The 71600-nt window shown below is 45.1% G+C and overlaps 2 protein-coding genes and 1 pseudogene across 2 annotated transcripts; all 3 read left to right on the plus strand.

Annotated features, from left to right (window-relative positions):
- Nucleotides 1–16339: 16339 nt before the first annotated feature.
- Nucleotides 16340–32246, plus strand: LOC131402270 (adhesion G protein-coupled receptor E1-like). The gene is made up of 6 exons (XM_058537122.1): nt 16340–16395; nt 18467–18529; nt 22507–22539; nt 28962–29108; nt 31560–31715; nt 32227–32246. Exons 1-6 carry the CDS (start codon nt 16365–16367, stop codon nt 32244–32246), a joined length of 450 nt encoding a protein of 149 aa, XP_058393105.1. The 5' UTR covers nt 16340–16364.
- Nucleotides 32247–36060: 3814 nt separating this feature from the next.
- Nucleotides 36061–46984, plus strand: LOC131402271 (adhesion G protein-coupled receptor E1-like). The gene is made up of 4 exons (XM_058537123.1): nt 36061–36151; nt 37983–38129; nt 46715–46803; nt 46943–46984. The coding sequence occupies exons 1-4, from the start codon at nt 36118–36120 to the stop codon at nt 46982–46984; spliced, it is 312 nt and encodes a 103-aa protein (XP_058393106.1). The 5' UTR covers nt 36061–36117.
- Nucleotides 46985–48164: 1180 nt separating this feature from the next.
- LOC131402272 (adhesion G protein-coupled receptor E1-like) lies at nt 48165–56546 on the plus strand (annotated as a pseudogene).
- Nucleotides 56547–71600: the final 15054 nt, after the last annotated feature.

Below are 71600 nucleotides of genomic sequence, written 5' to 3' on the forward strand. Positions count from 1 at the left end.
CAGAGTCCCTAGAAAGGCCTCACTTTCTTCCCCAATGACCAGGGAGCCTTACCATCCCCAAGGGCATTCTTTCCGTCCAGGGTAAAGTTCTGCAGCTGGGTACCCTTCTGGTCAGCCGCAGGAATTCCTCATAGATGGCAACTCTATCCAGTCTCTGTGCCAAGGCGGCTGGGTACACAGTGAGTCCACCCAGTGTGGTTACCATGGGAGACCGACCTGGAAGGACACAAGGGATGAACAAGGGTGTCTGGAATTCTACCCTGATTCTAGATTCCCTGCTTCTGGGTCCTGTCCAAGAGAACTTTCAGCAATAATGTCAACATTTGCCTGCACTACCAAATACACTCATTATTAGCCCCATGTTGTTATCAAGCACTTAAAATGTGGCTAGTGTGTGTGAGTGAGGAACTGAATTTCTCATGTAATTTCATGTAAAGCTTGGTGACCTAGAACAAACACAAGGGAGAGTGGGTGAGAAGATGGAGGTCTCCTGGAGATGCAGGGGGCCACTGGAGCCAGTGAAAGATCACAGACCTTGGGGCAAGGGAGACCTGACTTCAAATCCTGGCTCTGCTCCTAACTCACTGTGTGACCTTAGGCACAATAATCCCCTTTCTGAGCTTCAGTTTACCCACGTGAGAAATGGGGAAGGCAGCTAGGACATCACCTCTGGACACTGAGAGAACCCAGGCACGCAGGGAAAGTGAAGGGTTGAAACAATCACGTAACAGATGTAAGTCAGACGGAGGAATGACGGTGCCCTCAGGGCAAGGAGAGACGGGACAGGGGAGAACCCACCTGGTCCTGGGTGTCCCTCAGCAGGGCGGTGTATTCCGAGGATGTGGGCTCCGGGTTGCTGAGGTTCCAGCTGATGGTGTGGAAATGTAGCTGGTGCTCTCTCTGGATGGATAAACTCTGTGCTGCAGAGCCTGCAGCCACCGAGAGGAAGAGCAGACAGGTGGAGACTCTCCGCTCTCAGCACACAGGCATGGTGGCCCACGGGGTCAGGATGGTGGGTGCAGACAGCGTCCACACTGCTGGCTTCCCCATCCTTTTCAGGCCTAGGGAGAGAGGGACGTGGGGACTCTAGAGAGAGGTCCTGAAACCTCTGGGGTGGGGGTCAGAACAGGAAGGAGGAAATGGGAGGACAGGGGCGAGACAGAGAGGGGTGGTGACAAAAGTGGTCATTAGGGGCAACTAATCAGGGGAGGGTCTCACCTGAGGGAGAACAGTCTGCAACTCAAGGAGAAGAGGCCCAGGCTGCTCTTCTTGAACAAGGATCCAGCTGGGGAGGAAGGAGGAGGAGGAGCAGGAGGGACAGGGATTGGGGGAGGGGCTGGGTGGGATTTAAACCACCAGGAGCTGCTGGGACCAGGGTCTCACCAGGCTCTGCAGGACCCTCTCAGTGGAGTTGAACATGGCTGAGCCGTTGCTTCTGTCTGATGAATACTTGAGGGTGGAGATGGGGAAGGTGACTGTGAGGGACTTCAGGTTGTGCCCCAAAGCTGCAAGACGAGAGGGAGAGCGATGGCCATCACTGAGAGCTGGCCTGAGACCACACCAGAGTCCTGCACTCATTATCATCTGTCGTCTTCTCTCTCAGGGGCACCACCACCCACCCGTGTGGTCACCCAAGTCAGAACCAGCATATCTGCTCAGCTCCTCCTCCCTCCCAGTAACACCCATTCACCTTGCACACTGGTCCTCACATACACTCCCTCTCTCCATCCCTGTCCCAGCTCAGGTCTTAACTTCCTTCACCCGGACCAACACCCCAGCAGACTCACTCGATGCTCTGTCTAAAGGATGTTCTACATGGACTACTAGAAGGATCTTTCTGAAATGAATACCTCACTAGGACCACCACTGCTCTAGTACCACCCATGGCTCCCTATGGCCTTCAGTGTCTAGTTCAACCTTCTTGACCTGGCACTCAAGGCTCTACTCAATCTGGCTCCTGCTGACCTTTCAGTCTCATTTTATCCATGTACCGCGGGTTAAACTTCATGCTTCATGCAACCCAAATTCATTTCATTTCTCCCCATTCGGCATGTTGTTTCTGGCCGCAGCCTTTGATCATGGAATCCCCTCTGCCAGGAAAACCCTTCATCCTCTAGTTTCCAGGGTCCCTCCTACTTATTCTCAAAGACTCCATTCTGGTGAAACTTTCTCTAGCAAGCTCTTCCCCTCCAAATGATGCCAGGTGCCTCTCCCCGAAACCTCCCACATTGTACTATAATGGTGTGTTAATTTCACAATATTAGGGGCTCTCTGAGGGCTGGCCTTAGACTGAATCGTTGGTATAATCTATAATCTATAATTTGTGATCAGCATGATTGCCCTAAAACCAGAATTTCACACCCTGGCTTCCCAGCTCCTGGATCACAACTGGCTCATGGGGAGTGGGGCCAGAGAGCTTCTCTTGGTAAGGAAAAGGGGCCCCCAGATACCTGTGGTGGCTTCTGGTGGCACAGGTGATGATCAAGTATGCAGGGACGTGGTGGCCGGCTCGGGAGCTGGCCTCGAGGGCTGTCTCAGGGAGGGACAGAGTGGGAGGAGCCCCCAGGCTCACCCGGGCTCCAGCAGTGGCTGTGCCAGGACCACCATTCACAGGTGAAGCATAAATGAGAGTGAGGGGAGGGGTGACTGTGTGAGTAGAGGGATGAGCAAGCCTGTGGATGAGAGGAGCCCGAGAGAGAGAGAGATAGGTGAACAAGAGAGACTGAACTCGGAGGAGAGACAGATGGACGGGCAGAAAACTGGACAGACGGATGGGATACCTGGAAAAGGAGGACCAAGGGCGGGGCTTTAGGAGAATTAAAGTGAAAACCACGTGGGGTCAGAATGTGGTGGAGAACACGTCTGTGTCTAAGGCTTTCTCACACTGGGCTGGGACTCTCCACCAGAACCCGGGAGGGAGAGAAGGGATGAATTAGGGCCCTTCCAGGTGCTTCCCTCACCAAGGACAGCGGGTGAAGGAGAACAAGTGCTCCCCAACCCCAAAGGTGGACGGGACCCAGGAGATCAGGACCAGGAATACTCACTCACTCACTGGTGGTAGTCGGCGCTGCGGCTCCATAGGTGTAATCTGTGGAGAGAAGGCGAGAGGAGCTGAGCAAGAGTTGGGGTGAACATAAAGGATTAAGGGAGAGGGAGGATGTAGGGAGCTTGGTGGGGAAAGCAGAGGGGAAGAGGGGAGGGGAAGAGGGGAGGGGTGTTCAGGGGGGAGGCAACAAGATGGAAGGTGGCTGGACCCAGTGATCACACAGTGATGAGAAGACTGATCCCAGACCAGAAGCATAGAGAGATGGATCATAGCTCACTTTAGAGCAACGGAGGCAACACAGAACTCTGACTGGGAGAGAGAGTGTGGCTGTAGCACAGCCGCTCACCACTGACGTAGAGGCTGTCCCCGTCCAGGGTGAGGGAGCCCAGGTGGGTGACGCCCTGGGTCTCATGGCACGGCTCCCAGTAGAGTCACTCTCTGTCCAGCCCAGGACCAGCGGGGGTCAGAGTGGAAGGTGCAGATGATGTCCACCCCAGTGGCTGCCCCACCCTTCTCAAGCCTGGGGGAGGGAGAACCTGGGGACATGGAATACTGAGCAGGGGTCCTTCTGGGTGTGGAAAGCGAGGGAGGGGAAGGGAGGAGGCTGAGGGAGAGGCTGAAGGGGCTGCTCTGATGTCTGGAGAGGCTCTCCTCGGTGTCTCCCATGTGAGACAACCCCCTCACAAGTAAGGCCTGACTTCCTGTAGGATGTGGAGGGGGGCCTGTGAGTGACAAAGAGGGGTGAACACACAGACCTGGGTGAGGGGGTGCCTGCAGCTCTGCACGGACAGCAGCGAGGAGAACAGTCTCTGCCCTGTGCCATCTGACACATGCAGGCAAGAAAGTACCGTTACGTTCTCTCGGTTCTACACTCCAAGGTCTTTTCTTTCTACTTCTGTAATACTCCACAGCCATCACCCAGGCCTAGGGAACAATCATCTTATTCCTAATCTTATTCCCAGCACCTCCCATCTTGCCTCTTAAGTCTACATTCTTAACCATGAAATCCATTTGAACCAACGTGCTTAGACCAAACGCTAATCACATCATCCTTCTACTCGCATCTCTCCAGAGTCTTCCCACTGGTCTTAGAACAGAGTCCCAAGTTACCCCTGATCTGGTCCTGCCTGTCCCCCCTCGCCGGCGTGGCTCACACCCCTCCCCCTGTGTTGACTCGGCTCAGCCATCCCTCTTCTCAGTTCATGGACACACCAGGCTCTCTGCTTCAGGGGTGTCCTCATGCGGGTCCCTCTGTCTGAAACGCTCTCTTGAACACACTCCCACACCCTCACTCCAGTCTAACCCTCCAACTAGCTAAATCCTGTCCAAACTCTAGCTCTCAAGCTAAATATCAGTCCTTCTCAAGAGGGCTTCCCTGCCCCCTCAGGTTGAGTCCCCTTGTGCCAAACTCCCACATCACTCTCATCATTAACTGTCTAAAATCCAAATTCCCAAATACAATATAAATTCCACGGAGGTGGGACAAGGTCTCTCTGGTTCTCCAGGTCCCCATGCATGTGGCCCAGGGCCTGGCTCATCAGATGAGGAACCATCCCAGTTTGTCTAGGACTGCCCTGGTTTGAATACTAAAAGTCCTGTGTCCTGGAAAACCCCTCTGTCCTGAATAAACGAGGATGGTGGGTCACCATAAATTATAAACTCAAAGACTATCTATTGCATGACAAGCACACATTCCCCTCAAGAACATCACAGGAAAGCTAGAATGAAAAAGGCACACACACATACACACACAATTAGTAGAGGCCAACAACTAAATACAAAATTACTTAACAAGATTCTCTGCAACGTGAATCACCAGACCGTTATTTCAGAAAAGTTTCAAGAAACAAAGTTAATTCCCTTTAGAAGGCAAGGTGGTGAGGACAGGTTTTTTAGAGACTAGTGCCCTGCCCTGCAATCTACAGTGTTGCTTAGTACTCCTCCAAATGATTTGAAATGTCATAAAGAAAAAAATGCTCAAAATAAATCTGGCTACTGGCAAATTCAATGTCAAATTTGTTATTAATACAAAGAAGTTCCAATCATCTTTTTCCCTGAATGTTCCTTTATTTCAAATTTTTGTGGAGGATTTATAGGACTTTAGAAGTCAAGTTGAATGGGTCTAAGGAATGTTGCTGAGTATCCCTGCTAATATTTAATGGGATGTCTTCTAATACTACATACACACGCAAAACATTTCTGTATTTATATTATATATAAATCCTGACTTTTGAGTATTATGCAATGCAAGTAAATCTATATTTTCTACTATAATACACATTTGCAGTTACTTACATTTGTTTTATGTGTTCTTATTTGCATATAACTGTACTTACTGAAATATTTACCACACAGAACCACCCACAGCTTACCATCTTTCCCTTGAATATAATCCATGAAACATCAATAATTTTTCTCAAGATACCCTCACTCTCAGTGTCCATGTGGTGACAACCTGAGCCCAGGAAAGCCCACTAGCAGGTCTTCTGCACAGCGGAGGCTGCCGGAACCTGCTGGTACCAGGTCCACAGGGTACTCACCTGGTCACACAGAAATCCATGGATCAGCGAGGACAGGTGGACTCTGAGCCTGCTTTCACCTCAAACTTGAGCTCCACGGATGCTTTTTGTGTCTGAGGGGGGAAGAAAAGCGCAAACAAGCTTTTGAGGCCTTTTCTAGGGTGTTGGATGGAAAGGCCACCCAATTCACTTTTCTTTTTTGTATTTACTGATGTAACTGTAACTGTTGGCTGAAACTGGATTTTCCCGATTCCTATGCAGTCACCTGCTCCCCAAGATGGGAGGAAGCAGCTTCGTGCTGTGTGCACTTGTGTCGCTCAACTCACTTGGCTGGACAGAGACTTTTTGCTGACTCTGGACCCTTTAAACAAGCTTGTCAATTAGGGCCCCTGTAAGTGACTCGCTGACTTGTAAACAATTTCCACACTTCATTCAGGGCTCGGGAGATTTTCAGGCCCTGGAGCAGGTCTCCCAACCTCGGCACCACTGACATTTGGGGCCGGATGATTCTCTGTCGGGCCGTCCTGGGCCCTGGAGGACGCTGAGCAGCTTCCCTGCCTCCCCCTCTAGATGCCAGGAGCGCCCCCATTAGTAACAACCCAAACACCGCCTCCAGACGCGGATAAGCCCCCTGGGGACAAAATCACACGGAGGACGGTGACGGGGACTCTGAGGAGGGGCCGGCGGCGCCCGGAGCCGGGAGGAACAGCAGCCTCGGGCGCCCTGACGAACAGCCCGGGGAAACGGGGCTCCGGGGGGACGCGGGGACGCCGGGCCCTGACAGGGCTGCCCGCGGCCCAGGCCCCTCCCTGGACCGCGACCGGAGCCGGGACCGCCCGCTGCTCACCGAGCTCCGCCCCTTCGGCCGAAGGTCCACGGGAATCCCGTCCGCGCCGAGAAGACTGGACACACCGCGCAGACCTCCCGCTCCATCCACGGCGCCGCCCGCGCTTCCGCTTCCGGTCTCGGGCGGGCGTCTGGGAAGAGAGAAGTTCGGGGAGAACGGACGATTGGGGGCTCCGGGTTGAGGCCGCGGGGGGGACGGGGCGGGGGGACGGGGCCGCGCACCCCAGCCTCGGGGGAGGTGTCTAGTTTCTAGAGTTAATGTGAGACCGGTCCGCGGGCTGGGTCAGCACCAGGGACAGGGACCAGGTCTAGGGGCGGGGCTGTGGGTGGAAACCAGTTAAAGAGGCGGGGCTGTGGGCGGGGACAAGGGTGCGGGCGGGGCAAGGGGCGGGGACCAGGCTGTGGGCGGAGCCCGGGACCTGGCGGGGAGAGACGGAAAGAGCCGAACTGTGGCCGCGAAATCGGAGAGAGACGAACCCGAACCGCTGAGCCGAGGAGCGGCTGAAGATAATGTCAGTTTTATTTCATCCTTTCCAATAAATCATTCCTTTTGTATCATTTCCTGCCAATATTGCATCAAGCAGGGCCTCCAGTGTGTGTTTCGTAGAAGCAATGATAATGAACGTTCTTCTCTTATCCTTGATTTCAACACTGCACCATAAAGTTTGACTCTGTAAATACTCTTTATGAGATTGACAGAGTTCCCTTCTATTCCTGATTTTGTAAGAGTTGTTTTTGTTGTTGCTGTTTATTTTTTAATACACAAATGGTGTTGAATTTAATTAAATGTCCTTTTCTGCCGTTATCGAGGTTATTATTTCTCCCTTTTCAGGGACTAGAGTACTGAATTACATGGCATGACCCAAGCTTAGTCATGATATGGCCTTCTTATAAAATATAGCTGGATTTGGAATGCTGATTTGATTTTTATTTAGGGTACATGAACTTAATTCAAGAAGGAGAGTGGCCTCTTATAATAGTCAATTACTAAATTGACTAAGGAAGCATTTCAACTCTGCAGTTCTCATCCAGAATATTTCCTTGGATGAAGAACGGACATAACAGAGAGGTAGAGAAAGTCTCTGTAAAGCATATACTCACCTGTCTCATTGGAAATCTCATTCTCTGGGCAGGGAGTGCAGTGAAAACAACAGAAAGCCTCTCTCTCCTGAGGGCTCTTCCTAAATCCAGGACTACAATTCTCCCTGCATAAGGAGCATGAAGTCTGGAGATAATCAGATACCTGTTGGTAACAGCTGTGACTTTTAACTAATTTTCTAATAACTAGAATGTTTTAGATTATTGGGCATTTAACAAATATATATATATATATTTTCATTTTCTGAGGAAGATTCACCCTGAGCTAACATCTGTTGCCAATCTTCCTCTATTTTGTTTGTGGATTGCTTCACTCCTTTCCATGTCTGCATAATATTCCAATATATAGCTATGTCACATTTTGATTATTCATTCATCCATTGATAGACATCTAGGCTCTGTTTACCTTTTGGCTATTGGGAATAGTGCGTCTGTGAATGGTTTTTACATTTTTAAATGGTGAAAGAAAGTCAAAAGAAAAATAATATTCCATGACACATGAGAAGTATATGAAATTCAAATTTTGTTGTCCACAGATAAAGTTTTATTGGCACCCAGCCACATCCATTCACAACATCTATGGCTGCTTTCACATTATAACACTGGAGTTGCAACAGTGACCCTATGGCTTGCAAAGTTGAAAATATTTACTACCTGGCCCTTTACAGAAACAGTTCCTAAACCTTCGGCGAAGGAATCAGAAGGTTCACTATTAGTCATCTCCTTTGCAAGCTCTGCTTGGATGAAATATTAATGCTCTCTTGTTTCCTCTTATTATGTTCTCTCACATTTGCGGGCTGCAGACAAATTAAGAGAGAGCCTCATTGTAATATCCTGTAAAAATAATATATGTACATATTTGTATGCAGTGTATAGTAATAGTAATAGTAGCTGATAGATATTTACTGTGTACATCCTACTCTGCCAAATGCTTTCCGTGCATTGTTTCATTTAGTCCTCAAGATAACTGTGTGAAGTAGACAAATATTTTTTAGTAGATGGGAAAACTGAGGGTCAAAGAGACTGTCAATAGTTAAGGTCACATATTACATGGTTGGATCTGGAATGCGGATGTTATGGCTGAATTACGTCTCCCCAAATTGGTATGTTGCCACCCTAACTGCCTGGGACCTTAGAATGTGACTGTATTTGGAGACAAGGCATTTAAAGTGGTGATTAAGGTAAAATGAGGTCATTAGGGTGGGTCCTAATCCAATATGAGTGGTGTCCTCATAAGAAGAGGAGATTAGGACACAGACATGCACAGAAGGGAGACCATATGAGGACACAGGGAGAAGGTGACCGTCTGTAAGCCAAGAAGAGAGGCCTCAGGAGAAACCAACCCCACTGACACCTTATCTCAGAATTCCAGACTCCAGCACGGTGAGACAATAAATGTCTGTTGTTTAAACCACGTAGACTGTCATATTTTGTTACAGCAGCCCTAGCAAACTAATCCTGTGAAACTCATGCTATCTGCCAGAAAAGCCAGTCCTCTAAGCTCACAGAATTTATTGTCCCTGATTTGGGCTGTACCCTTCAGACGTCCCTCTCCTTCTAGAACCTCTTCCTTCTCAGAGGCTTAGGCCTGGAGGCTCATGTTTTTTCTTCTCTAGATTCTTGCAGATCCACTTCCCTGAAATTCTGGCCCGTGGGCCCTGTGCTTGGGGAGCAAATGTGATGATGTATTATTTTCCTCTCCAAGCTTCTGCACTTTCACATCTTCCTCTGGTTCTACTTCTGGGAGTGTCTGAAGGTCTAGGGTGACAGTTCTTCTAGCTGTTCCTTCTGCCTTTGAGATAGAATGATAAGTAAGAGCATTCGTGGAACTGAGTTTCTGCAGTAATCTGCAGAGGGAGCGTGTGTGTCCAGCAGGGCTTGCAAACACCAGGAATCTGCTCCAAGGGGGTGGGAAAGCAAATTGTGACACATTCACAGAACAGCACACAATGTAGATTGAAAAGAGGGTGGCCGAGCTCTAATTATTGCTAAGGAAGGGGTTTCCAAGAAATATTTCTTATCAGTCAGTGTGCAATTAGGAAATAGAAACTGTACACATTTTTATTGTTTTATCTTGATTTTTAAGGAAGTATAGCTAGAGGTTGTATCTTAGCTTTCTAAGGTCAAATGTATTTATCTTTGTGAAATGAGATCAAGCCCCATATGAAAACAAATTTAAGAGACCGCGATTCTCTGGAGAAACTCAAAACTCATGTCTTTTGGTCCCTTTGTATAGCATAAAATAATTTTGTCCCTTTATATAGAATGGGCAATAAAATAACTTGGCAGAATGGTGGGCACTCTTTATTTTGGAGCCAATCTTATCAACTTTTGGAGGGATGATTCACATACAACACACGGCTTCCTTTCACAATGTAAAATTTGCTGTGTTTTGACAACCTCTGTCACAATCAAGATAAAGAACATTTCCATCATCCCCCTCACTTTCCTCGAGGCTTTTTCTGATACATCCCTCCCTCTGCTTCACCCTAGGCCACCATTGATTTGTTCCTCCTCTCTCCCCTATATGTGGTTTGCAACCTCTAAAATTTCCTATTGTTGGACTGTGTGATGGCTAACTTTATGTGTCAGTTTGGCTAGACTGTGGGGACTAGTTGTTTGGTCAAACACCAGTCTAGGTGTTGCCGTGAAGGTATCTTTCAGATGTGATTAACACTTAAATCAGTAGATATTGAGAAAACCAGATGGCCCTCCATAATGTGGGTGGGCCTCATCCAGTCAGTTGAAGGACTTAAGAGCAAAGATTGAGGTTTCCCAGAGTGGAAGGAATTCTTCTTCCAGACAGTAATGTAGAAATATAGAAATTCTGCCTGAGTGTCCGGCCTTCAGACTCAAGACTAGAGCATCAACTCTCACCCGAGTCTCCAGCCTGCTGGCTTGTCCTACAGATTTTGGACTTGCCAACCCCCACAACTGCATGAGCCAATTCCTTAAGATCTCTCTCTCTCTCTTCTATTGGTTTTGTTTCTCTGGAGAACCCTGACTAGTACAGAACTATTCCAGCATTTACTCTTTTGTGTCTTTTATGTCAGATTTCTTTTCCTCAGCATAATGTCTTAGAGATTCATCCACATCATTGAGCAAGTCAGCGCTTCATAGTGTAGATATATCACCTATCAATGGACGTTTGGGTTCTTTCCAGTGTTCAGTAATTGTGAATAAAGCTGCTGTGAACATTTGTGTGTGAGTCATTCTGTGGAGGTATGTTTTTATTTCTCTTGGATAAATACCATATGATCCAGTAATCCAACTTCTGGGTACATATGCAAAGGAAATGAGAACAGGATATTGAAAAGATATCTGCACCCCCATGTTTATTGCATCATTATTCGCAATAGCCAAGATGTGGGGACAACCTGTCTGTCAACAGAAGAATGGATAAGGCAGATGTGACATATATATGATGGAATATTATTCAGCCATGAGAAAGAAGGAAATCCTGCCATTTGTGACAATATGGATGGACCTTGAGGGCATTATGCTAAGTGAGATAAGTCAGACAGAGAAAGACAAGTACTGTATGACCTCACTTATAGGTGGAATCTAAGAAAAGCTGAACTTGTAAAAACAGAGAGTAGAATGGTGGTTTCCAGGTGCTGGGGTGTTGGTGCAATGGGGAGATGTTGTCCAAAGGGTACAAACTTGCAGTTATAAGATGAATAAGTTCTTGGGATCTCAAGCACAGCATAGTGATTATAGTCAACAACACCGTATTGTTTACTTTAATGTTGCAAAGAGACTAGATTTTAAATGTTCTCACCACAAAAAAGGATTGATAATCATGTGACATGATGGAGATGTTAACTGATGCTGCAGTGGTAATCATGTTACAATATGTAAATATATCAAATCAACCCGTTGTACATCTTAAACTTAAAAAAGTGTATGGATATATTTCCATTCTAGTTGGTAAATCACGACTTCAGTCCAGCTGCATATCTAGCCTTTACCATAAGATATCCCACAATCCAGCTACTGATGAGTTAGTGGCTGGCACCAGGGGTGGCCCCTAGGATCTTGTCTGAGGCTCATAGCCAGTGTCCGTTCTGTATGGTCAGTGCCCTGCCCAGACCAGGAATCCTATACTTTGAATATCACCTGTGCAGAAAAATATTAACATAATTGGCCATTGGTTGGGGTCTGGGAACTTGGACCCTGCCATGAGGATTCTTGTGCACTGGGTTTATTGAGGGAGGACATTTAGCAGAGGAGGAGTGAGGGGAGCAGGGTAGGACAGAGGGAGGAGCTGAGCAAGGAGGTGGTCTCAGTTGGAATCTAGCCTCAGCCTAATCCCATGGGGAGCCCTGGAGCCTGAACAACACCACCGAATTGATCTCACCTTGGGGCGAGGGCTGGCTTTTTGTACTTCTGTGACCACCAGTTATTGGCTGTGGGCTGGGTCAGAGGGCTTGTGCAGCTGTTGGACTGGAAAGCAGTCCTCTGGGGAAGCGGAAGCTGTGAGCTGTGAGCAGGCGACACCCCCGGAAGCTGGGGGATGGGTGCACCAGCTGCTCAAGGGTGGCTGGACAGGGAGGCATCAACAGTGTCTGCTACAGGGGGCTTCAATTAGTTTAAGATGACTGGGGTTTTGGGGGAGTGGGGAGACTAGAGGTGGAGACCAGTGTAAGATGAGGGAGGGTCTCGAGTGCCATATTAATGAGCAAGGACTTCATCCTGAAGGTAATAGGGAGCCATGGGAGGGTTTAGAACACAGAAGGAGCATAGTCAAGGTGGGCAGGGCTTCCCTGGAGCCCCCCACACACAGTGTGAGGATGAGTGACATCTCTGGGGCTCCTCCAGGCTGACCTCTTCCGTCTTGAGTGTCCTTAGATTTCCCCTTTGCTGGGAAAGTCACAAGGGGTTAGGTTTCTGCAATCGCTTGACTAGAATGGTTCATTTCCTCCATCCCATCTTTCCCCTTTTTCTCCCCTTACGACTTCCCTCATCCTTGCAGGACCTCTGTGGTCCAGATATTATAGCCTTGGTCACCTCTTTTGGGTTTGAAGGGTGAATGGCATCTTGTGTGCTCAATCACTCACTAAGACCCCAGACCCCATCTGTGGTAGGTAGAATAATGTGGCTCCCCACCCCAAGTTGCCCACATCCTAATCCCTAGAATCTGTGAATATATGACCTTACACAGAAAAAGGGACTTTGCAGATGTGATTAAGTGAAGGATCTTGAGATGGGGAGATTTTTCTGGATTATCCAGGCGGGTCCAATGTAATCACAAGGGTCCTTTTAAGAGGGAGGCATAAGGGTCAGAGAGAGAGAATAAGAGAAGGAGATGGAGGGGGAGAGAGAGAGAGAGAGAGAGATTGGGATCTATGTGTCTGTGTATCTACATATGTATCTATGTTTCTATGTATTTATGTATCTATATATGTATGTATGTATGTATGCACGTATGTATGTATGTATGTGTGTGTGTATCTATCTATCTGTCTATCTATCGAGAGGGTGAGAGAGAGAAAGAGGAAAAGGTAGAAGAAGAAGAGAGAGAGAGAGATTTGAAGCGAGAGATTTGAGGAGGCTACACTGCTGGCTTTGAAGCTGGAGGAAGGGGTCTTGAGCCAAAGAATGCAGGTGGCCTCCAGAAGCTGGAAAAGGCAAGGAATGGATTCTCCTCTGGAGCTTCCAGAAGGAGCACAGACCAGCTGCCATCTTGATTTCGGCCTCATAAGACTCGTGTGGGACTCTGACTTCCAGCCCTGTGACATAATAAATTTGTGTTGTGTCAAGCCTCTAAGTTTGTGGTGATTCATTATGGCAGCAGCAGAAGACTCATTCATCACCTCATCCCATTCCCATCCCCAGGAGGAATCTGGGCTTGATCAGAAAACCTTCCAATTCCTTAATGCAACCTCCAAAAGTCAACTCTTCCTTCTGTCTCAGACTCCCCACCCACATCCTGATGTTACCCCAATTCTCTTCCTACTTCCCAAATTCCTCTCCATCTCCACAGCCCCTGTCCTAGACCAGACCATCACCACTCTTTTCTCTCTCTTGGATCAGCCTCACTTTCTCCCTGTCTCCCCACCCATGACCACATCCTGTGCAACACTCACTCTACACAGAACAAGTGTTGTAAAACACCAACCTGCCCATTACTCCCTTCCTGAACCTCCTTAAATTGTCCTGAGGATAAAGCCTCAACCCTTTCACCCACTTCAGAAGATACTGGATGAAATGATCTTTGGCGACCTCTTCAATTCAATTGTGGCTGGTACCATGCCTCCTATGAGTAGCTGTAGCCATTTGGCATAGTGGGATAATGATATTGACAACAGTAACTAATACTCTTGAGCATTTAATCTGTCATGCAGGATTTTTTGATTTTATCACATGAAACCTCAAACCTTATGAAGTTATTATCGTCATTTTACTGATGGGGAAACGTTGCTTCTCAGTGTGTTAGTTACTTCTTGCTGTGTAACAAATTACTCCAAAACTTAACAACTTTAAACAACATATTTTTATTTTCTTATACTGTATCGGGGTCAGGTATCTGGAGGTGGCCTAGCTCGGTGGTTCTAGATTGGGGTCTCTAATGAGGTGGCAGTCAAACAGATGGCTGGAGATCTCAGTTCCTCCTCACAGGGGCTTCGCCACTGCGCTGCTTGAGTGTCATAACAGCATGGTGACTGGCTTCACCTCAGTGAGTGATCCTGGCAAGAGAGAGCACGGAGGAAGCCACAATGACTCTTACAACCTCAGGTGTCTCAGATGTCACACAATGTCACATCCTCCTTTTCCTGTTCATTAGAAGCAAGTCACTAAATCCAGCTCACACTCAAGGAGAGAGGAATTAGGCTCCCCCTCTTGAACGCAGGAGTATCAAAGAATTTGTGGACATCTGTTAAAACTACCCCATTGGTCTTTCTGCCTCTAGGGTCCACACTCCTGGATGCATTGAACAAGGATTATAGAAGAAAGTGCAAGTCCCAGCATCCCCTCCCAGGTAGCAATGTTACCAGACATTACTGTATCCCTTCCACAGCGATCCTTTGGGACAGGACCTATTGTTATTCCTATTCTCCAGATGAAGAAACTGAGGCCCAGACAGGCAAGTCATCTCCCAAGGTCACTTTGGGAATATCTTGCAGAGTCAGCATTTGATCCCAGGTCTGTCTGACCTCAGACCCTCTCACTGTGATAGCCAACGCTTGGAGATTTCCTGTGTGCCAGGCTCTGTTCCAGGCACATCACATATGACCACTCCTCGGATGTTCATGTCAGCCACACGGAGTAGATCCTACCATTACTGGGCCCATCTTATGGATGGGAATGTTGAGGCATAGAGAGATTGAGAAGTTGCCCAGGACAACACATGACTGGCAAGCGGTGGAAATGGGATTTGAACCCCCCAGCAAGCTGGTTCCAGAGTCTGCTTTTACCCTCCAGTGCTTCTCAAACACAACACAGCTCTGTTTATCCTCCTTCTTAGTGGAATTTGCTGCATTTTCATGCTGGCTCTTAACTGCAGCCTCACTGGGGCAGGGTCCCTTGATGAATCTGCTTCAGTGATCATAACTCCAAGATGGGTATCTTGCCTTGCACAGATCAAAAGGGAGAATGCAAAGACAAGTGGGGCTTTTCTTCCCAAGAACTTGGGGCTGGTCTTTCCATCTCACTTTTTAGCTTGTAGCAGATACTCTTGGTGCCTGCCCACTCCCGTGACCCTCAACCCCTCAGGACACACTAGACTGACATCTTCCAGCCACTGCATTTTGTTATCAAGAGGGTTACACTCTGGAGCCTCAATCTGTGAGTGACAGGAGCTGGTGGATAAACACCCCAGTTCCCTCGCCCCTCAGTTGGGATAACTCTGAAGAGTGCACTCTATGCTGCCTTCCAGAGGTGCCAGGGAGATTAAGATCCAGTTTCTCGCTATGTAACCTGCTTGATAACACACCCACTGTGGGCTCTTTCCCTTCCCTATCTCACTTCCCCCCCTAGCTAGCTGGAGTTTTTGGGTACCTCCTTGATAATCTACTCTTACCAGAATTCTTGTCTCAGCATCTGCTTCTGGGGGACCCCAACTAAGGCATTACTAGACCTCCATATGTATGAGATTGTGCATGTGTGTGTTGGGTTGGGTTGGAGGGCTGGGAATGGGGTGGGAGTATTGCTGTGCATTGTGGTGATGATGGATATGATCAGATATAGTGGAGAGCTGAAGGCAGATAAAATGATTATACTCTAGACCTTGGATTCAGAGGGTCCTGGATTCAAGTTTCAGGTCCAAGTAATCTTGGACAAGTCACATCTCTTCTCCAAGCCTCAGTTTCCTTTTGTATTTTTTGGTAAAATAGGTGGGGGTGGGAATCCCTGCTTTACAATGTTGACATGATGATGAAATTAAATTTTGTTGGCAATGTGTCTACACAGTGCCTGGTACATGATGGCTATGGTGCTTATTTTTATGGAGCAGGCTGGGAAGAGACCCTTGAGTTGGGACTTGCCTCATCGGGGTCAAGTGGTGGAAGCCCATTTATTATTGGGTGCAATGGAGGAAGGTGATGAGAGATGGGAGGTAGATGTTGGTGAGGAAAGAAAAAAGAGAGCAGGAGGGAAGGAGAGAGAGAGGGAGAGAGAGAACATGGTGACACAGCAGCCAGACCAATTTTTCTTCACGGTGATGAGAGGAGAAAATAAGGGGTTTGCCACCCTGTCCTCATTTAGTGGGAGCAACTCAGCAAAAAGGGTCATGATATTCTCACAGTGTTGAGCAATTCCAGCTCCACCCCTGCCGTCTTCCCACACTTTCTGTAATTGAAAACCCGGAGAACAGAGAAAAGGTTCCCCTCTTTGAGTGACAGAAACGCAGCACGATGTGGACCTTCAGCTTGCTCCTCTTCTGGGGTGCGTGTGAGGCTGAATGGGGCACTCGGGGAAGCCTGGGCTGGAAACAGGCTGTAGGAAAAAGGGAGGGCCATGGACCGTCCAGCCAAGAGGTCATAAATGTAGGTTGGACACTGCAAACACATTTATTGGGGGACCTTCAACAAAAATCACTCTAGCTCAGGGAATTCCATCCGTCAGAGCAGAATTCCTTTATAGCCATTCACTTGACATGTATTTCCTGAGTACCTACTATGTATCAGGAGCTGTTCTAGGCAATGAGGATAGAGAAGTGAATAAACAGACGAGGTTCCTACTCTCGTGGGGCTAACATCCTAGTGGGAGGGGGTGGGTGGAAAAGAATCCACTAACAGTAACAGCAACCACCCACTTACCATCATTCTAAGTTCCTCAAATATAGAATGCATTCAACCTTCACAGAATTTCTCTGATATTGGGTCATCAATAGCTCCATTTTACAAAGGAGAAAACTGAGGCAAAAGAGATTAAATATCTTGCCCAAGACAGCTTAGCTGGTAAGGGGTAGAGTCAGGGTTTAAAACCAGGCAGTCTGGTCCAGAGTCTGTATGCTTTATCACTACACTATGCTACCACAAATAATAAACAAAAGCATTTCAGGTAATAATAAGTGCTATGAAAGAAGTTGTTATAGAGTGTGACTAGGGGTTGTATTGAAGGCGGAAGTCAGGAAAGACATTTCTGAGGGGATGATATTTGTGCTAAGATCAGAACAATGAGATGGAGACTTTCTGTCTGTCCTCTTATTGCTTCTTCTTTAGGCGTCAGTTTTTCTTGGTATTGTTTATCTTCTATGTTGTGGTTTCTTTGACATGTCTTGTGAGTTTGGGTCATGGGTTCAAATCTAAGAATGAGGGATCTTTTCTAAGTGACAAGTGTGGGTTTCCTCTGCTGTTGTAGAGTTTCTCCTATTTTATGAAGGAGGAAACTTAGCTATGATGAGATTAAATAACTTCCCTGAGGCCACATGGTCTGTAATTGGTGAAGCCATATTTTTAAACCCGCATATTTTGATGCCAGATTTGGTATGCTTAAATGCGATACTCGGTTGCCTCTAAGATAATTCATGAGCAAGAGGATTTCAGTTAGTGATGGTGAGTTGGAGTGTTGGGAGTTTGGGTCTGTGGAACTGGTTGACTGGAAGGCTTCATCAGAAGAAGCAGATAAGTCATGGACTCCAAATGCAGGAATGCAGAGTTGTTGCTTTGGGGTGTCAGCACTGGTATTAGCCATTAGCACCCCTCGTTATGCTCTGAAGTCAACCAGCAAAGAGTAGTTATGATGACTTTGATGATGTTGATGGTGAGGGTGATGATAATGGTGGTGGTGGTGGTGGTGGTGATGATGGTGATGGTGATGATGAAGATGATGATGGTGGTGGTGATGATGATGATGGTGGTGGTGGTGGTGATGATGAAGAGGATGATGATGGTAGTGGTGGTGGTGGCAGTGGTGCTGATGAAGATGATGATGGTGGTGGTGATGAAGGTGATGATGGTGGTGATGATAGCGATGATGATGGTGGTGAGGGATAATGATGATGATGATGATGATGATGTTGGAGAAGAGCTAAATGCTGGAGGACTACACTGCCTTTTAGATATTTAAAAAAACTAATTGCCCTACCATTTCATGAAATTTTAATACCACAGACTGTACATCTATTTGTGTATTATATGTATATCTATATGTGTATTATACATAAAAGAGTAAGATTTTTTTCATCTTTCCCAAAAGAACCAAGTTTTGCCCTTTTGGGGGAGATGTCATTCCTTTTGAGAATGTGTGTTTTATTGTACATCTTTGAAAACCGCTTGGAGCTATTTTTGTAATTGAGAAGAAAATGAATACAATCAAAATGAAAAACCAAAATAAAGTGCAGAAAGGCAGGAATGGTGGCTGTGAAGATTATGTGCAATAATGTATGTTTCTCACTCAATTGGGTCTCTCATGTAAGCTCATCAAACCTGAGGCCACGCCAGGAGTAATTTTTAAGGTTGAGCCCAAAAAGCTTCTTGCTGCTTCACGGTATTTTTCTTTTCTTTCTACACAGGGTGTTGTGGTATATGTAGCTGCGAAACAGTCACATTAACCCCACCGGAATCAGTGGCATGGCGTAAGTTGGTCCAAGAGAATCCATATGTCCAATGTGGTGGGAGGACGTCTTCTGGCGAGGAGATTCTTTTGTTCAGAGGCTGACAGCTGGTCACTTGCTGAGAGCTAGTTAGTGGCAGAACAAGGGATAACTTCCAGGTCTCCTGGTTCCCACTCCAGGCTCTTTCCTTTGTGCCTTGGACTTGCTGTGTGACCTCAGGCAAGTCACATTACCTCTCTGATCTTCAGTTTCCTCAGCTATGAAGTACAGATAACAAGGTTCCTATCCCACAGGGATGTTGTGAAGCTTGAGTCAAAAGGGGTAACTTTCTAAACCACCTGGTGTGCGTGACAAGAGCTTCATAAATGGTAGCGTGGTGGGAATGGGCACGAAATTTACTCAAACTACAACTCAATGTGGAAAAAAATGCATTTTTTTAATGTTTCATTAAGTATTCTCATCTTCCATATAAGCTCCTACTGGATAGAGGAGGAAAACAGTGTTAGTTTTCTCAGTGTTCTCAGTGTCTCAGTTTCTTGGTTTAGTCTTATTTGGGAAACCCCGTTTATATTGTATGAAGACTTAATCTTTCAAAATTTCTCACCCTACCCTTGTTCCTCCCAAGATGGTGTCTGGGTATTGGCATAGGGGCAGCTTATGGGATCTTGTAGCTGTGAAGTGTGGACTCCAGGTGCGGTGTTTTGTCTACAGATGGAGCATGGCCCCATCTTGGTTCTTGCTTGTCCATCAATCCTCTCAGAAGCTCAGCATCTCCAAGGGGTCCATGCAGTAGCTCCTGGTTTCCATGTCCAGGCTACAGAAACCATAAGAGTTTTCTTGGGTCACCTACCAGCTCTCTCCGTCTGCTTGTTCTAATCCTTGGCTCCCACACCGCGTTGAATGTGGCAACAGCAGAAAGAAAGCTTTTGTTGGGAGAAGTTAACCCTTAGCCTTGATGCCTCTAAATTCACCCACTCCTATCTGGAAATCTCTCAGGTGACCCATCACCACTTATATTTAGCCTTGAGGGGAGATGGCAGAGAAGCAGGAATCCTGGTGAGTCTTCTTCGTCTTAGTTCTCTTTTAGCTTCCTTCAGTTTTCACCCTTCCTATATAATAGGTATTTCCCTTACATCATATCCTGAGTCCTCTCTACGCCACAGCTTAATGAAATCTCTATCTTCCAGTCCTCCAAGCCTGGCTATTGAAAAAAACATTTATTGACATAGAATTGAGATATAACATTGCGCAAGTGTAAGGCATGCAACATGTTGATTTGATACACTTATATATTGCACAATGGTTACCACCGTAACATTAGCTAACACCTTCATCACCTCACATAACTACCATTTTTTTTTTTTTTGTGGTGAGAACATTCAAGATCTACTCTTAGCAACTTTCAAGTATATAGTACACTATTGTTAACTATAGTTACCATTTTGTACATTAGACTCCCAAAATATATGCATCTTGTAAGGCTTTGCTTTCAAGACTACTGTCTTCTTGGGAACCCAAAAACCCAATTTGATAATGAAAATCTGAACATTACCTTTGGCTGTCATTGTGTGTCTGCAGCTAAGACATCTTAAATTTTCCTGAATGAGATGAAATCTTTTGGCAGGATGGGTTTGAGCGGGGGTGGGGGGGTTCACATCCCTATAAGTGGAAAAGAGAAAGTTACATCAATATATGCCCAAAAAGGTCATCCTTGATTTAAAAAAACTATTGTTTTTTAAATAATAAAAAATCTTTAATAAAATTTTTTAATAAACCTGAGCCCAGAAAGCCTTTGCTTGGTGAGAAAGAGATTGTATTAATCTCCATAGCTCTGGGACCCAGTCCAAGCCTGGCAGAGTGTGGGCAAGTTAGATGGATAAACGAAGAATATGTGCGCCACATAGAGAGTGTGAGAAATGTATGGTAGAGGGTTGTACAAGGAATTTATAAATGGGAATTCAAAAGGCTTAACGTTTGAGAAAATTCTGTACTATCAGGATTAAAAATGCATAAACACAGGTGTGTTAACTTTGTGAGAGTTCATCCAAGTGTACACTTATGATACTTGCACTTTTCTATATATATTACACTTAATAAAATGTTATAAAAATGGACATACACTTGACACAGCAACCGCTCATCCAGAAATTTACTCCAAAGAGATAGTCATATAACATACAGAGATACCTTGCTATATACTCAAGAATGGGCACTCAGGGACTGATTGGGTAAATTGTTGTGTTTGTTAGAGTAACTCCAGCTACTGTAACAAATAAACCCAAAACTGTCAGTGGCTTAATAAAAAGAAATTTAATTCTTGTTTGTTTAAGAGTCCAACGCAGTTATTTCTGGCTAGTGAGTGGCTTTCCTCCATGGGATGATTCAGGGACCCAGATCCTTCTGTATTGGGGCTCAGCCAAGCTAGGGTCTCAGAGACTTCTGCAGACAGTGGCAGAAGGGGAAAGAAACAGTGGAGAAGGCACACCCACTTGATAAAAGCCTAGGCCTGGCCGTGACACATGTCACTTCTGCTCACGGTCACATGACCATACCTGGATGCAAGGTGAGCTGGGAAATGTAGTCCATGGTTGGGCGGCTGCCTCCTAGTGACAATTCCACACCACGGAAAGGGGAGTGTGGAGTTTTTGTTTGATCTTTGGCTACCTAGCTATTTCTGGCGCAGCTATAGCTCATGGATACAATGGAATACTATGCAGCTGTTAAAAAGCATGAGTTAGGTCTATATGGACTGACATGGAAAGTCGCCCAAAATGTATTATTTTCTTAAATTTCTATTATAGAAATATTTAAACACTCAGAGGCAGCAAAGAAAGTATAACAAACACCCATGTGCCCATTGTACAGCTTCAATGCCTGACAAATTTTGCTCCTCTTGGTTTGCAAGACATACTGTTGAGTGAAAAAGCAAGTAGAAATAGAACAGAGCTGTCCAACAGAACTTTCCATGATGATGGAATGTTCTAGATCCACAGAAGCCACTAGTCACATGTGGTTATTGAGTAGCTGATAAATGGCTGATATACTGAGGAATGGCATGTTTCATTTTATTTAATTTTAATAGATTTAAGTGTAAATAGTAGCTACTGTATTAGAGAGCACAGCGGATTGTAGATTGCACGATCCTATTTGTGTTAAGAAAATTGTGTGAATTTATAAATTCATTTCTATTTGATAGTATATTTGCACAGTTGAGTTGTGAATAGGACCCAGCCTTGAAGGATTCACTCAAGCTTTTGACAATTGTTACCTCTGGGTGTGAGGATGGGGGACGGGGAGACCTTCACTTTTAATTTTATACACTTCTGCATTGTTCGAATTTTTTTTACAACAAGCGATTATTACCTTCTTAAAAAAAGATAAAAACAAAAGAAACAAAAATAAGGATTACCATCTGCTTTTGGTTAGTTTCCGTCGAAGCAGAGCCTGAGATGAGGATTCTGGTGTGAGTAATTCATGAAGAGAGGGCTCTCAGGAGGCACTTGCAGACACTTGCAGGAGTGAGGGAAGCAGGATAGGGCAGGGGGAGAAACTAGCCACTCAGAAGGCATTTCAGGAAAGGCTTAGCCACAGCCCATCCCGCCGGAGCTCTAGAGTGTGAATTGCACCCGAGACGTTCACCTGCTCAGAGGCAAGGGGATGGCTGCGCTGTTACACTCCTGCATCTGTCTGTCATCGCTTCTGGAGCAGTGAAACAGCTGTCAGACGAGTGTGCCAACCTGGTACAGGGGATGGGGGTGGTGCCAAGAGTGGCTACTGTCCCACCCGTCTCACCTGGCAAGGTGTGAGGAACTCATGAGCTGATGCAGGTAAATCTCCAGGAAGAGACTGGGTTTTCTTCATCACATACCAACGCCTGCTTCCGTAACTTGCCACCATGACCTTGGCCCCCAGGGAAATACGGAGCCTGGCTGGGTGAGCGGGTGGCTCATGGCCAGATCTCCAAGGCAGCTAACAACTTCTCTGTCCTCTGCTTGCAGGTCGGCTGCTGAATCTGACAGGGACGGCTTTTGGTAAGAAACTCCCCCAGATTGAAGGCAATCAGGCCTTGGGCAAGCACTTCCATCTCCCGGTGTCATCATCTGATTAGTGGGTATTGGGACGACCCCTACCTAATGGGATAGTTGTGAGGACTCCCCTCCATGTGGAGTTGCTAAGAGGGGGGCTCTGGAGTCACTCTTCCTGGGTTCAAATCTTGGTTCTGGTGCTCATTGCCTTGGGGACCTCAGGCATTTCAATAAAATCCCCACGACTTCAGTGTCCTTGAAAATGAGGGTAAGAGGAGTTAATTCCACAGGGTTTTGATGAGGATTAAATGAGGTGTGTACGGGCAGTGCTTAGAGTGGTACGTGGAACATGGTAAGCGCTCCATTATGTTAACACTCCCCCTCCTCCTCCCTCCCCTCCTCCTCCCTCCTCTCCTCCCCTCCTCCTCCCTCCCCTCCTCCCCTCCTCCTCCCTCCCCTCCTCCCTCCCCCTCCTTGTCTCTCCCCTCCTCCTCCCTCCCCTCTTCCTCCCTCCCCTCCTCCCCTCCTCCCCTCCTCCTCCCTCCTCTCCTCTTCCCTCCCCTCCCTCCCCCTCCTCCTCCCCCTCCTTTTCCCTCCCCTCCTCCCTCCCTCCCCTCCTCCCTCCCTTCCTCCCCCTCCTCCTCCCTCCCTTCCTCCCTTCCTCCCCCTCTTCCTCTCTCCCCTCTTCCCTGACTTCCCTCCTCCCTCTCCCCCTTCCTCTTCTTCCACTCCTCTTGCCTCTCTTCCTCCTCTTCCCCCCTCCTCCTCTTCTCCCTCCTCCCCTCCTTCTCCCTTTTCTTCCCCCTCCTCCTCCCCCTCCTCCCACTCCTCCCTCCTTCCCCTCCTTCTCCTCCTGCTCCTCTGCCTCCTCCTTCTCCTCTGCTCCTCCCCCACCCCCTCAGCCTCCCCCTCCCCTTCTTCCCCTCCTCCCCCTCCTCCTCTCCTCCTTCTGTTCCTCCTCCTCCTCCTTGGAGAAACGCGTATTATCTGGTTGTTAGTGGCTGGGCTGCGGCTGGGCTGAAGCTGGGAGCCAGTGAGGGGCAGAGCCAGGACCACGGCGGGTCCCTTGGACTCCCTCCCTGCACTCATCCCCTCTACTTTGCTCTCCTCTTGCGTTCTGACTTGTGGTGTGGCCTGGGGCAGGCTACGGGAACTCTCTTGGGCATCCGTTTCCACATTTGTAAAATGGAGTTGTAACGTTTACCTTGAAGCAGGGTGACTGACCATCCTGACTTGCCCCAGACTGGGATCGGGGGGCGGATCCCAGGAATTTGGACTTTGAGGGCTAACAACAGGAAAATCCTGGGAAAGCCAGGATGACTTGGTCAACTACCTCGACGCATTACAGTGGGGACTGCAGAAAATGCATGGAAGAGGCCTGTTGCACGGAAGTCACTTATGAAATGAAAGCTCTATTTGTATTTTAATAAGTTCCTTTGTCTCTCTGAGTCTCATTTTCTGCTTAGGTCAGTTAAATGACCATTAAATTGTTTTGAAGATCATGTGTGTGTCTCAGTTGGGGTGTTGAAGTGGCCTGTGCCCTGGTATCCCCACTCCTTGCCCTTCCAAGAGCGGCCAGAGGGCACCTGTGAACCCCTGAGTCAGGGGCCATCCCTCCTTGGCCCACAGCCCTTCAGGGCTCCCACCTCCCTCTGGGTAAACTCTCAGGTCCTCCTTGTGGCTCACAAGGCCCTGCACAATCTTCCCCTATCCCCTTCCTGCCCTCCCCTCCTCCCTCTCTCCCCTTCGCTTCCTCTGCTCCAGCCACGCGGGCCTCCTCACTCTTCCTCCAACATGCCAGGCACAGTCCTGTCCCAGGGTCTTTGCACACGCAGTTCCTTCTGCCTGGAAAGCTCTTGCCCTACATATACACGTGGCTCCCTCCCTCACCTTCTTTATGTTTTAGCTCATGTGTCGTCTTCTTAGTGACCTCTCTATTTTTGACATTGTATCCCTCACCCCCACATCTCCAGATTATCAGCTCTGTGAAGGTGGAGAATTTTGTGTGTCTTGTTCCACCGCTGAATCCACAGTGCCTAGAATAGGGCCTGGTGTATAGTAGGTGTTTGTATTTGTCAGGGTTGTTCAGAGAAACAGAACTAATAGGATGGATATCTATATATCTGTATACACACACACACACACATACGTAAAGATTCATTACAGAGAATTGGCTCACACAATTATGGAGGCTGGCAAGTCTCAAGATCTGTGGGCTGAGACTGGAAGGAATTTGGAGAACTGAGTGAAAGTGAGCATGGCTGATGGGGCAGGATAGGAGACGAGCTGGAGAGGTTGACAAGTGCCCAGTCAGACATGACTGGGTTGCTAGTCTGGTTTGGGGTGGATTTGAGTTGTGAGTAATGGGAAGCTCAGAGTTGAGAGACCACAAGTGATAACGTGCCGGAAGTCTGCAAAGAGAAATTTTGCCTTCGTAGCTGAAAGAGGAAGCTGGAAATGAGAAGCAAGATGTTATCTGAGGCATCATGCAGGGAAGGGAAATAAACAAATCATGCTGTAGGGAGCAAAGAGCTTGGGTCTCAAGACCCTAATAATGATAATCCATCTCATACGTTTTTTTTTTTTTAAGATTTTATTTATTTATTTTTTTCCCTTAAAGCCCCAGTAGATAGTTGTATGTCATAGCTGCACATCCTTCTAGTTGCTGTATGTGGGATGCGGCCTCAGCATGGCTGGAGAAGTGGTGCGTCAGTGTGCGCCCGGGATCCGAACCCGGGCCGCCAGCAGCGGAGCGCGCCCACTTAACCGCTAAGCCACAGGGCTGGCCCTATCTCTTACGTTTTCATGGCACTTTATAAAGAGTTTTCCTATGATGTCCTATCCTACCAATTGATGCTGGCATTCTCGCTGTGCCCCTCTATTTATGTCACGCCCCACATCCCATCCACTGGCAAATCCTGTTAACGTTACCTTCAAAATAAATCCAGAATCCTAGCTTTCCATAGCTCCCACCTGGGTTGTATCCACCATCATCGCTCGCCTCGACAAGTGTGGTCACCTCCTCCCTGGTCATCCGGCCTCTGTCCCTCTACAGTGCATCTTCCAACCAATGGCCAGAAGGATCACATTAAAGTCATGCTCTGTCCTTCCTCTGCTCAAAACTCTCCCATGCTCCCCTTTTGCTCTGATAAAATGCTGAAGTCTTACAGTGGTCCAGCAGATCCTGCATGATCTTGCTATGTCACCTCCTCCCACTCTCCATTTATCCACTGTACTCCAACGACATCGGCCTCCTTGTAGTTCCCCAAAATCACAAGGTGTGGTCCTGCCAATGGGCCTTTGCACTTGCTGTCTCCTCTGCTTTAATTAGCTTCATAGCTCACTCACCTCCTTCAGATCTTTGCTCAAATGTTACCTTCTCAGTGAGGTCTTTATCATTGAGCACCGACTATGCACCAGGCGCTATTCTATGCACTTGGGATGCAGTAGTAAGTAAGATGGTCACACATCTCTTCTGGGGGCTCACAGTCAATCAGGGAGAGAAACTTTAAACAACCAATTACAAAAGTTTTTATGTAGAATTATCTTAGATATTGCCTGAAAATTTACTCCATTTCCAGTCAGACCTACCTCTTGTCGTGTAGAAGTAATGAAAATCATGCACTTAGGGTTTTCACCGGCCTGATGCTGCCATTCACCGGCTGTGTGCCCTTGGGCAAGTTACTTAACCTCTCTGAGCCTCAGTTTTCCACATCCATATAATGGAAGTTGTATTAGTTTCCTATTGCTGCTGTAACAAGTCACCGAAAACTTGGTGGCTTGAAACAACAGAAGCGTATTCTTACAGTTCTGGAGGTCAGAAGTTTGAAACGGGTCCCACTGGGCTGAAATCCAGGTGTCAGCAGTGCTGCATTCCTCGCTGGAAGTTCTAGGGGAGAATCTGTTTTCTTGCCTTTTCTGGCTTCTAGAAGCCAACTGTATCCCTTTATTCGTGTCCCTCTTTTTCCATCTCCAGAACCAACAGGGGCTGGTCAAGTTTTTCTCACATTGCTTCACTCTGACTCTGTCTCTCCTGGTTTCACCTGTCTCTTATGAAGATGCTTGTGATTGTGTTGGTCCCACCTGGATAACCCAGGCTAATCTCTCCATCTCAGGGTCAGCTGATTAACAGTCTTAATTCCATCTGCAACCTTAATATCCCTGTGCCATGTAGCATAGCATATTTGCAGGTTCCAGGGATTTGGACGTGGTCATCTTTGGGGGGGCCATTATTCTGCCAAACACAGAAATGATAGTGTCAAGTGAGTCCCTTCCCTAGCACCTGGAAGCCTGCCCCCACCTGTGGCTTTGTCCTCCTGGAACTCACAGTGTAGTAGAGGAGATGATCACTAAAAAGCTAACCACTCAAATAATCCACCAATTATAATTTTGATAAGTGCCATAAACAGAGAGCACAGGGAGCTATGGGGGAGTCAGGGAAGGCTTCTTGGAGGAAGTGACATTTAAGCAAGAACTGGAGAATGAATAGGAGCTGGCCAGGCAAAGCAGAGGAAAACAGAACAGCATGTGCAAAGGCCCTGTGCTGGGGGAGGCTAGAAATGGAGAGTGAAGAGAGATGTGGTTCGGTCTGGTCACTGGGGACTTTCCAGGTCATATTAAGTAACTTGCATTTTCATTCTGAGTGCAACAGGGAGTGTTGTAGGCAGGGGTGGGGGTGGGTGATCAGATTTGCATTCAGAAATGATTGCAGGGAACAGTGGAGGGTGTAGGGGCTGTAGGGGATGTAGGGGATGCAGCATCCAGGGGAAGATCTGTACCAAGCATAGCCATGGAAATGGAGAGATGTGGGTAGATGTCGAATATTTGGGAGGAAGAATCAATGGGGCTTGGGAACACACTGGACATGAGTTGAGGGCCAAAGAAGTAAACGGAGGTACAGAGATGTGAACTTCACTTGTCCCAGGGCTGGGGTGGCTAGGATGTAGTTTTGACTGTTTCCATAGAAACCAAATGACAACAACTTAAAATGTTTATCTCTTAGAAGTTTATTCTTCACCCTCTCATAAATCTCCACTTTGAGGATGGAACAAGGTGACAGGGCTACCTCGTCTGAGATCTTCTCAGCTCCCAGGTGCCTCCCATCTTGTTGTTTCTCCGTCCCTCGGTGTGGAGGTTTTCCAAAGCATCATCCCCACGGTTATGGACAGATCACCTCATTCTGTCCATGTTCCAGCCCAGGTGAAAGGGAAAGGAGAAGTGAAGACCATGCTCCTTCTTTTTAAGGGTGTGGCCAAAAGGTGCACATATCACTTCTGCTCATTTCCATTGGCTGGAACTTAGCCACATGGCCACACGTAGCTGCAAGAGAAGCTGGGATTGAAGCTTAAATGGGTGGTCATTTTAATAAAAGGAAGAGGGGGAGATGGGTGTGGGGGAGTAGCCACCATTCCCTGCTTTGATGTTTCCTGTGGGAGCTTTAACCCAGGTGGTCCTTGCTCCAAAGGCTGCAGCTTTGACTCGCATACTCTTCTGTCTGGAGCTCTGATGCTCACAGAGTGGTCCATGGACTGGCATCATCAGCATCAGTCACAGGCTTGTTAGAAATGCAGAGACTCAGGTCCCCCAGACCAGCTGAATCAGCACCTGATTTTCCAAGGTCTCTCGGGGATCCCAGGTGAGGCAGATGCTGCTGGTCTGCGGACCACACTTGGAGAAGCAAGAGTCCAGATCAGTACTTCTCACACTTCCTGTGCACACACATCACCTGAGGATCTTGCTAAAATGCAGATTCTTTCAGCAGATCTGGGGCAGGGCCTGGGGTTTTCTGTTTCCATCAAAATGCCAGGCGATGCTGATGCTGCCCACCCACGGACCACACTTTGAGTGGCAAAGTCTAGGGTCTGTAAGGTCCTTGACTAACCAGTTTCCTAGGGCTGCTGTAACAAGTTATCACAAACCATGTGGCTTAAGACAACAGAAATTTGTTCTCTCACAGTTCTGGAGGCCAGAGGTCTGAAATTAAGGTGTCAGCAGGGCCGTGCTTTCTCTGAAGGCTCTAGGAGAGAATCTGCTCTGTGTCTCTCTCAGCTTCTGGTGTTGCCAGCAATTCTCGGTGTCTCTTGACTTGTAGATGCATCACTCCCATCTCTGCCTCTGGTATCACATGGTGTTCTCCCCAAGCCTGTCCCTGTGCCTCTTCTCCTCTTCTCATAAGGACGCTAATTATATCAGATTAAGGGACCATCCTTCTCCAGCATGATCCCACATTAACTTACATCTTAATTGCATCTACAAGGACCCTATTTCCAAATAAGGTCACATTCTCAGGGACCAGGTTTAGGGCCTCAACATATCTTTTTGAAGGACACAATTCAACCCACAACGGTCACCTTTACTCTCGAACGCTGGCTTCCCTTGCAGCCCCGCTCTGGTGCACTAACCCGAACTCTTCCTTCTGTGCTGCCCAGAAACGAATGAGTGTGTGGATACGACCGTCTGCCCAGCTTATGCAACCTGCACCGACACTCCAAAAAGTTACTACTGCACTTGCAAACAAGGCTTCCTGTCCAGCACCGGAGAGACACAGTTCAGGGGCTCAGGTGTGGAATGCAAAGGTGAGTTCATACCCCCTCAAAGGTGGTAGGAAAATCAAATAGAAGCTAGCTGGGTAGTAGATGTGGGTGCTTTTTGTTTTTTCCCCAAATATGATTTCCTCCATCCCTCCCTGCCTCTGTCTCTTCCTTCCTTCTTTCCTTCCTTCCTTCCTTCCTTCCTTCCTTCTTTCTTTCTTTCCTTCCTTCCTTCTTTCTTTCTTTCCTTCCTTCCTTCCTCCCTTCCTCCCTCCCTCCCTCCCCCCTCCCTCCCCCCCTCTTTCTCTCTTTCTTTCTTTTCATTCTTCATTTCTCTCTCTCTCTCTCTTTTTCTTTCTTTCTTTCATCATGAGAATTATTCCTGGTCACAAAAATTTCCAATGGTTAGAGGCTAGCACTAGGATGAAAATGAAAATAAAAATCCTACTATCTGTCAATATCCAGAAATAATCACTGATTTCATTTTTGGGGTGTGCCTTCAGTCACCTCTCCAGTAGATAATAAGAATTTTTGACATTTATTGAGTGCCAGCCTGCGTGAGAAAGGCTTTATGTGCATCGTCACATAAAATTGACTGTAAGCATTGTGATGATCTCCAATGTCCAGATGAGAAATCTGAGGCTTGGAGAGCTGAAGTGATTTGTTTAGGGTCATGCAGTTGAACTAGGATTAAACCCAGGTCTTTCTGACTTTACTGAGGGTCTCTCAAACACGTGGCTTAGTTGCCACACTCTAGTTAAGGGGTGTTGGGGAAGCATGTTTAATCACTCTAAACCTCAATGTTTCCATCTGTAAAATGGGTGTATAAAAGTATGTATCTCAAAGGATAGTTGGGAAGATTAAATGCAACAATGTATGCAGTGTGCTAGGCACATGTGCAGTATCAAGGGCTATATTAACGTAAATAATATAAACTGACATAATTCCCAGAAAGAGCTAAGTTCTTTGTCTGCATTCCTTATATTTAGACCCTTATTCTCTTGATAGTAAAGATCTGATTATGCCTCTGAATAAGACCAGACGTTGGCAAAATTTTCTGTAAGGGAACAGAAAGTAAATATTTTGGAGACTGCAAGGCTTATGATCTCTGTCATGACTACTCAGTGCTCCAGTTGTGGTGCAAAAGCAGCCATAGATGATACAAAAATGAATGGATGTGGCTGTGTGCCAATAAAACTTTATTTACACGAACAAGTGATGGGCCGGATTTGACCTATGGGATGTAGTTTGCTGAGCTCTGAAGAAGAGAATGCATTTCTATCACTGTGGTTTCCAGGGAGCCCCAAATGTCCTTCTTTATCTTTGAGCTACAGATCATGGGTTATTCAGTCAGCTCAGTAGTGCTGGTGGGCCCTGGTGTTTAAATTTGGTGTGAAATCAATGTTCCCCATCTAGAAAGTGATGGATACTATAGCAACGATTTTGTCCACTGTATGTCTTTGACCCCCAGCATGGTACCTGATACATTGTGAGTTAAATAGATATTTGTTGAATGAAGGAACACGAACTTTAATCTTTAGTCAACTCCAATCATCCTTCTATTGACAGGCACTTAGGTTTTTCTAATGTTTTACAACTTGAAACAAAGCTGAATGAACGTCCCTGTGATCTTATGTTGATGTACAGTGGCAGCTCCAGATATCTCTCTAGGAGAGGTGCAATGATGGGTAGCAAGCTATAGGAGACTTGTCTTGAAGGTGTGCTTGCATGACAAGTACATAGCAAGTGTTTATTTGGGGTGACTTGGCAGAGCAGGGCTGAAGGAAATTAGGGGAGGGTCCCCCCACCATGGTACCATGACTGCACAATTCCGTGAGTGCTTCAGGAAGTAAATTCCTAGAATTGGCTTTGCAAGGTGTTCAACCTATGTATTGTTGGGTAACAGACCACCGGCAAACTTAGTTGCAAACAACAATCATTTATTTTGCTCATGAATGAATCTGCTATTAGGGCTGAGTTTGGAGAGGATGGCTTGTCTCTCTTCCATACAGTGTCAGTTGAGCCTCAACTGGAGGCTAGAGGATCCACTTTGAAGAGGGTCTACTCACAAGGCTGGCGAGGTGGTGCTGGCTGTTGACTGGCTCCTCCCCCAGGGCTGTGGGCTGGATGTCTTAGTTCTGCCCCATGTGAGCTGCATTTTCACGGCTTGTTGGGCTTCCTCAAAGTATGGTAGCTCATTTCCAAGAATGAGCCACTCAAGAGAACAACGAAGTACATTATATATTTATGACCCAGCGTGACATTCTTCTGACCCAGCATGGTATTTTTATGACCTGGTGTCACTTCCACCATAGTCACAAGCATGCTCAGATTCAAGGGGAGGGAATATAGACCCCACTGCTTATGGATGGAGTACCAAGGTCTCACTGAAAGAAGGGCTTATGGGAGGGAAACATTGTTTCAACCATCTTTGTAAAATACAATCGGCAGCACAAGATGAAGCAACTTTGTAACTCTGACTCTTTCTCTATCCAGATATAGATGAGTGTTCTCAAAATCCCCTACAATGTGGTCACAACTCAATCTGCAAAAACCTGCCAGGGAGGTACAAGTGCAGCTGTTTGCGTGGTTTTTCTTCTCCTACTGGAAACAACTGGAACCCTGGAAAGCCAGGTCATTTTGCCTGTACAGGTAATGCTCTCAGGATCTCAGGCATGGTCTTTGGAGGAATGCTATCACTGAGTTGGGTACATGTGTTTCTCACTGTAGACACCCAATCTTTTGTCTGCTCACTCTCCTCCACTGCTCCTCAGACATCAATGACTGCCTCTCCAGTGGAATCTGCCCAGAGCATTCTGAGTGTTCCAACTCCTTGGGAAGCTACAGGTGCAGCTGTCGTGATGGGCTCTTCTCTAACAACTCCGCCTGTGAAGGCACAGAGGGCCTGCCCTTCTTTATTTACCTACTTAATTAAGAATCACCTCATTTGATGGTCCTTTGAGGCAGGGATCATGATCCTCACTTTAGGAATGAGAAAATTGAGGCTCAGAGAGGTGAAGTGACTTGCCCAAGGATGCACAGCTGTTAAGTGGAAGATCCAGGGTTTGAACTCCTGTTGAGGCACTACTGTGACTTAACCAGTGGGTCAGGCAGTACTTGAGAGTAATAGGGGGCTCTGTCCCTACAGCGATTTTATCCTCAGGGGACATTGGCAATATCTAGAGACATTTTTGATTGTTGCAGCTGCTGGTGGTGTTGGGGTTGTGTGTGCTATTGTCATCTAGTGGGTAGAAGCCAGAGATGCTGTTAAATACTCTACAATGCACAGAACAGCCTCCCCGCAAATAAAAATGATCCAGTCCCAAATTTCAGTAGTGCTGAGGTAGAGAAACTCTGTCCTAGGGAGAGCTCAGATCCAAACCTCAGCACTTTTTCCTAAAAGATATTTGAATTAAGACCTGCGAGTTACCCTCACCCCCCTTCCCCTTCCATATTAAATCAGTCATCATGTCTTGGGGTATCTACCTGCTAAATATGTCTTGAATCTCTCCACTCTTCTCCATCCTTGGATCAGGCTTCATCCGTATTGCAGCAGCATCCCCTCTGGTCTCTCCCTTTCTGCAGTCTTGTCGCCTCTATCTATCCTCCACACTGCAGCCAGAATGTTCTCACCAAGACACCAAGGCTCCATCTTCCGGAGTCTAGTGTGGTTCTATTGTTCTCCACATTCATTTATAGGAAGGGTGACTCCATCCAGCAGGGAATGGAGTGATCCAGCCCTCATCACATCCCCTTGACTTGGAGTCACAGATATTTGAAGTCATCTCTGATTTGTCTAGTCCATTTTTAGCAGTTAGCTATTGCTGAGTAACAAATCACCCGGAATGACAATGGCTGAAAAAAACTAACATTTATTTAGCTCTTGATTCCATGCATTGGTGGTTTAGGTTGGGCTCTGCTGGTCAGTTCTTTGGGTCTCAAACATTCTTCGTGTGTCTGTGGTCAGCTGTGGTTGGGCTGGGCTGTCGCACATGACTAGGGCTCATCTGGGATGATCCATGTCTTCCATCCTTCATTAGGCTAGTTTAGGGCTTGTTCATGTGGCAGAATCAGGAGGCCCAAAGCATGAACAGAAGCAAAGAAGCCTCTAGAGGTCAAAGTTAGGAACTGGTGCCACATCACTTCTGCTGCATTCAATTGGCCAATGGAAGTCATAGGGCCAGCTGGATTCAGCGGTGGGAAACAAACTCCACATTTAAAGAGAGGAGTGTCAAAGTTACGTCATACTGCATAACCTGCATCCTGAGGTGTGGATACAGGGGTATATATGGGGCCACTGAAGTATCACACTCGTGGCAGATATCTTTTGGATGGATGAATAGATGGAAAGCTGGATGCATAGATAGATGGATAGCTGCTTGGATAGATGGATGGATGGGTGGATGGATGGATGGATGGATGGATAGATGGAAGGATGGATGGATGGGTGGGTGGATGGGTGGGTGGATGGACGGACGGATGTATGACACAAACAAATGAACAACAACAAAGAAATAAACAGTGTACTTTTTTGTCTATGCTAAAAAAGAAAGACTACAGCCTTTCTGCAAGCTATGATCATTATGTTTGACATTATTGTCATCCTTTTGCTTACATACCACTGGCCAGAATTTATTTTAACCACGACACCTACCTGCAAGGGAGGTTAGGAAGAAGGGGAGAATGTGGGTATTGGGGAGCCTCAGCACTGCGTGCCACGAGCTAAGAACATGTAGAGCGAATCTCCACTTGCAGTCTCCTGTCTTCATTTCCTCCTCTGCCTTGATCTGGGTTTTCTCTTCCACTCTCTAGATGTGGATGAATGTGTGGATCCCAGAGCCTGCCCAGAGCATGCGACTTGCCACAACAGCCCTGGAAGCTACTATTGTGTCTGCAACCCAGGATTTGTTTCTAGAAGTGGAAACACGAGATTCCTCAGTCCTGGAGGGACATGTGAAGGTAGGTGGAGGGATCTGCTGGGGAATCAGGTCCAATTCTGTTTGCAAAGACAGCAGTGGTGGGAGAGGAGTCGGGGGAGGTCTTGGCTGAATCATTCATTCATACATTCATTCACTGATGCACCCTTTGACCAATACTTCTTGAGCATCTACAATACACCAGGTTCTATTCTAGGGATGGCGGACACAGCAGTGACTAACACAGGCAATAATATTTGTTCTCCTGGAACTTATCATCTAGTGTGGAGGGAGATAGATAACAAAAAATAGATGCATGAACATCTCGTGTGTTAGGAATAGTTAAAGGAGATGAAGACAAATAAGGCAGGAAAGGCAGATAAAGGGTTCTAGGGATGGGATTCTACCACTTTTAACAGAGTGGTAAGGAAAGGCCATGCTGAGAAGTTGATATTTGAGATAAGATTGAAGGAGTGAGGGAGTGAGAGATTGGGTGTCTGGGGAAGGATGTTCCAGGAGGAGGGAACAGCAGGTACAAAGGCCTGGAGGCAGGATCCCAGCTAATGCGTTAAGCTCTCTCATACATGTGCTCATTCAGTCCTCCCAGCAACCTGATGGTATTGGTTGTACTCTACAGCAATTTCACAGACAAGAAAACTGAGCCTCCATTGTGGTGGAATCACGATCCCAAGGCCAAATAGAGAGGATGTAGGAGAGTCAGGATCTGAGTGTGCCTAGATGTGACTTCACCCCCCATGCTCCCAACCACCATGCCCTTCTGCCTCCAAATGAGGCTGCAACCTCTGGCAGCTCAAGGTGGGCTGGCGTAGGACACACATCGATTTAATCCCCAAGTTCACAGACTCTGAGACTCAAGACAGCCTGGGAAGCTGTCATGCAAACATTCCAGAGCAAGACAGAACCTGGATTCCAATCCTCGTTGTGCCTTTCACAAGCTATGTGACAGTGCAGAATTGTGAAGCCCCAGTTTCCTCCTCTGAAAAGTGGAAATATTAGTTTATAGCTCATAGGGGTGCTAGGAGGATTCGTGGAGCTAATGCACGTAAGAGATCTCTGTCAATGCCTGCCACAAAGAAAGCTCAACATATTAGTAGTTAATTTTTATTTTAGTTAACGTTTGCTTGCATAGTACTTACTGTGCTCCAGGTTCTGTGTGGAGTGCTTTACAGAGGTCACCTTATTTAGTCCTCTGAATGACCCTATGGGGTGGGTACTATTATCCTCATCTGATAGATGGGGAAACTGAGACACACAGAGATGAATTGTCTTGCACATTGTGTTAGGCAGCTTGGGCTGCATCACCAAATATTATAGACTGGCGGCCTTAAACAGCAGAGATTTATTTTCTCACATCTCTGGAGGTCAGAGGTCTGAAATCGAGATGTCAGCAGGGCCGTGGTTTCTCTGAAGGCTGTAGGAGAGAATCTGCTCTGTGTCTCTCTCCCAGCTTCTGGTGTTGCCATCAATCCTTGGGATTCCTTGAGCTGTAGACGCATCACTCCAATCTCTGCCTTTGTCATCACATCGTGTTCTCCCCAAGCCTGCCTCTGTGCCCCTTCTCCTCTACTTATAAAGACACCAATCAGATAAGATTAAGATTAACCATCCTACTCCAGCATGATCCCATGTTAACTTACATCTTAATTGCAACTAGAAAGACCCTGTTTCCAAATAAGGTCACATTCTCAGAGACCCGGTTTAGCACTTCAACATATCTTTTTTCTCTATGCCAAGAAAAAAAGACTACGGCCATTTGTGCAATCTGTGATCATTACGTTTTGAAATTATTCATCACCCTTTTCCTTACATAATATTGGCCAGTATTTATTCTCTTGGTCCCACCTAACAGCAAGGGAGGTTAGGGAGAAGGGGAGAATGTGGGTATTGGGGAGCCTCAGCACTGTGTGCCACAAGATAAGAACATGTAGAGCAAGTCTGCACTTGCAGTCTCCTGCTCTCATTTCCTCGTCTGCCTCAACCCGGGTTTTTTCTTCCACTCTCTAGATGTGGATGAATGTGTGGATTCCAGAGCCTGCCCAGAGCATGCGACTTGCCACAACAGTCCTGGAAGCTACTATTGTGTCTGCAACCCAGGATTTGTTTCTAGCAGTGGAAACATGAGATTCCGCGGTCCAGGAGAGACGTGTGAAAGTAGGTGGAGGGATCTGTTGGGGAATCAGGTCCCATTCTGTTTGCAAATTCAGCAGTGGTGGGTGATGAGTAGGGGCATGTCTCGGCTGAGTTCAAAGACTTTTCTGCAAAGCTGATGCTAATAATCATTCATTCATACATTCACTCATTCATTCATTCATTCCTGCAATACTACTTGAGCATCTACAATACAGCAGGTTCTATTCTAGGAATGGTGAATACAGCAGTGAATAACACAGGCAATAATATTTGTCCCCCTGGAAATTATCATCTTGTTTGCAGGGAGATAGATAACAAAAAATAGAAGCACGAACATATTGTGTGTTAGGGATACCTAAAGGAGATGAAGACAAATAAGGCAGGAAATGTAGATATAAAGTTCCGGAGGTGGGTTTCTAATTTTAACACGGTGGTAAGAAGAGGCCGTGCTGAGAAGTTGATATTTGAGACAAGATCTGAAGGAAGTGAGGGAGTGAGAGATTGGGTATCTGGGGAAGGATGTTCCAGGAGGAGGGAACACCAGGTACAAAAGGCTGGAGGCAGGATCCCAGCCAAGGCGCTAAGCTCTCCCTCTCGTGTGCTCATTCAGTCCTCCCAACAACCTGACGGTATTGGTCATATTCTACACCCATTTCACAGACAAGGACTGTGAGCCTCCACTGTGGTGGAATCACCCTCCCATGGCCAAATAGATAGGAGGTAGGAGAGTCAGGATCTGAGTGTGCCCAAGAGTGACTTCACACCCCACGCTCACAACCACCATGACATTCTGCCTCCAAATGAGGCTGCAACCTCTGGCAGCTCAAGGAGGGCTTGCGTAGGACAGACATTGATTTAATCACCAAATTTCCAGACTCTGGCACTCAAGACAGCCTGAGAAGCTGTCATGCAAATATTCCAGAGCCAGACAGAACCCGGATTCCAATCCTCGTGCCTTTCACAATCTATGCGACGTTGCACAATTTTTGAGTTTCAGTTTCCTCCTCTGAAAAGTGGAAATATTAGTTTATAGCTCGTAGGGCTGCTATGAGCATTCATGGAGCTAACACATGTAAGGGATCTACGGCAATACCTGCCACAAAGAAAGCTCGACATGTTAGTGGTTAATTTTTATTTTAGTTAAGATTTGCTTGCCTAGTACTTACTGTGTTCCAGGCTCTGTGGTGAGCGCTTTCCAGAGGTCATCTTATTTAATCCTCTGAATGACCTTGTGGGGTGGGTATTATTATCCTCGTCTGACAGATGGGGAAGTTGAGACACACAGAGATGAATTCTCTTGTCCATCGTGTTAGGAAGCTCGGGCTGCATAACAGAATATTGTAGACTGGCGGCCTTAAATAACAGAGAATTATTGTCCCACATTCTGAAGGCCAGAGGTCTGGAATCAAGGTGTCAGCAGGGCCGTGCTTTCTCTGAAGGCTCTGGGAGAGAATCTGCTCTGTGTCTCTCTCCTAGCTTCTGGTGTTGCCAGCAATCTTCGGTGTTCCTTGACTTGTAAATGCATCACTCCCATCTCTGCCTCTGTCATCACATGGTGTTCTCCCCAAGCCTGTCTCTGTGCCTCTTGTCCTCTTCTTATATGGACACCAATTATATCAGATTAAGGGACCATCCTTCTCCAGCAGGATCCCACATTAACTTACATCTTAATTGCATCTACAAGGACCCTATTTCCAAATAAGGTTTCTAAGGGACCAGGTTTAGGAACTCAACATTTCTTTTTGGAGGACACAATTCAACCCACAGTGGTCTCCTTCACTCTCAAATGCTGCCTTCTCTTGAAGCCCTGCTCTGGGGCGCTAACTCAACCTTTTCCTTCTACGCTGCCTAGATGTGAATGAGTGTGCAAGTTCCACCATCTGCCCAGCTTATGCAACCTGCACCAACACTTTGGACAGTTACTACTGTACTTGCAAACAAGGCTTCCTGTCCAGCACGGGAGAGACACAGTTCATGGGCCCAGGAGTCGAATGCAAAGGTGAGTTCACGTCCCCTCACAGGTGGTCGGAAAAGCAGGTGGGATCTAGCTGGGTAGCAGATACAGATGCTTTTTGTTTTTGCCCCAAATATTAATTATTTATTTATTTCCTTCCTTCCTTCCTGCTTTCCTTCCTCCTTCCTTCCTTCCTCCCTCCCTTCTCTCTCTTTCTTTCTTTCTCTCTTTCCCTTTCTTTCTTTCTTTCTTTTCTTTCTCTCTCTCTCTCTCCTCTCTCTCTCTCTCTCCTCTCTCTCCCTCTCTCCCTCCCTCCCTCCCCCTCTCCCCCTTTCCCCCTCTCCCCCCTCTCTCCCTCTCTTTCTCCCTCCCTCTCTCTCTCCCTCCCTCCCTCCTCCCTTCCTTTCTTTCTTTCTTCTTTGCATTCTTCCTTTCTCTCTCTCTCGCTCTTACTTTCTATTTCTTTCATCATGAGAATTATTCCTGGCCACTAAAATTTCCAATGATTATAGACTAGCATTAGGAAGAAAATTAAAATTAAAATCATGCTCCCTGTCAATATCCAGAAATAGCCACTGATTTCATTGTGAGGGCCCACTGTTTGGTCGCCTTTCCATGGAGATAGTTAGAATTTCCAATATTTATAGAGTGCCAGGTCCTGTGCGAAGTGCTTTATGTGCAATGTCACATTAAATGGACTATAGGCATTATGATGATCTCCATTGTCCAGATGAGAAAACTGAGGCTTGGAGAACTGAAATGACTTTTTTAGGGTCATGCAGTTGAACTGGGATTCAAACCCAGGTCTTTCTGACTCTACTGAGGGTGTCTCAACCACGTTACTTAGCTGCCACACTCTAGTTAAGAGATGTTGGTGAAATATATTTCATCTCTATAAGCCTCAATGGTTCCATTTGTAAAACGGGCGTATAAGAGTATCCAACTCCAAGGATAGTTGGGAAGATTAAATGCAATAATGTATGCAGTGTGCTAGGCACATGTGCAGTATTAAGAGCTATATTAATATAAATAATATAAAGTAACATAATTCCCAGAAGGAGCTAAGTTCTCTGTCAGCATTCCTTATATTTAAACCCCAGTTCTCCTCTTGACAGTAAAAATCTGATTATTCCTCTGAATAAGACCATAGGTTGGCAATTTTTCTGTAAGGGGCCACAGAGTAAACATTCTGGAAGTTGCAAGTCGTACGATCTCTGTCATGACCACTCAGTGGTGGTGCAAACACAGCCAGAGATGATACAAAAATGAATGGATGTGTCTGTGTGCCAATAAAGCTTTATGTACACAAACAGATGGTGGGCTGGATTTGACCCATGGGATGTAGTTTGCTGAGCTCTGAAGAAGATGATGCATTTCTATCACTTTTGCAGTTAGTTTCCAGGGATCCCCAAACATCATTCTTTATCTTTGGGCTACAGTTCATGGGTTATTCAGTCAGCTCAGTAGTGCTGACGAACCCTGGTGTTTAAATTTGGCGTGAAATCAATATTAACCATATAGAAAATGATGGATACTACAGCAACTATTTTGTCTACTCTATGTCTTTGACCCCCAGTATGGTGACTGATACATTGTGAGTATTTAATATGTATTTGTTGAATGAAGGAATATGTACCTTATTCTTTATGTCAACTCCAAATTGAGTCATCCTTCTATTGGCAGGCACTTAGGTTTTTCTAACGTTTTACAACTTGAAAGAAAGCTGAATGAGCATCCCTGTGATCTGGGAGGGAGCTATAGGAGACTTGTGTTGAAGTTGTGCTTCTATAACAAGTACCTAGCAAGGGTTTATTTCGAGTAACTTGTCAGAGCAGGGTTGAAATAGATTTGTGGAGAGCCACCCCATGGTTCCATGACTGCACGATTCCATGGGTCCTTCAATGAGTAAATTCCTAGAATTTGCTTTGCAAGTGTCCGAGTTATCTGTTGCTGGGTAACAGACCACCTGCAAATTTAGTTGCAAATAGTAATCATTCATTATGCTCATGAATGAATCTGCTATTAGGGCTGAGTTTGGAGAGGATGGCTTGTCCCTATTCCACATAGTGTCAGTTGAGTTGGCGCAACTGGAGGCTAGAGGATCCACTTTGAAAAGGGTCTACTCACAAGGCTGGCAAGGTGGTGCTGGCTGTTTGACTGGCTGCTCCCCCAGGGCTGTGGGCTGGATGTCTTAGTTCTTCCCCATTGAGCTGCATTTTCATGGCTGGTTGGGCTTCCTCAAAGTATGGCAGCTCATTTCCAAGAATGAGCATCTCAAGAGAAGAAGGAATTACATTATATTTCTACGACCTATCATGACATTCTTCTGACTAAGCATGGTATTTTTATGACCTGGTGTCACTTCCACCATAGTCACAAGCATGCTCAGATTCCAGGGGAGGGAATATAGACCCCAATACTTGATGGGTGGAGTACCAAGGTCTCACTGAATGAAGGACATATGGGAGGGAAACATTGTTTCAACCATCTTTGGAAAATACAATGGGCTTCACAAGATGAGGCAACTTTGTAACTCTGACTCTTTCTCTATCCAGATATAGATGAGTGTTCTCAAAACCCGCGACAATGTGGTCTTAACTCAATCTGCCAAAACCTGCCAGGGAGGTACAAGTGCAGCTGTTTGCCTGGTTTCTCTTCTCCTACTGGAACCAACTGGAACCTGGGAAATCCAGGTCATTTTGCCTGTACACGTAATGCTCTCAGGCTCTCAGGCATGGTCTTTGGTGGAAAGCTATCATTGAGTTGGGTACATGTGTTTCTCACTGTAGACACCCAATCTTTTGTCTGCTCACTCTCCTCCACTGCTCCTAGACATCAATGAATGCCTCTCCAGTGGGATCTTCGCAGAGCGTTCTGAGTGTTCCTACTCCTTAGGAAGCTATAGGTGCAGCTGTCGAGATGGGCTCTTCTCTAACAACTCCACCTGTGAAGGCACAGAGGGCCTGCCCTTCTTTATTTACCTACTTAATTAAGAATCACCTCATTTCATGATCCTATTAGGTAGTGATCATGATCCTTATTTTAGGAATGAGAACACGGAGGCTCAGAGAGGTGAAGTGACTTGCCAAGGGATGCACAGCTATTCGGTGGAAGAATCATGATTTGAACTCCCGTTGAGGGCCTACTGTGACTTAAGCAGTGGGTCAGGCAGTTCCTGCGAATAATGCGGGGCTCCATCTCTATAGCGATTTTCTCTCCAGTGGACATTGGCAATGTCTAGAGACATTTTTGATTGCCACAGCTGTTGTTATTGGATTGTGTGTGCTACTGTCCTCTAGTGGGTAGAGGCCAGAGATGTTGTTAACCATCTTACAATGCACAGAACAGCCTCCCCACGACCAAATGTGATCCAGTCCCAAATGCCAGTAATGCTGAGGTAGAGATACTGTGTTATAGGGAGAGCTCAGGTCTTTTTCCTAAAAGGTATTTGAATTAAGACGTGAGAGTTACCCTCATGCTCCCTCCCCTTCCATATTAAATCGGTCATCAAGTCTCAGAGAATCTAACTGCTAGATATGTCTTGAATCTCTCCACTCTTCTCCATCCTTTATTCAGGCTGCATCCGTACTGTAACAGCATCCTCACTGGTCTCTCCCTTTCTCCAGTCTTCCCCTCTCAAATCCATCCTCCACACTGCAGCCAGGATATTCTCACAAAGACACCATGGCTCCATCTTCCTGAGTCTAGGGTGGTTCTATTGTTTTCCTCTTTCATTTATAGGGAGGATGACTTCATTCAGCAGGGCATGGAGTGATCAAGCCCTTATCACATTCCCTTGGCTTGGAGTCAGAGATATTCGAAGTCATCTCTGATTTTTCTGGTCCATTTGTAGCAGTTAGCTATTGCTGAGTAACAAATCACTCTGAAAGTCAATGGGTAAAAACTAGCACCATTCATTTAGCTCTTGATTTCATGCATTGGTGGTTTAGGTTGGGCTCTGCTGGTCAGTTCTTTGGGTCTCAACCATTCTTCTTCATGTGAGGAGATAATAAGCCTTCATGAATTCACAGGTAATCAATGAATCTGGATCGTGAATTATGAAGGGTTTAGAGGCAAAAGATGAGCGTAGGTGAGAACAAACTCTCAGGGTCTTGCCTGTTCTAATGAGGAGTTTGGATTTTATCCTGAGCTGCGAGGACCCTCATCAGAAGATTTGCCTGGGTCATAAACTTGCCTCTAAATGCTTCCTTTCTGTAACGACAAAAATGTGTTTAAGAAGGTGGGACCAGAGCCAGGGAAACCCATTGGCTTCAGTCAGTGGTGGGGCTGTGCACTGCAGCTGCAGCCTCAGCATCCTTCATCCTTTTGACTTAGACCAGTTTTCTGCTTAGATATGGATGGATGTTCCAGGAGCTTGACTCTTTGTGGTCCCAATTCCACCTGCACCAATATCTCGGGAGAACACAGTTGCTCCTGCCTGCCTGGGTTCTTTTTGCCTGATGTTTGGACCCCTGAGAAACCAGAGGCTTTCAAATGTACCAGTCATTCTCCCAGCCATGCTGAGGACTTCTCAATGCATGTCAAACTACTCTGAAATGCAGCAGCTTATAACAACAACCATCTGTTCTTGCTCATGATTCCATGGGTTGACCACATGGTTTTTCTGGGGCACTAAGATGGCTGGCTGGTCCAAAGTAGGCTTGCTTACGTGACTGGTAGTTGGTGCTGATCTCTGGCAGGGCCCTCAGTGGGCCGTTCCACATGGCTTCTTGGGCTTCCTCAGAGCATGGCAGTTGGTTTCCAAGAAGGAAAGTTCCAAGAAGAAGAAAGCAGAAACTGCCAGTTCTCATAAGGCCTGGGCTTGGAAGTCCCCAAGTGTTACTTCTACCACATTCTATTGGTCACAGTCACAGGGCCAGCCTAGATCCAAAAGGAGGGGAAATAAACTCTCCATCTCACTGGGACAGCAACATGTGCATACAGGAAATGGAAGAACTGATGGCTCCATCTTCGGAGGGTCTACCATACAGCAGAACACATTTTATAGTCTTCAATCCCCGGGGAAATGCATGCTTCTTTTCATTAGAAATATTATATTTCTTCTCATTCGTTGATCTTTACTAGCTGCTGACATTGTTAGAAGCAGAACAATAGAGGCATAAAGAGGAAAGGGATCTTAGAGAGATTAACACAGCTCTAAGGGCTCTAGGAACCTTTCAGAATCCCCATCTAGGGCCAGAAAACAAGGCCATGGTCTTCCACTCTCCTTTCAGTCAAATTATCACCTCTTTTATTTGTCTTACCTATTCGGGTTTCACTTCACAAGAAGGAAGGTTTCTTGGGCCAAAAAGTTTTGAAAGCCATGCCCCTAGTCCAGCTCTATATGCAAAATATAAATTGCACCTGTGGTATGTCTGACAAGAGCTCACTTAGTCGATGCTTAAATATTTCTGGAAGTGGGCAACCTGCGGTGAAAAGAAACCCACTCCTTGGTTAGAGATGTTTTCTGTGATACCAAGAAAAAAACCACTTCCCCATGCCTTCCAACCATGTCGTTTGAGACCTCCAAATTAGTCTACGTTCCTATCACAAAGACTTCTCGTACCAACTCTCCATGGTATCACCTGGTGCAATATACCATATACTTGTGTAAGCCCCTAGTGTGGACAGCGCCTATTTATCCCTCATGTTTTTTGAGATGACATAGAAATATGAAAGGTTTTGTCCTTACCTCCCTCCTATTCATTTTTTTATTACTTTTATTTCTTTATTTTTTTTTTTTTTGGTGAGGAAGATTGGCTCAGAGCTAACGTCTGTTGCCAATCTTCCTCGTTTTGCTGGAGGAAGAGTGGCCCTGAGCTAACATTTATGCCCATCTTCCTCTACTTTATATGTGGGATGCTGACCTAGCATGGCTTGATGAGCGGCGTGTAGGTTCACGCCTGGGATCTGAACCCACGAGCCCTGGGCTGCTGAAGCAGAGTGTGTGAACTTACACCACAGGGCCAGACCCCTCCTATTTATTTTTTTCTGAGACATTCTATTCCATATATCCTCTGTGGATCAGAAACCTTCAGAGGGAGAAGTAACCTCTTGTTGCCACAGTGACCATACATCACCCTGTATTGGTTAAGCTGGGGTTTCTCAACTTTTGCACTATTAACATTTTGGGCTGGATAGTTCTTTGTTGTGTGTAGGGCTATTCTGTGCATTAGTGGATTGGCAGTATGTTTGGCATCTACCCCCAGATCCCAGTGACCACGAAAAATGTCTCCAGACATTGCCCAACGTCCCCTGGAGGGGCAAATTGCCCTCAGTTGAGAACCACTAGCTTAACGAAATAGAAATTTCTTACTCCCTTAACCATCCAGTATGGATATCCTTGGTCAATAGGCAGCTTTCCTCCACAAGGTGATACAGGGATCCAGTCCTCTTGCATCTCTGGTTTTCCTATGGTTAGGAACTTGGAATCCTTGGTTTCAGCCAGTGGCAGGGAAAGAGGGAGAAGACACACTCACTTCTTAACCACGTGGGCCCAGGAGTGATATGCCATACCCTCTTCCATTCTATGAGTGAAAGCTAACCACATGGCCCCGCCTAGATGCAGGGGGCTCTGGGAAATGTAGTCCCTTGTTGTGCCGCCATTTTTCAGTGACAAGGCTATGCTTTGGAAGGGGAAGCATGACTTTGTTGGATTGTTGGCCAACTCTGCCTCACTCCACAGATATTGATGAGTGCCTTGATATGTAACCTTTCGGCCAAAGGCAGTGAAAAGTGCCTTTTCAATGCAACGTGCACCAACACGCACCAGGAGCTACTTTTGTACCTGCCACCATGGCTTTGCACCAAGCAATGGACAGCTGAACTTCACAGACCAAGCAGTGGGATGCAGAGGAGAGCAGAGGGTTTGCTGGTCAACCCTGGAAAGAAGGCTATCCCTGTTCCTCTGGGTTTTTTGATCTTTTTGAGTTCTTTGCAGATATTGATGAGTGCTCCCAAGATCCATCACGGTGTGGTCCCGATTCTGTCTGCACCAACGCCCCAGGCTCCTACAGCTGTAGCTGCGTTGTGGGCTTCCGTCCCAATCCAGAAGGCTCCTGGAAACATGGCAACTTCAGCTGCGAAAGTAATCCTCTCCTTATGTGTCTTGGCAATGGAATCTGTGTCTTTCTTTGGTTGTAAAATCCTCACTCTACCCAAGCTCTGGATCCTCTTCTTACTTTCATTCATTCTCCCTTTTTATATTTTTTCACTAATACATTAATTTGATAAATTATTTTTGAAGCATTAATTAACTAATTAGTCAAACAGGCCCCTGCACTAGGTACTGGGGATTCAATCCTGGATGTGATGGACATGATATTTGCCCTCATGTAGCTTATAGTCTAGGGAAGGAAGTAGAGAGCACACACATAATTATTTAATAATTGAAAAACTGTCACGCCCTTTGGCATATTATATACCCCATTAGTGAGATATATAATATGCTCCAGGCAAGTGACATTTAAGCTGAAGCTTGAAGGAAGAGTAGGGATTATGCAGATGAAGAGTGGAGATCACAGCGTGACAGGTTATAGCATGTGCAAAGGCCCTGAGGCTAACAAAGACTGAGGACAAAGAGAATGGCATTAGCTGCATCTGAGCAGGTGGGCAGAGGTCAGATTCTGCAGGACCTTGTGTGCTGTGTGAAGAACTTTAGTCTTTCTGCTGAGAACAGTGGGGAACCGTGAAAGGTTTATGTTTTTAAAATTATGGATTATTTGATACATTAAAAATATAAGTAATTTATATGGAGGCAATGAAGTATAATAATAAAATGGATATATCCGAGGCCCTTGCCAACATAAGAACCAGAATATCATCAATGCCATTGCATTTTCTGCATGCTTCTTCTCCACTCCGTATATCCTTGTCTTCTCCCCAGAGGGAACCACTCGGAATTTTGTGTTTATAATTCCCCTACTTAAAAAAAACCCTGCCATTTACGTATCCCTAAACAATATCTTGCTTAGTTTTGTTTGCTTTGGAGCTTTACAAAAATGGTATCATACCACATATGATCTTTTTTTATTGAGATATAATTGACATATAACATTCTATTAGTTTCAGGTGTACAACATAATGATTGATATTTGGATATATTGCAAAATAATCACAATAAGTCTAGTTAACATTCGTCACCCTACATAGTTACAAAATTTCTTTTGCTTGTGATGAGAACTTTTAAGATCTACTCTCTTAGCAACTTTCAAATATGCAATACAGTATTATTCACTATTGTCCCCATGCTGTATATTACATCCCCAGGACTTATTTATTTTATAACTGGAAGTTTGTTCCTCCTGACGACCGTCATCCATTTTGCCCACCCTCCACCCCCACCTCTGGCAACCACCAATCTGTTCTCTTATCTATGAGCTTGGCTTTTTTTTTTTTTTAATATTCCACATATAAGTGAGATCATATGATATTTTCCAGAGTTGCTCTTTTTCACTCAATAATCACACTTCCCAAAGCCCCTGATGTTGTAGCGTGTAGCTGTAGCTTGTTCATTTCCACTGTTGTATAACATGGCAATGGATGCATTTACAGCATGGGGTATGATTGTGTAAATAATAATATCTTTCTGTGGTTGACATTTGATTTGCTTGCTTTTGTTTTCGTCCTAGTGGTTCCCTTCAAGTGTAAAGAAGATATGTTACCCAACAATGAGCAGGTCCAGCTATGCCAAGAGGGAGCAGCGGTGGAGCCTGAATATGTAAGTATTTTTGAAGGTTCCTAGCTCTTGAAGTTGTCCTAGAAGCCACATAGGTAGGATGTTGTTTTGCAGTTTTAACGAAGACAAAAATATACAATGGCCTAAACCAGATAACAGTTTATTTCTCTCTTTGTAACAGTCTGAGTGTAAGCTGCTGAGAGCTGATGTGATGGCTCCATAATGCTCTGTCATCATGAACACAAGACTCCCTTGTTGTGGTCGAACATGGCTGCTCCAGCCCCTGCCATCACATCTGCATTTCAGCTTGTGGGCAAGGGAGAAGGGGAGGTGACAGGCACTGTCCTTCCCTTCAAGAGTATGACCCAGTATCACTTCTGCTTATACCTCATTGGCCAGAAATTAGTCATGTGGTCACACCTAGCTACAAGGAAAGCTGGGAAGGGAGGACATTTGCTCATCTAAAACTTGGGAATTCTCTTACTAAAAGAAGAAAGGATGTTGGAGTCTCATTACTAGTGAAGCTGTTGGTGCTGCATCTGTGTGATATGGGATGCATGTGTGATACATAGCCCCCAGGCCAGGCAAAGAGGAATCTGGACATCTGATTCTCTAATGGAGTCACTCCAGTGAGTAAAGGCTCCATGAGCATCTTCAGGAATTGGTGTAACTATTTTAAATATCAGCTTATAAACTAGCTTTGGAATTGCCATGCACTTTGGACCATTGTCATGTCTTTTTTTCATTGTGGTGAAATACACCTAAAAAATCACCATTGTAAATTATACAATTCAGTGTTATTTAGTACTCACAATGGTGTGTAACCACCACCTCTATCTATCTCCAAAACATTTTCATCACCCCCAAAGGAAACCCTGTACCCACTAGCAGTCACTGCCCATTCCCCCCACCCCAACCCCTGGTAAACACTCGTCTACTTTCTGTCTCCACAGATGTGTCTATTCTGGACATTTCATATAAATGGAATCATACGCTATGTGGTCTTTTGTGTCTGGCTCCTTTCACTGAGCAACATGTTTTCAAGGTTCATCCATGTTGCAGCATGTGTCAATGCTTCATTCCTTTTTACGGCTGAGTACTATTTCATTTGGACCACTGTTTTTTCACACATTTCCCCATCTTTTTACCCCACTAAATGGTTTTGCTGTCTATGTTTCTTTTGTTGTTCATGGAAGAGAAAGGAGCTGTGGTTCCAATTCTGATCAAATAGTGAGTTTTTATTTCTCCGAGAATTCGAGAGACTCACGAGACCTCAGGAATTTGGGACCACCCTGTATGGTGGGCTTGATGGCCCAATTTGTACCTTACATGCTTGGGGGATAGACTGATCAATGCTCACGAATGCTTTTCCCTCGGGGGCACAGGTTTCTTTTTGTGCACTAATGAACACCATCTTCAGCATCCTGGACAATGCCTGTGAGAACAAAGCCACCGTCGTTTCTCTGAAGGTAACGAGGAAGTCTTTGTAATTGTGTTTCCAGTTTCGAGCATCTTGTGGGACACTTTGGGAGCAGAAAGTCCTCTTTATAATTAATCGACTGTGAGTTAATATTTAATTTATTACAGTTGTAAGTTTTTAAAAATTAACACGCAGTAAAATTGCCCTTTTCTTTACAATCCTATGAGTTTTATCACCTGAGTAGATTTGTGTAACCACCACCACAATCAGAATACAGAACAGTTCCATCTCCCCCAAGAACTCTCTTGGGTTTTCTCTTTACAATCAGATACTCCCTCCACCACTAGCCCCTGTAAATCCCTGATCTGTTCTCTGTCATTATAGCTTTGTCTTTTCAAGAATGTGATATAAATGGAATCACATGGCCTTTTGAGTCTGGCTTCTTTCACTCAGCATAATGCCTTCGAGATTCATCAATGTTGTGTTTATCAATAGTCCCATTCCTTTTTTTCTGGTAACCATTAATGATATTTAGTACATTTACAATGTTGTCTAACCATCACCACTATCTAGTTCCAGAACATTTTCATCACCCCAAAAGGAAATTCCCTACCCGTTAAGCAGACACACCTCATCCTTCCCTTGACTGCAACCCATTCTCTTGATGAGAGAGGACAGCTGCTATTTCATTGATGAGAGACAGAGCGCAAATACACCTTTCTTTGCAGAATACGCCTGAGAGTGTTACCTCTGTGCTTAAGCAAACGTCCACGTGATCCACCTTCACCAAAGAAGAAACGTCCACCCTGGCCATAGTCTTACTGGAGACTGTGGAGAGCACCACGTTGGCAGCATTCCTGAAATCCTCAGAGAATGTCAGTCAGTCTATTCAGACGGAACGCCTAGGTAGGCTATATCCTCCACGGCAAGCTCACACCTGGGCGCTGATTTTGAGGGGTGACTTCAGCAATGTGATTCTCCATGTCTTTTCCATATACCGTTTCCCTGACTGTTTCTAACCTCTGAACTCACACAAAGCAAGCCTATTATAGTAATGACATCTCTCATTTATTGAGCATCAGGCATTGTGTTAAGAGTTTGTGGCCAGGCACTGTTTGGAGGCCGTCGTTAATTCATTCAACAAATACTCGTTGACTGCCTACTGTGTGCCAGGTGTTAAGATATGATAGTCGTTTGCTGTGTTCAAATATTTCGAGCTCTTTCTTCTGGGCCCACGTTAGGATTGTACTCCCTGGCTTGGGGTTAGGTGGAATTTTGTGATGAGTTTAAGCCAGTGAATTGTGAATGGAATAGTTGCTGGTGTGAGACCTTCCAGAGCCTTCTTTCCCTCTACTCTAGGGACAGGCAGTGTTTCAGATCACAATGTCTCCATCTGTGTGGGTCCCAGGGCAAGGAGAACACAGAGCACAGCCCCAAGTCAATTCACGATGGACACAAAGCATGAATGAGAAATCAATAATTATTTATAACCCACTAAGATTTGGGGTTGTGTGTTACTGCTGCATGCCCAATCCTCTCCTGACTGATACAGCTATGGATTTACCACCCTGAACGTGCTTGGTGGGTGACTGCATGGGAATTTCGGGTACTGTATGCCTTAACGGCAGCACCCCACTCCTGGTGTAGCTCCAGTATCAGTCACATAATCCCGGGTAGTTCCATCCTCATGGGTGCCCAGGAGGCCAAGAGGTGGAAATAGAGTGTTTGGTGAACTGCCACCAGAATTGAACAAAACTAGCCTCGTGAATTTTATATTTTAGTGATAGACCTATGGCATACCAGATAGAGCTAGTGCTACTGAGAAAAATACAGCACGCTAAGGAGGCTCGAGAGGGTCAAGATTAGTGGGAGCGTTGCTATTGTATATAGTGCGGTTAGGGGAAGTCTCACTGGGGCAGAGACCTGAGGGAAGGGAGCCGTGTAAATATTGGGAGACAGAGCAAGTGTGTTCCTTGGAACACTTGGTGAGTTCAAGGAACAATGAGCAGGCCGGTGAAAGCTGCAGCAGAAGGGGTCAGAACAGAAAGGGAGTGCAGATTTTGTAGACGAAGGTAGGGACTCAGGATTTTATTTGAGGTAAGATGGGGGGTGGGATTGGAGAGTTTGAGAAAATGCATGGCATTATCTGGCTGATATTTTTCGAGGGTACCTCTGGTAGAATTATCTATTTTGTTTTCAATAAGAGTCCTTTAATCATTGCCATGCTGCAGGTGGGAAATCTGAGGCTCAGAGAGGTTAAGTCGTTGCTCAAATTTGCACAGCTGGTGAGTGGCAGGGCTGGACTCCATCTGACTGCAGAACCCAAGCCCTCATCCACCATACTGGGCTTGCCCCGGTCCCTTTCTATTCCTTTGGCTTTGGAAAATTGCCTAAATTTGGAGTAGCCAGAGTCACAACTCTGTCGCCTTCCATCACTGTCGACTTCAATCCCATCTTTTCCTCATGCACCCCCTATGATGTGAGGGCTCACGCCTATGGCTCCACCCGAGTTTCTCATATGTTTGGTGCTACCATCCTCCTACCAATAATCAGGGGCTCAAGAGGTTTCCCGTGATGAATTGGCCTTTCTGTTCTCTCCTTTGCTTGCGACTATGGATGCGTACCCTTCTTGGACAGAAACTGAATTCAGGACCCACTCTCTGGGTGACCTCATGCAAACTCTCCCTTTCTCCTTCTAGATATTAAGACCCAAGTTATCAACAAAGAATGCGCTGAGGAGAACACCGTCTTTAACTTCAAAGCCAAAGGCGATGAGATGAAGATTTGGTGCTCCACAATTGAAGAATCTGAATCCACAGGTACAGACCCGCTCCTGAGAATCAAGGAGGGTGGTTGTGGTATATTCAATCAGCAAATATTTATCCATCAACTTCTAGGTCCCAAGTCCTGTGCCAGGTGGTGAGGGAATCTCTGATGGCAGAGGCAGAAATAGCCTATGCCCTTGGGGAGTTTTCCATCTGCTAGGGAAGGCAGACATTAAATAAATAATCTCACAATACCGGAGTACTGAAACCTTCCCTGTCCAATACAGCAGCTACTGGCCACACTTTGTTATTGAGCGCTTGAAATGTGGCTAGATTGTGAGCATAGAATACATACCAAATTTCAAAGGCTTGGTACAAAAAACAGAGGATGTAAAACATCTCATTAATAATTTTTCTAGGGGCCGGCCCGATGGCGCAAATGGTTAAGTGCACGTGCTCCGCTGCGGCGGCCCAGGGTTCGCCGGTTCGGATCCCAGGCGCGCACTGACGCACCGCTTGGGAAGCCACGCTGCGGCGGCGTCCCACATAAAGTGGAGGAAGATGGGCACGGATATTAGCCCAGGGCCAGACTTCCTCAGCAAAAATAAGAGGAGGATTGGCAGATGTTAGCACAGGGCTGATCTTCCTCACACACAAAAATATAATAATAATTTTTGCTACTGATCATGTGTTGAAATGATAATATTTTGCATGTATTGAGTTAATATATTATTAAAATGAATTTTACCCGTTTTCCACTTTTCTGAAATGTGGCTACTAGAAAATTTAAAATTGCATATGTGGCTCATACTATGTTTCTAGCAGACGGCGCTAATCTGTATCAAGGGTTGGCAAACTTTTCCTGTAGAGGGCAGGTTAGTAAATATTTTAGGCATTGAGGGCAATACAATTTGTGTTGCAACCATGCGACTCTACTGCTGTGGGGCAAAAGCATTCACAGGCAATATGTAAATGAACGGGTGTGGCTGCGTTGCAACAGAACTTTTATTTACAAAACACAGGCAATGGCCAGATAAGCCTGTACATTGTCCACCACCCCGATCTACATGCTCTCTGGAGGGCACAGACCTAGGACACATCCTGGGAGACCCCCAACGTTGAAAGGGGAAGCCCACCAAAGAGATTAAACAAGAATGACCACAAATGTGGGAGGGGAACTTATTTTCCACTGCTGAGTTGAATCGTCCTTTAAAAACACAAATTCAAATTTGTTTTTAAGTATAGCCAAGATTTCTCCAGGTGATAGCACCTCAGGATTTTTTTCTATGGTTCTATGAGGGTCACCAACCAGAAGCCCACCCATGTTTTAATCCTCAGAGCAGGCCAGTGAAGGTGCAGGAATGCATGGGATATTACAGTGCATATACTAATAAATACTGAGCAAATGATTCCCTTTTTTTTTTTTTTTTTGCATTTGTGGCAAATCGCAGGGACCACTGGGGTGGCATTTGTCTCCTTTGCGGGTATGGAGTCTGTTTTGGATGAGAGCTTCTTCCAAGACCCTCGGACCTTCTTGGGCAACTCCAAGAGGAAGCTGAAGATGAATTCTCGCATCGCTGGGGGCATCATGACCGGGAAGAAGAAAGATGGCTTCTCCGACCCAATCATCTACACTCTGGAGAACATCAAGGTTTGTGAAGAGGTCTCCACTGAGCCCCCATCTACCCGTTGAGAACTCCCCATCCCCTAGTGGGCTTAACTCTTATTTTTGTTTATTGAGGTAACGTTGGTTTATAATATTATATAAATTTCAGGTGTACATCATTATATTTTGATTTCTGTGTAGACTATGTCATGTTCACTACCCAAAGACTAATTACTGTCCATCACCACACACAGGTACCCTGTCACCCCTTCTGCCCTCCTCCCTCCCCCTTTCCACTCTGGTAACCACTAGTCTAATCTCTGTATCTATGTGTTTGTTTATTGTTGTTGTTGTTGTCTTTATCTTCTATTTATGAGGGAGATCATACGGTATTTGACTTTCTCTCTCTGACATTTCTTTTAGCATAATACCCTCAAGGACCATCCATGTTGTTGCAAATGGAAAGATTTCATCTTTTTTATGGCTGAGTAGTATTCCATTGTGTATATATACCACATCTCCTTTATCCATTTGTCCATTGATGGGCACTTAGGTTGTTTCCAAGTCTTGGCTATTGTTAATAATGCTGCAATGAACATAGGGGTGCAAGTATCTTTACACATTCATGTTTTCACGTACTTTGGATAAATACCTGGCAGTGGAATAGCTTAACTCTCATTTTTAATGGGGACCCATTAAGGTGGCAAGCTTCCACAATTTCTAGCAACTTAAGCCAATCCTCAAAACCCACCTCTAGAGGAGTAAACTTTCCTATTTCTATGTGGCGTTCTTCCATTCATCAGCAGGCAAGATTTAGGTTAGGTTAAGTAACACTGATGCAGGAATATTTACAGAGACTTTAGTTACATTAGCTATGACCAAGTCAGTGGGAGAGACAGATCTGACATCCAAGACATTTCTTCTCATGACTGCACAATGAAATGGCAGCGTTTTCCTCCATCCCCTATAGAGCACACCTGCATCTTCTTGCCCCAGATGACTTCAGGTTGGCCACACTGCATCCATTCAAGAAGGATTCTCAGGTGACCAGGGACTTTGATTTTTTCAGCCAAAGCAGAAGTCTGAGAGCCCCAACTGCGTTTCCTGGAGAATGGATGCAAAGGGTGGCAGGTGGACGCCATCTGGCTGCGTGATCCTTGAAGCTTCCGAGACGCATACTGTCTGCAGCTGTAATCGAATGGCGAACCTGGCCATCATCATGGCTTCTGGGGAGCTCACGGTCAGTACTGATGCTCTGTTTCTTGCTCCCCAAATCCAATGGGAAAATATTGACTAAACATGCATGGTGTGCCTCTCATGGCCTTGTGTGTTGTGGGAGGAGTCATGGGGGCACAGAAGGGGTGTGTGCCATACCTCTGCCCTTGGAGAATTCATGGTCTTGTTGGGAAGCCATGACCCTCATATGTCAGATGAGGAATGACCCTAAACAGGTGCAGGCACAGTAAAAATCACAGATCCCATTTACTGAGCACTTATCTTGTTCTGGACCCTTTATTTTAAGTGTTTTTAGACCCATTGCACAGGATAAGAGACTGAGGCTCAGTAGCCTTCTAGTAATTGGAAGGTGGGATTCTATTCCAGGACAGTCTGGCTCCAGAAGTCTCTTTCCACTGAACCATACAAATGGTGCAAGAGGTTGCGCTGTAGGAATTCAGAGGTGTTTCAGTGAGATCTGGTGACAGATCAGGGAAGAAATGAAGAACAAAGTGAGCCTTGGTGAGCAGGCAGATTTGGGAGAGAGGAAAGACATCCTCATTAGTGCTGTGGTGAGTTTCCTTACCTCTCATGCAAGATCTGAGGTGAATTCTCTGCCAGGGAGGCCCTAACTGCTAGTTAGAGGAATATGGGGCTTAGGACTTGAGAGACCTGGATCCAGAGCAAGACCAGCCGAGTTTCAAGTCCATCTCTGTCACTTCCTAGCTGTGTTAACCCAAGGTATATATAATATAATGTTTATATATTGTATAATTATACATATAATTATTAATATTATAAAATACATATAAAATTTCATATACCTATATGTTATAGATGTATTACATATATATGCATTATAATACCTATGAATTATAATACATATATATAATTTCAGGAATATTGAAATGAACGTGCAAATGGACACAAAACTGTTTTTTCCATGGAATTATTCTGCATCTCTGTCATTTATTTAAAATTTACTGAATTGTAAAATATCTCCCACATAGATCAGAACTGGGTAACCTGGAGATGTGTGCTCTGACAATACATCGTTTTCCATGGAAGTACTCATTTTTCTCTACACCATAGATCTCATCCAGTCTCACAGCCATAAACACCATTTATTAGCAATGACCCCAAAATACTAAACAATGTGCAGTCCAGCCCCCTTCCTGAATTCTAGACTCATATAACCAACCACCTACCTAGTGCCCCCACTGAGATGTCTAATAGATGTCACAAATGTAACGTGTTCCAAACTGAGCTTCTGATCCCCCCGCCTCTCATTTCCATGGAGGGTCCCCTATCCTTCTATTGCTCAGCACAAGGCCGTGGAGTTATCCTTGACTCTGCCTTTCTTCTTACCCTTCATCTCCGATCTGTCAGCAAATCCTGTTGACACTTCCTCAGAATGTATCCAGAATCTGATCGCCTGTCTGTTCCTTTGTTGCTTCTATTCTGTTCCAAGTCCTATTGTCTGTAGCCAGGATTATGGAAATAGCCTCATAAAGGGTCTTTCTGCTTCCCCTCTTGCCTTTTCCCTGCCCCACCTTTGGTCTGTTCTCCTTGCAGCAGCCAGAGGGCGCCTGTGAACTCCTGAGTCGGGTCACATGCCTTCTCTGCCTACAAACCTCTATGGCTCCCACCTTACTCAGTAAAAGCCAAAGTCACCTGATGGCCCACAAGGCCCTGTACGATCTGACCCTCTTTTCCTCCTTGACCTCATCTTCTGTTAATCTCACTTCCCTCTGCTCCACCCATGCTGGCCTGCTCAGGATTCTTCAGACACGCCAAGCTCACTTCCTCTTTAGGAATCTTGACCTGGATGCTCACTCTGCCTTGAATGTTCTTGTCCTGATACCCACATGGCCAACTCCCTCACCTCCTTCAAATCTTTGTTCCAATCATTTGTTATCAATAGTATTTCCTCTGGCAACTCGATTTCGTACTGCCTCCTTTTCTCCTACCCTGACATTCATGCTTCTCCTGCCCCTAATCCTGATTTTCTTTTCATAGCGCTTACCACTTCCTAACATGCTATAACTTCCTTATTTATTTATGGTCTTCCATCTCACACTAGAATGTCTTATTTTTTCACTGACATATTCCAAACTCAATTAACTAAGATCCAGTGGCTTAATTAAATAGGGAATTATTTTTTTTGCAAGAATAGAAGCCCAGAGTTAGGTGTTGCTGGTATTGGTTCTATTGCTCAGTGGTATTGTAAAGGATTTAGGCTCTTCCCGGTTTTCCAATCTGCTAGCAGCATGTTGGCTTTTCATCAAAATGTTTTTTATGGTTGCAAGGTGGGTGCCATAGCTTCAGACATCACGACCATGTTCAAGGCAGAAAGAAGAGGGATGGGGCAGAAACAGCAGCCTCTCCTTTCATGCCTCTCCCTTTAACAGGAAACAGAAGCTTTTCCCAGAAACCCCTCAGCAGATTTCCCTCTCACCTATTTGGTCAGAACTGTGTCACATGACCACTCCTAGTTACAAAAGAATTTGACAAAACAAGTATTTGGCTTTCTAGCTTCTAGAGCGAGAGCTATCAGTGGTGAAGAGGTTAAGAATGGCTTTGGAGTTTGCCTGCAGTGCCTGCCATGCTAGAGATAATCACTGTTAACATTTTAAGGTTTATCCTTCTAGTCTGTGTTGCCATATTTCTCTCTCTCTGTATTTATAAGACCCATGCCCATATAGATATGACCCCTGGGATCATGTTTGTACTAATCTTGGTACTGATTCCAGTTCTGATTTCTCCCTCACAGGGTTAAAGCTCTTTCTTGCTTTCAAATACGCTATGAAGCAACATTTGAGGACAGCAGGTGCCGGCAGGAGCTGACGCTGAAATCTTCTCTTCATGGCTTAATGTGGAATTGCAGATCTCACCAGCCCCAGGACTCTCTGGGTGATTCAGAGCACTGATGGGTGGGGCGCTCTTCCCACGTTCCATGCGCTGGTGAGAAACAAGACTTTCTGTTCCAGATTACCATTTTACCTTCTATGTTCTGCAACCCTTTGAATTTCCAGAGTTTTGAGGAAATAATAGATCCTAGTGCAATGGCATGACCAAGAACATCTGGCTACCATTTTGTTTTCTCCTAAGTTCTTTGGCGTGTGGCTGCAAGCCTGCCTCTCCAGCACCTGTCACAGAGTATGGAAACGGCTTCAGGAAATGGCTTGTCTTCTGACCGACTGGCTTACCCTTTAACAAAGACTCCTCCTGCCTTTAAAGAAATGGCCAGTAAAACTGTAACGAGAGCCCCAGGGGATAAACAAAGCTCACTGATGTATAGGCTACTTTGGCACAAACACTTAAAAGAGTTATGTTGGTAAGCAGGAGCGGTCGATGGAGCAGAATTCCAGCGTTTCACAGAGAGTTGAAGGACTTGATGACAAAGCCTTGGGAAATATTTTGGTTTCCTGGAACCTTTCAGGGAACCAACGTCTCCTTTCCTTCCAGGAACTGTTTTGTGACTTGGCTAGGATTCACACTGCTCGCAAAGTTATCACCATCCTGCCTTGCTCTTCGTCCCCCATAAAGTCTTGAGTGCCAAGGAGAGAAGAAGGAAAATTTAAAATGTACATATCCTCCCTTCCATGGCCACTCTCCAGCCTGCCTCCTCAAAGTGTGGTCCGTGGACCAGAAGCATCAGCATCCCTTTGTTGGATAAACAGGATCTCAGGCCCCAGCCCAGATCTGCTGAACCAGAACCTGTGGTTTAATGAGATCCCCGGGGGGTTTTTGTTGTGCATGAGTGAATGCTCTAGAATATTCTTCTGTTTTCCATGCTGATAGCAGAGCTTGTTTTTAAAACTAGAAAGGAAAACATATTCTTGGCTTTAGGACTTTGCATCTGCCATTCTCTCTTCCTAGAACACCTTTCCTCAAGATTGGACTAATTTCTACCCTCTCTTTGAGTCTCAGCTTAGTCGTCACTTCCACCAGGAAGCACTCTTTAGATCTCTTCTAGTAGGATTAGATGTCACCTCTGCGTGTCCTCTAAGGCTTCATGCTTTCTAGCTCTGTATTATAATTTCTTTTCTTCTTGAGTGTCTCCAATTAGATTCTGAGCTCCATAAGTGCAGGGAAGTATAGTCAGTGGATTCTTCATAAATGTTTTGAATGAAAGCGTGAATGAATGGTTACTCTCCATTTTGAAGATGAGGAAACTGAGGCTCAGAGAGGTTAAGTAACTTTCCCATCATTACACAGCTGTAGCGGGCTGAGCTGGGCTTTGAACTCTTGACCAGAGAGCTCCTCTTCCAGGCCACTAGTCCTTCTCCTTCTCTTTCTTTGACCCTAGGAATTCTTAGTTTGGGAATACAGAGAAAAGACTATTTACTTTGAGTCAACTTATCATTTAGGATTCAGTTCGCTCTGTAATGATCCTGTGTTGAACAATTTGATCACAACATTAAACTTGATTGATGGAGGCTCAGTCTTTGTTATTTGTGGCAGCCACAATTTGGGAGGGGGGCTGACACCTGTTTACAAACAAGAGTTCATTTATGATAGGTTGGTCTTCAATGCCTGGCTTGTCCAGAGGGTTCAATATAGAGGTGACAATTCTAAGGGATATTGAAGCAAGAGAAGGCATGATTTTTACTCATTGCCAATTGTGGCAGGTTAATTGCATCAATGCCTTCAAGAATGGTTTCCATGCCTCCACACCCCTTCCCTGTAACTTTGTAACCCTTCCTTCTCTGACTCTGGCTTGGCCTTGAGAGTTTATTTGGCCAACGGAATGTTAGCAAGCATGACTCAGAGGTTTCAAAATTGGGTGTGCATCCCTTCTTGCCCTTTGCATGATTTGTCTTGCTCGCTCTTGCACCCCTGCCTCCGCCATAAGAACGTGCCCAGTCTAACCTGCTGGAGGGATGTGAGAAACATATGGAGGAGAGTTAAGTCATCCCGTTACACCAGCTGAGGCTGTCCTTAATCAGCCACCTAACCAACTTGTAGCTGACTGCAGTCGCATCAGTGAGCCAAGTCAAGATCAGCAGACCTGCCCACCCAACCCATCAACTCAGGAGCAACAATCAGGTATCATTATTTTAGGGCACTGAGTTTCAGGAGTGGTTTGTTATGAAGTGTTATTTGTGGCAATTGCTAACTGATACAGCAGCCAATGGATTGTCAACATTTTGCATTTGATTGCAACAATTTGGAATATACAAAGAGGAGGATTTGCATCTATATTTCCTCTTAGCTATCAAGGTCTATAAATCTATAATGCTTGAATAAAGTTCTTTCTGACAGAAGACTTGCACAAGGCATTGTCTATCTCTATTACAGTGTTACATGTTGGTTTAAAATGCAATCCTGTTAAGGAACTCTATGTTTCTAAGGTAAGTGAAAGCTGTAACCTCCACAATAAGGATCTTTCTTACTAGAAACATCAAGCTATGCTTGGTACGTTCCTTTACCCCCATGGCCTCATATGCCTCCCCTAGAGACAGAAAAGACACTTAGAATAAAAACTGCATGGTTCTCAAATCCCATAAATATAAAGTGAAATAACTCTGTCCTCTTATAATCCAAATAATTTATGGTGTCCAAAAAAAGACAGAATCCATTCATTCAAGAAATATTTATTGACCACCTAAAATGTACTTTTCCTTCCTAAACCATTAAACATCATTGAAAAAAATTAAAAAATTGAAAAGCAAGGATATTAGAACATAAAATATTATTTTAAATTTAAATATTTTATTTTCCCCAAACCAGAATTTATTAAAATTTGACTTTCTTGATTTTAATGGAAGAAAATTCATCAATAATTTTTCAAAATCAATTTCTAGAAAAAAATTAACCATTAAAAGTACATTGAAAAAGTATATGTAGGGGCTCACATTTTTCCTTTTGTATCAGGTTCCATTATGACCCCAGCATAGCACTGTCAGATCTTGGATTTGGATATTTTGCTTATCATGGATTTTTCTTGCATTGATTTTGATATTTTTAAAAATTGCATTTACATGGTATTTATCTTGATTACTTAGTTTTTTTGATGCACACTTAAATTTTGTGCCTGAGACGAGTGCTTCCCTCCCCTCACCCCAGTGCTGGCCCTGATCGTGATCTTTTGTTTTACTGAGGAAGATTCTCCCTGAGCTAGCAACTGCTGCCAATCTTCCTTGTTTAGTATGTGAGCTGCCACCACAGCATGACCACTGACAGACGAGTGGTGTAGGTCTGTACCCAGGAACCGAACCAAGGCCACCGAAACAGAGCATGCGGAACTTAACCACTAGGCCACTGGGGCGGGCCCTGGTCATGATTTTTGGGGGGCAGATTCATACTGGTTTTTCAGGAAGTGGGACAACATCCTTGGCACCCCTTGCTTAAAAACACTTGAGTATTAATAATGCTGTATTAGTCACACCTGTCTACATGGAAAGAGAAAACCATAACATAGTGCCAGATGTCTCATGGCTACACAGAAAGTTATCCTCAGGGTGACATAGAACAAGTATGCCCATGTTATTTTAAAACCTTTATTTTTCCCACTTGTCGTATTGTGAACATCTTTTCAACTCATTGAACCTCTTAGAACTTCATTTTTTTTCTCGAGAGCTGCACGGTATACATGCGTCATAATGTATTTAGCCTGTGTTTGCATCATTTCCAACTTTTTAGTACTATAAACTATACTGTAATAAACATCTTTGAGCTAAATTTTGAGCACTCTTCTAGTTAAATGCTTTTAAAATTAGTGGTAGGTTATCAGTGAGAGGAAGCTTATATGTCTTCCTTAATGTCTGGTTGAAGAAAAACATTAGTAACTGCACAAATCTATCAAACTTTCACAAACTGTCCAAAAGTAAATCATTAGAAATATAGTAATTTGAAGTTTACTTAAGCTCTACTCATAGAAAATCTTTCCATCCTCAGTTCTAAGTCATCTGGTTGCCTCCCTGCCTTAACATTTCTGTTCTGTTGTGCCTAAAGTTATCAATCTTTTATTTGTGATACTCAGCATGTTGGATTATAATCAGATGCTCATGTGTTTTCGTGCCCCTCTATCCTATGAGTTCCTTGTCATTTATCTCTGCACGCTTATGACCCAACAGAAGATTAGGTTCACGGATTGGATCAATAATGTTTGTTTAATGAATGCATCAAGGAAAGAGTGTGTCAATCTACCACACAGCAACAGGACACTGTTCTCTATTCTGCCTCCTGAAGGACACCCGATTTTACAGATAATGTCATGCTCTTGCAGAGTCACCCAAAGACCCTTTTTTTAATATGCCTTAATTTTATCTATTTATTTATTTTTCCCCCACAGCCCCAGTAGATAGTTGTATGTCATAGCTGCACATCCTTCTAGTTGCTGTATGTGGGGCGTGGCCTCAGCATGGCCGGAGAAGCGGTGCACGCCCGGGGTCCGAACCCGGGCCGCCAGCAACGGAGCACGAGCACTTAACCACTAAGCCACAGGGCCGGCCCAAGACCCTTTTGTTTAAGTTTACAATAACAATATGTCTGTGCTAATTCCATTATGAACACTGCTATTTCTAAAACGACAATAAGCAACTTAGGTCAGCTTCCCTAAAAGCAGAGCCTGAGACAGGGATTTTGGTGCCCATGATCTTTGAGGGAGTGCTCTGAGAAGAGAGAAAGTATGGGAAGAAGAAGGAGCGGAGCAAGGCTGTGGTCTCAGCTGGAACCTACTTGCAGCCTGACCTCACTGTGAGCTCTGGAGCATGAATTGTACCTCAGCGTTGGTCCCATTTTGAGGCACAGGGACCAGCCTGTTTTGTCCCTGTGTCAGTTAATTATTGGCTGCGTGCTGCCCCCATGGTGGTGGGAAGATGTATAACAGCTTCCCTTTGGCTGAGGCCAATTTTCTGGAGAAGGGGACAGCTGGCCCAAAAAGGGGACTAGGGAGAGCCACCAACAATATTGACTATTTCGCCCCATCCTCGTGACCACCAAATATGAAAAAGTCAGTTGTATCAATAATTCAGATACTTGCTTGAAGCTCATTGTAATGAGATTTCGAACTGCATTAAAACAACTTGTTTCAAGTGACGCTGCAAACTTCTTAGGCCTTCCAGTAAAACCTTCCTCTTACTAAAGATGTTAAAGATTATTTACTGTTACCATTTGGCTTTATTGAGTCTAGAATGCAATGGTTTTTATATTTCCAAATATACCTCTAATAAAGTACTTCCATCTTTAAAAAATATGAAAAGTGTCAGAAAGAGACATTTCTAATTCTTATCTTGGGAGGGGGCATACTTTCTATTTGAAATCCTATAATGTACAACACCCAATAGTACTTGCCATTACTCCCTGAACATTATATCGCTTTATTATCGATATTTAATCTTTGTCATGTCCCACTTCTGTGACCCTACTTCATGGGTAATTCCCAGCTTTAATAAAAGTATCCACTGTATGTGCAATTTGAAACTCTCAAGCTGCGTCTGCCAGTGCTACAGATATCGGCTGGCTCAATTTGCCTGGCTAGCTTTTGACCATGGGATCTCAGACTGTCTTCCTTCCTCTTCCCTATTTCTCATAAAAATCCCTCTTTGGGAGTTTGTGGGTTTTGCTGAAGTAGCTTCTGGTCTCTGCTCCCCAACTTCCTCTACTCTGACCTCCTTGTCAAAGTCCCTCATATGCCTTCCCCAAGTTTCTGCTCAGCTCAGCACAGTGATATTTGCTTGTGGCCAGGTCAAGCCCACAGAGTGCCGAGAGTCATCCTGACCTGTGCCGGAAGAAGCAGGTTCTCTCCCCAGCTTGGGGCTGCCATTGTCTCCCGAGCTTGAAAGCAGCTGCCCTAGGGCATGGAATCACTTTTGACTCATAAACACCATGGCACCATCTCTCATTCTATCCCTTCACTTGAGGGGCCACCAAATAACCACTTAGGTCTGCTGGACACATGGACATTCTCCACCCTTCTGTCTTCTCTCTCTTTTCCTTCCAGTGGAATCTTCTCAAAACCTCCATGCATATCGACTCATGCAGGTAGGTGTTTTGGAGGTGTTATAAGGGTGTATCTCAATCACTTCCAGAAGCATCTAAATTCTACCTCTGGTCCAGCCCAAACACCCTGTGACAGACAGCTGAGAAAACCCAGGAGGCTTGGAGATGTTAAGGAATTGTCACGATGTCATTTATTCATCCTCTGAATATTTATGAAGTATCTATTGTCTAGAAACTGGGGCTATGATACTAAACAAGACATACATTGTCTTTCCTTTCATGGAACTTACATTCTAATGGTGGGGGGAGACTCAATAAACAAGTAAATAGATATTAAAGTGAGCTGGATGTCTTCCATTGACCCCTCCAAATCCATCCAGTTGTCTGCCTGGAATGCTAACATCTTTGGAGTATGACAATGGACTTTCTTGACCTCTGCCTTTCAGTTGGTTTTGGCCAGTGGGAAACACCAATAGGATATCAGAAAAATGGAGGAGAGAGAGGTCAGAGTATTTATTCTCTTAGCTCCTTCCCTGTGAGTCACCATGAGCTGTCTGTCCCTTGAATGAAGACCACAGCTCCAAGATGTGGTGCACCAAATCTTATCAATTACAATTTCTTATCCTTGTCCATTCTGATACTGTCTTAATAGCATTACATGCAGTTCCTAAACATCTTCAGCCTATCCTGTGATTTTATTTCCACATAGAATAAAAAGAAAACTTAGAAAGCTTCAGTTAGGACATTTGCAGAATTAACATCCATACTTTTTGTATGAATTACATCATGTTGTGCCCTCCCCACCAGCATTTTGCATGATCGCCACAGAGATAAAAAAAAAAAAAAAAGCCAATGTTGTCTGGATTTTATGAAAAATAATGTTCATCAAAATCCCTGGGTAACGGATATGATTTTGCCAAAACCCAAACTGATCAACTAGGTTCCCTGTTTAAACCCGTATGGGACCAGTAATTTATTTGTTATTTTTTAATAAAAGTCACATAACATAAAATTCACCATTTTAGCCATTTTAAATTAATATCCAGTGGCTTTTAGAACACACAAAATGTTGTGCAACCATCACCCTGTGGGGCCATGTTTTAAAGCATCTCAGGTACCAAGCACACTTGGCATGAGAGGTTTCTTTGAAACAAAAGTGACAGTATATTCTAAGGGCAAGATTCAGTTGATTTCCAGTGAGCCGGGTGAGAAAGAACGTTTGTATGAGCCACTAACCAGGACCACGTTGGCATCAAGTCTAGGCTGCCGTTCTGATGGGGCAGAAATACTGGGCTCTACTTGATACTTGTGTCCTGTTCTTTGCAGGGCAGAACACCTTCACCTTATTTCCAGCCAATCCTCCTAACCAAATATCACTGCTTCAAGGCGTGGGAAGTTTGCTGAGAAACAATTGTGTTCAAACGATAGACAAAGGAGGAAGTGGCTTTTGTGTTTTGTGCTTCAAACTCATATATTGGCAAAGGGTGACGTTTCCTTCTTTTCTTGAAATGTGGCTTCCTCTTCTGTGACAGTGAATAAGAAAGATTTGGCTTCTGGTTAGAATGAGTAGAGCCCCTATAGTGCCAGGGTGTACGTTAGCTGGCAACTTGTCGAGAAGCGCCTGCCCAGCCAAACGGATTAAATGAAGAGGGTTTAAAGAAGATACAATTTATATAAGTGTGCGCAGGTAGAATAGGTTCTGAATCCAATGCCACAGCATGAGGTGGGGGGGTTTCCCCACACATTCAAGCAATTCTCTGACACCATCTGTGTGTTCTACAATGCATCTCAATTGTGACACTATCTACCCAGAGATAGCGTCAGATCCCATAGGTTAATGGCTCAGTCCCACAAGACTGCCTCCCCTCCTACTTCAGAAGCCAGTCGAAAGCCTAGATTGTCACTTGTGCTTCTGACTGACCGGCTATAGATTGGAGGTTCCCATGACCCCCTCCTCAAGTCCCATTAATTTGCTAGGGTGGCTCATGGAACTCAGAGAAACATTTTACTTACTAGATTACTGGTTTGTTATGAAAGGATGTAACTCAGGAACAGCCAGATGGAAGAGATGCATAGGGCAAGGTACGGAGACGGGGCTTGGAGCTTCCATGCCCTCTCCAGGTGTGCCACTCTTCCCAAATTTCCAGGTCTTCACCAACCTGGAAGCTCTCCGAACCCACCTTTTTGTATTTTTCTAGAGGCTTCATTGCATAAGCATTGATTGATTGGATTGATTAAATTATTTGCCATTGGTGATTGAACTCAATCTCCATCCCCTCTCCCCTCCCTGGATATCAGGGGGTGGGACTGAAAATTCCAAATCTCTAATCTCTTGGCTGGCTCCACTGGCAACCAGCCCCCCTTAGGTGCTCTCCAAAAGTCACCTCATTAGCATAAACCCACTTATGCTGGAATGGGGCTTGTTATGAATAACAGGTCACCCATTTCACCTTTATGGCTCAGGAACTGAGGAGGAGAGACCAAATACAACAAAAGATGCTCCCATGGCTCCTATTGCTCAGGAAATTCCAAGGGTCTTAGGATCTTTGTGCCAGAAACAGGATGAAGACCAAATATATATTTTTTATTATAAATCACAACATCACAGCAGGGCTAAGAGAAACCAACAGAGGATGGTGGGACACCCTGGGAGTAGCAATATGAGGGATCGCTTATCATTCCTTGGATTAAAGGAGATACCCTTTGATCCAAGGGGATGGAGCAGTTACAGGAACCTGGAAAGGGGCATAGCCTGTGACAGAAGAATTGAACCACTGCCCAAATGTGCAGTCTCTGCAGGGAAGGGGGAGTTTCTTCATCTCTCTCTTCTCTAGCCCTCTTCTCTCCTTCCACGGCTACCATTTTCAAACTCATTTGGAAGAAAGAGCACAAGAGTGGGCTGATAATACAATCCATACAGGACAACCTACCAGTGCACAGAGCAGAGTAGAGAGGGATGGAGAGCAGATTCTTTCTCAGTTGCCCAAAGTGAATTGTTATAAACTTGTTAAAATTTGAGAGGCAGCCACACTCCATTGAATTTTTTTCCTCCTCCTTCCTCCCATTGAGATAAAATGAGTACATGAGGAAGGGCTGTCTGCTTTGGCTGAAGCAGAGGCAACTCCTTCTGGTTATACCAGGAACACGACTGTCTCTTCCAGGCCGAATTTTTCCCACCACGAGTCCATTGTTTAAGTAAACCAACATTCCCTCTCTTTCATGGGTCTGGTTTCCCCAAGAACACAGTGAACCATCCCCTCTCCCTGTGCTGCATCACCATAAACCCACAACCAGAAGATAAGCACCAGGTTAAAACACCACCAGATCCTGAATTCAGTCACTGCTGAGACACTCCCATCAATGTTGTCATTCAATGGTGACTCCTGAGGACACCTTTCCCCTGAGACCCACTCCCAGCCTGTCCTCAGCTTCTTACAGTAACACTGAGATTTCCTCAGAGTCCTCCCAACTTGGGCAAGAAACATTCTGAAATGTTCTCTGTATTAATGTTCAGGGACTGGGGACATTGGTAGATGTAATTTGAGTGTGTATGTGCAGTAGTTTCTACGCAGGTATTCTACTTTTCAGACACAGATAAAATAGTGTGGCTACTCAATGCACCAAGAAAATGGATAACTGATCACATTTGTTCATGATGTGAAGTCTTTAGAGAGTAAATGTCATGCTTAGGAGCACAGACTATGGAGCTAACTCTTCACGTCCAAATTCCAGCTCAATCCCTTACTAGATATTTGTATTGACAGAGTTATTTGCCTTATTGGTGCCTCAGTTTCTTCATCTCTCAGTTGGCAATAATGATCAGCATACCTACTTTGTAGGTTTATGGAGAGTATTAAAGGAGTTAATGTTTGAAAAATGCTTGGAACACCTAGTGTATTCCCAGTGCTGTACCTATATATTAGAAATAAAATTTAGAAATTCTTCTGACACTGCCTGTGAGCCCCAGAGGGTGAGACTGTTGCCTGGATGTATGTAGAAAGCACTCCATGACATACGATGAATAAATGAGTGAACAACATTGGCAAATGCATTACCAATGTCACCTATGTCACCCTACAGGCATTCCCAAGCCGAACCACACGCAGACATTCCTGCTCTGTCCTGCATCACATTCCCTGGAGGAATCACTGGGGCTTCTTGGACCCTGGTAACCATGCCCACTAAAGGTTCTTTTCTGTCAGCAAAGTCCAGTCTTTGTCCAATTGCTGCAGCTCACAGGGTCTGCACTCTGATCCTTGTCTTCACTCGAGGGAGAAGTGCCATCCCCAGAGCTGGGCACACGCAGAGCCTGAGCCTTGGAGAAAATGTTTCCCTGACCCTGGGGTAGGTAGAAGAGCGCAGGGACAGAGTGGGATTTGGGGAAAATCCTCCAGGTGTTGTCAGCAGGGATGGAGGCAGGGGATGTGTCAGCAAGGACTGGTCTGGTTGGTGGGCCTCGGTGGTTAAATAGTAGGGCGGGCTGGGAAGTTTCGTAGGTTCTAGCATAATACAATCAATATGACGGTCATGAAATCAGAATCAGCCTAATTTAGGGGAAATTAACACAATGTCAGCTGTTCCCTGACTCTCTAATCCAGTAGTGACTTATAATAAGGGTATTTGTGTTCTATCATCTCCTTTTCATTGATTGGCTAGAGTAATTATTCTTTACATAGCCTGTCTATTTTTACATAGTAAAGAAAAAGTGAGTTTTAAAACAACCCTCCTTGGAAAAGTCTCCCTAACATATTGAATTAATAACAGAAGCCACGACAGGAAATTCACCACATATCTTGAGCTTTAGTCTCTGGTTTTAGATCTTCCTAACTGGTAAATTACCTTGACTTCTGCCTTCTTTCTTGAGATTAGTCCACTAAGGACTAAGTAGGAGTGCAACCTCATGCCATGTGAGAAGTGGTGGGACTCTAGGAAGAGGTTTGTTTCATTCTATCAGTGTGTGTGTGTGTGTGTGTGTGTGTGTGTGTGTGTGTGTGTGTGTGTATGACAGTTTTTGCTGCATCTTGCAGTGCGGGCCAGTGTAGACTCCATTTCTAGGGAAAAAATTTCCCGAACCACTTTCTCTGGACTTTATTTTCACTGATGGCTTCATCGGCACTGTCCAATAGCAACATTAAGCACACTCTATTATAGAATTTAAATATTTTTTTTAGTAGCCACATTTTAAAAAAGGAAAGCGAACAGGTGAAACTAATTTTAATGGTATATTTTAACCCACTATAACCAAGATATCATCAATGTGGGTGCAGTCTATACAAAACTAATAATGAGAGAGTTTACATTTTTTTCCTGGGTTTCATAAATCCAGTGTGTACTTCCCACTTACAGCACAATCTCCATTTGTAAGTTGAGTTTTTTCAGACATACGTTCTCTGTACTGAGATTTAATGTTCACAGTTGTCAAATAAGCGTCACTAGGAGTGGGGTGGATGATAATTTCACTACTGATTTAAGCTCTAATGGAGCTATGAACACCAACTGGTCAATGGGTTAATCAAATGAATAGTCATATAGTACAGAAGACTGGTATGATTTGGGATTTAGAAAAAGACTGTGGACCGTGTGTCCTGACAGGGGGCACCAGGGATTTTGTTGTTGAGAGTGACAAGGACAAGAAGAGAATAAAGTCATACTCATAAGTGTCTGACAACATAGGGGAGAAGAAATGACCTGCCGTAGTCCTGAGTTTTGACCTCGAGCTTTCTGTTCTGGACCCAAATCTCTTTGATGATGTCCCAGGACACAGGTCAGATTAATCCCCACAGGGAGAGAGGGAGTGTAGAAGCACAAGGCATCTGACATAATTGTCCTGGGAAGGCAGGTTTCCCTGCCAGACTATAACTCTGATCCACTTTCACAATTTATTTTTATAGGGTAAGAGGAAAAGAAGTATGATGGTCAAATCATCACAGAGGAAGTGACATGATTGTGGAAACCAATCCAAACCAAAGCCTGGTTTGAGCATCTCCACCCCTTTGAGGATGTCCAGTTACATATTCAAGAGGCCAGTTACTAGAATCACATCCTATCCTGCCAATGAGATCAGATGCCATCAATGGGAGGAAACCTTGGAGCAGCCCCAACAACTCTGCTGGCAGAAGAGACTGCAAGGTCTCCAGGCCTGCAGAGTACAGGAGAACTGTTAAGTCCTTTGGACCTTGCCAAAGCCCTGCCGAAACTTGCACCTAGTTGCACAGGTGCATCCCTGCCAGGTGTGCTCACAGGTGGTCTGAACTCCAGTCCCATGCCCACCCCTGCCTAGTCTTCAGATTCGGCAGAGATGATCCCAGGAGCTGGTCTGTACATCCCACAGCTCCTTTGCAAACAACTTCTGGTGACTGAGGAGGATATCAGGAAACAGGAAGGGAAAGTGAAGATGGCAAGAGAGACACTGGCGGTAGCACTAATGCAGACAGACTCGCTAGCGAGGTAGGGAGAGTGAGGGGCCAAGAAGGACGTCCGGACAAACACGATGAAGAAAAGAGAAGACGGCGCAGATGACATGCAGCTCACACTACATTAATGCCTCTGCAGGGGTCCTGATGTCTTCTTGCTTTAAGCTCTTGAAACTTTAATATATACCAATAGTTTTCTTTTCTTTGATTCCTTTGCATGACAGAGAAGATACAGACAGTGATCCTGCGGAGGTGAGAGATTGGGTTTCAGTGAAGAGAGAAAGGAGATCTTTCCTTCTCACTTTGTTCTCTCATTTTCCTTTCCTGAGTGTCATGTACTTGTATTTTAAGATCAACAGAGAGTTATCACAGTCAGGGGATTCTTTAGAGTTTTGCCCTCACAGTCACAGAGAAAACATACCTAGTCCAAATGGACTGTCCTTTTTGCGTAATATTGCAACAGATTCCAACATAGTATTTCACTAAAGAGCTGTTATATCTGTCTTCTCAAAAAAGACACCTACTTCTGGGTCTCTATTTTTCTGGTATTTGTTGCATGTTGAATCACAGTTCCATATAATGAAATACTGGATTTTCCCTGTTTTTAGATTTATATGCATTGGAAATTTGATTCATGAAAATTGATGTCCCATTGCGGTATCATGCTGTCAGGAGAACGACTGTTTTCAGCATCACAAGTCTCACAATAAGCCAGTGTGTTGGGATTTGTCTATTTGCCTGATCGAGCATGTTGCACTCTTCAAATCCTCTTTATCATTACTTACTTTTACCCCACAGATTTATCAGTTTCTGAGAGCAATGTGTTAAACAATAATAGAGTATCTTAGTATTTATATCTTCCCTAAAAATGAGTTATTTTTTAGGTAAATCTTCTCTCCTCTATTCTTCCATGGGGAATCATCTGGAATTTTGGTTCGAATGTGTTTTTAATGTCTTGTTTTAAAACTAATACTAAATTAGACAGACTGTTTTTTCCTTTCCTCGTGACTCCTGTTTTGTTTCCCTGGGTTCACATTTCTTCTTCCTGATGCACATTCTTTACCGGTTCTTTCACTGCAGGCCTGTGGGAGGTCAACTTTGAGTCTGTTTGTAGGTCAGATAACGTCTTTCTTTCTTTGACACATAGTTTGAATAGGTGTTTAATTTAGCTTTGGAGTAATTTTTTTCCTTCTTTGTCAAGTTATTTAATATTTCTGAGCCTCCATATCTTTAGCTTAAAATGGGAATAAAACCCTAAAAATGGTGACTGTAACTGAGATAATACACGCAGAGCTTGCCAGTCATGTTGCTTAGCAGAAATTAAATAGTCAATAACAGTAACTATTATTAATCATTAGAATGATATTATTATAATAATGTAATATATCATAATAATATATTTAATGTATAATTATTATTATACATTAATTTATAACTATAATGTACAGTGTATAACGTATAATGTATGCAATGTATAATAATAATATATTAATATTATTAATCATGATAATCTTCAGAGTATGCATTCTCAGAGAATCACTGCTTAAGACTGAGAATGTGAAGCTCACACACAAAAAGTCTGAGAGAGTGGCATGACTGTGAATTTAATTCTCAGCCCTTGGGTATGTTCAGCTGTGGTCGTCTACACAGTGTGCACAGATAATGTAATCTGTTCCCACAGACCCACGGCAGAACAGCGCAGCCTGCCTCATGCCTGGATGCTCTGGGCTGTTTGTTGTCGGGGCCAATGCTGTGAGGCTAGTTGGACTCTGTACAGAGAAAGATAAAAAAAGACTCTTTCTTTTCCCTCAGATTTCCTTCCCCCCCCCCGAGTTTTATTCACTTTTACATCCAGAGCAGATACTCTCTTCCCAGAGCCTTGGTGTTACTCTGGGATTCAGGGTCTCCAGACACCTAGTCATTTCAGCTCCCAAGGCCCAAGGTGACTGCAGAGTCATGTCTCACCCATTCCTCTCATCTTGGCCTGTTTCCCGTCATGGAGGACCCATGAGTGGGGAGAGGAGCCATCGAGGGAGATTGATCTGGAAGTCCTGGTGAATCTGAGCTTCAGAGAATGAAGCAGAAAAGGGGAACGTGAGACTGCCAGTGCTTCAGTGGGGGAGGAATATGGAGGAACCGAGAGGGGTGTGATGGCTGCACAGAGTCAAGGGGAGGGATGTTCCAAAGTTTCCTAATAGGGAAAACTTGCACTGAAGTGGGGGTTCGATTTTACATGATGGCAATGTCTGTGCTGGTTTCACCAATTCTGGTGTCCCTGAGGGATGAACTGGTGTGACACCACAAGACAGAAGTTACGGTCACTTTCAGGACTTAAGGAAGTTGAAACCTTTCAGCTTAGTCCCCTGTGAGCCAGTCAGGGCCCAAGTCTAGAAAGGCTCGGAGCCTGTGTCCGTCCAATGTGGTTTCGTTCTGTTCCAGTCAAGCTGCTCCGGACCCCATCTGGGAAATGG

Source organism: Diceros bicornis (genome assembly GCF_020826845.1).
Source record: "Diceros bicornis minor isolate mBicDic1 chromosome 39 unlocalized genomic scaffold, mDicBic1.mat.cur SUPER_39_unloc_1, whole genome shotgun sequence".
In the NCBI taxonomy this organism is placed as follows: domain Eukaryota; kingdom Metazoa; phylum Chordata; class Mammalia; order Perissodactyla; family Rhinocerotidae; genus Diceros; species Diceros bicornis.

What these genes read in the sequence shown, in the direction of transcription:
- LOC131402270 (XM_058537122.1), top strand. Translation starts at nt 16,365, where the DNA reads ATGTGGACCTTCAGCTTGCTCCTCTTCTGGG. An exon ending in CAGCTTGCTCCTCTTCTGGG is followed by an intron (nt 16,396 to 18,466) that starts GTGCGTGTGAGG and finishes CTTTCTACACAG; the next exon opens with GGTGTTGTGGTATATGTAGC. An exon ending in CTCAGGTGTGGAATGCAAAG is followed by an intron (nt 29,109 to 31,559) that starts GTGAGTTCATAC and finishes TTCTCTATCCAG; the next exon opens with ATATAGATGAGTGTTCTCAA.
- LOC131402271 (XM_058537123.1), top strand. Translation starts at nt 36,118, where the DNA reads ATGAGATTCCGCGGTCCAGGAGAGACGTGTGAAA. An exon ending in CCCAGGAGTCGAATGCAAAG is followed by an intron (nt 38,130 to 46,714) that starts GTGAGTTCACGT and finishes TTTTCGTCCTAG; the next exon opens with TGGTTCCCTTCAAGTGTAAA. An exon ending in CAGCGGTGGAGCCTGAATAT is followed by an intron (nt 46,804 to 46,942) that starts GTAAGTATTTTT and finishes TCTTTGTAACAG; the next exon opens with TCTGAGTGTAAGCTGCTGAG.